A 72,089-nucleotide genomic window follows, 5' to 3' on the forward strand; every position below is an offset into this window, starting at 1 on the left:
CTTACTATGTGTCTGTGTCTCACCTAGCAAAAGGGTCTCCCAGTCTCAGGTGGGGCCTCTAGGCCTTGTCATATAAATAAATAATAATACAATACAGGGTGAATCTTCTACTTCAGCACTCCACTAAAGTCACTCCTCCATTCGTCTTTAAAACTTTTCATCTTGCTCTTGCTTGCAAGCCTGCCCCATGATCGAAGGAGCTTTGTGTCAAATTTCAATAATGCCTGGTTTTGGTACCCAGGTAATGTTGCCAACCCTGCAAGATTGTCCTGGAGTCTCCAGGAACAGTCATCTGATGAAACCTCCAGGAATACATCCTATCAAAACTGGCAACCCTATACCCAGGCTGGGATCGCTGAATGGCAATGCCAGTGCTAGCTAGCCCATTGGGGGTCCTAAGTAAGAATATTTCACACACACACCACATTCTAATAATTAATAGTGGGGGCCTTGAGCTGCTCGGGGCCCTAAGCAATTGCTTAGTCTGCTTATGCCTAGTGCCAGTGAAGGGGGAAGCCTCCATTGGCTCCCAAGGCTTCCCTCTGTGTCTCATCGTGAGCCATCCAGCAAACTGGCAGAAAAGAACACCTCGGCTAGATTAGAAATAGCAAAGACTAGTCAAATAAAAATAAATAAATAAAAACCAAAGAGCAGCACATCCAGCTCATAACCATGTTTAGAACTGTTGCACACCTGACTCATGCCTTTATGAAACTCTATTATTCAGTATATTTTTCCATTTCTCTATACAGCATACCATCTATAAATACTTCACCTATATTGCAGCAGTCATCAGATAGCCACCACTGTATATTAGATTTACATCGGGAGCATTCACTATAATCCTGTTTTCGTAGCTATATACTAGCAGAAATGCAAGATGATGGCTTTGAAATCAAGCACTCTGAAGTCAAGGAAGCCTGGAAAGGAATGATTTTCCTTCAACATTAGCTCAGCCACACTGGATACACGATATATTTTGTGGGAATATAAGAATGAACATAATAATACACAAAAAGTTTTTATTAAACAAATTAAATCTAGATAGATGTGTAAGTGGGCTGGGTTAATGTTGTGGATAAAGCCTTAATTTTTTGAATGCCCTGATATCTGAGTGCTTGACTTCACAGGCTTAAGGCTGAATTGTTGCTATTTTTTTTTAAATGCCCCCTATAGCTTGATGTGGCATGTGCAAGTATGCACAGCTACTTGATTACAGGAACACACAAGATCTGCTGCTGAAGCAGCAAGAGATTATAGAATAAAGAGGCTTTGCTGAACTTAAATTGCATCATCCCTTGTTCCAATACTATTATGCCTCTTGGTGACATGTGCTTTACCATATAATGACCAAAAGTGGTCAGAATTTCATTTGCAATAGCAGATTTCCATCAACAAATGCTGCTATCCAACGCCATACCAGAGCACTGGCTGGTTCAGTATTTACTCAGAACAGTATCACTTGTTGAATCAGCAACACCTGGGGTTTATATAAATGCTTGCCATTCGTGTGCTATCCATGCCCAACCTTCCTTAGCTTATGATTAGATTGATGATATGACACCATATGATGCTGGGTCTGATATCTATGACTGTATCCATCTATATGACTATGTATATACCAACATATTTATCCACTTTTAGAGCCGTCCAGTACACATTGCCTTGCAGGTTATATTTCATTCACTGCCACAGACGGAGCATCTGTAGTGTGCGGAATCCAAGCCAGTCATGAGGCAGAGGGTTTCACTGATGCAATAGAGCTTCCTATTAAAATGACCCTCCTGCCAGAGTTTTGGGGCCAAATTCTCTGCAGGTGTAAGTCCATTCATCAAGGCTGTGCAATGCCTCAATGTCTTGGGTGACACCTTGCTAAGTCCCAATGACCAAGTAGCACCAGTCCCCAAAAATGCATTCTTTTACCTCCAGCTTGCTGGGAGACTTTGTCCCTTCTTGCCATACCTAGACACTGCAATCCATGAATTGTCACCTTCAGACTCGATTACTGCAATTCATTGTGTCTGAAACTGAATGTGAAGACAATACAGAGGCCAGCCTTCTCCATGGTTCAGGCTGCAGTCAGCACACCAGCCCAGTGCTTAAGTCCCTCCACTGGCTCCCAGTCAGCTTCTGGTGCCAGTCTAATTTTCAAAGCCAGAGATCAAATTGTGATCTATGAACCACTATGACAGCTGTGCTCCCCTGGAACAGAGCAGATCACAAAGGCCAGGCCAAGGCTCCTGAGAGATGGGGACAAAACATTATCTGTTTGAGAGGGGAGAGATCCAGAGCAATCTTCCAGTGGGGATCAGGAGAATCTAGAGTCTGACCATCTTAGGAAACACTGCAAAGATTTTCTCCTTGAGAAAGCCTCTCCACTATAAGTGATGTTTACAATTCGAACACCCCTGTTATTCCCAAACTCCTGCCAATTCCACCCCTGCCAAAAACAAAAAAACAAAAAAAACCAACCTCAGGCAGAACTTTGTCTCCAAAAAGGAAGAAGTGCCAGAATCTCCATGAAGTCCACTAGGGACTTCACCACTGCTACTGATTTTCTGTGGAAGGCACTCTGAGACTACAGTGATGGGTGGCCCTGTAAAACCCTAAGAGAAAGAGAGAGAGAAAATTCACCCTCAGTCTCTAGGAAGCTGGCTCTCAAAGAAAGTGCCCTAATTTTTTGGTCTCCTGAAATGCAGTGCTTCACAAGGAAACTGCATTGAAGATGAGTGTATGCATGGAAGCTAACCCACCCAGATCTGATTTAATCTACCCTCATGTCTACACTACGAAATTAAGTCGATTTTATAGAAGTTGACTTTTAGAAACCGATTTTATACAGTCGATTGTGTATGTCCACACTAAGCGCATTAAGTCGGATAGCTAGCATCGACTTACAGAGCGGTGTACTGTGGGTAGCTATCCCACAGTTCCCGCAGTCTCCTCTGCCTATTGGAATTCTGGGTTAAGCTCCCAGTACCTGATGGGGCAAAAATATTGTCGCGGGTCATTTTGGGTACATGTCGTCAGGCCCTCCTCCCTCTCTCCCTCCATGAAAGCAACGGCAGACAATTGTTTCGCGCCTTTTTTCCTGGGTTACCTGTGCAGACGTGAGTTACCACGGCAAGCATGGAGCCTGCTCAGCTCACCGTCACCGTACATCTCCTGGGTGCTGCTGGCAGATGTGGTACTGCATTGCTACATGGTGGGTCTTTAACACTGATTCTTAAGCACCTACTGCAATAACTCCTACAAGGAGAGAGTGATTATTAACCACTTGCATTCTCACCTGAGTGTTTTTCAGAGAGGAAATATCAAGCCATGAACATGAAAGGATAGGATTAAGGAAAGCTGCTCCCATTTTGCCCCGCATGACATTCTGGGAAGTGTTTCTTGCCATGTAAAAGCTGTGAATTATATTTTCAAATAGAATTTTTCTACTGAAAATGTGTTAGTTTGGAGGTTCTGCATGTGAATTTTTTCTCCTACCCCCAGTCATATGTCTTGGGTCAGGGCCTTGAAGTTAGATACCCCATCACATGACCACTGACTCCAGTGGTCTCTGTTACTGTAACCATCTTGCTGGAAAGTGACATCATTTGTGGTATTAGCACTGCAAGAGCGGAATATCAGTGATAGTCAACTAATTTCCATCCTGTATACTCACAACAACACACTGATGTTTTCCAGCATGCTAACACTGCTAGCCAATTAACAAACCCTCCAGACCAGAGTAGCAACTGTAAAAGGAGATGCTAATCCAGTCTCTGGTGTGCTGCAGTGCCCAAAGAGTGGACTCTCTCCGTATGGTCTCTCGTTCCTTGCAAAGTAAGCATCAGTGTTGCTTTTGCATGTCTAATGACAGTTTTCTATAGCCCACTGAGCCTAGAAAATATTAGAGGAGAGTTGGGTGATTAAATTCAGCTGGAGCTAGGCCAAAACTACTAGTTCTTCAACGTTTTGGAAAATATGCAGCAACAGTTTGCGGATAGCAAGTTCCAAAATGTTCCTCTCCTGTCTGTTCATCTCAAATTCAGGCTGTCTTGCATTCCTTCTTCCCCAAGCTAACACCCACTGACTTGTCCTCCTTACTGCACTCAGACTCACACTGGATTCTGTAGGAGTGGATTGTATAATTTATAGAGCAAACAAATAACAAACAGCTATGAACTATGAGGCTATTATTCCATCAAGGGAGCCTGTTCTCATTCAAATCAGAACCCTTCTGATGATGCCATAAACCACAAAAAGGATGCTGGAATCCTTTGAACCCTTGATGGAATTACAGGCACGTGTGGTAAACAACTGCCTTTTGTCTGGATAGGCTGGCTTTGGTAACCTCAAGCTCTTTGGATTGTTTAGGACAAAGAGGAATCAGTTTGATTCCCTTCTGTGAGGTAAAAGCTGGCATTCAATAATGCACCAATATCTCCAGCTTCCTAGTTAAGCGTGAGCAATGGCGAGCAAATTGTCATTTGCGAATTATGAAAAATGTGCCTCATTAGCTCAGAGCAATCCCGTCACATACCTACTACATCTGCACAGATTCCCTCTCCCATCCACCCCCATTAGGAGCTATATGGCTCAGAGGCAATACATTATGTACAAGGATCTGTTTCCTTTTGCAGCCCTGCCACGTTGCTCTAGAGTCAACAGAAGACTTACTGTCACTGAGCAGCGTAGGACAGAATGTGGGGTAAAAATGAATGCCTCTTTCATTTGTTCACATTACCTTGCATGACTGAGCTGCAATGTGCTGCCTGCCCCACTGATACCCAGCACCGTGCACCTCTGTAGTGCTATGTAAATAGTGAATCATCATCACCATCATCATCATTCCCGGCCTCCTTCAAGCATACTGAGCTTTACAGAGTACTGCCACTCAATCCAAGCTCCACTGTCTCGAGGGTACTGGCTCTCTGTCACCCACCCCCTTTACAGAATAGCCCCTACAGCTAGTTGGAAATCGGAATTTGCATTCTGCGGGAAACTCAGATATTTTGAAGTTTGTTTTCGTTCCAAATCAGTACAAAAAGCTGAAATTTTGAAATTTACCATGCAATGAAAATTCAAAAAAAAATTCAATGTGGGACTGTCAAAATGCTTTGTTTTGATAATGCCAAAACATTATAATATAATACAAAATATTAAACATGGTATATAAATTATCAACTATTAATTATAATAAAAGAAAATATGGAAAATATTGTTTTAATATAATATAAAGGTCAAAATAAAGTGAATCAAAATGATAAAGTCAAAATGAAACATTTTTACCTTACCAAAACGAACTATTTTGACACTATCAATTACAAATGATTTGTTTCAACTTTTTTCCATTGAAAATTGCATCAAAATCTAACCGTTCCCACAAACCATTTTGATTCTGGCAAAACTACATTTTCCTACAGAAACCTGTGCTGTTGAAATGTTTGAGACCAGCTCTTATACCCATCCTGCACTGCACTGCCAGACTTCTAAAGCACCATCCTGTTACAACTCAGCTACGTTGCAGTACCAGTCCCACATTCCTGGAGCTCTTCTACAGCCTGATCCAAAGCCCATTGAAGACAATGAGAGTTTTATGATTTATTTTCATGGGCTCTGGATCAAGCCCACACAACATAACCGCTGCAATCCCTCTAACACCATCTCTGAGCTCCACCCCTTACATCAGAAACAAACTCCAGTGTGCTACTAGGCTCTCTGGCATCCCCAACCTCAGAGATCCCTCCCCCTTTACAACACAACAATGCTGCAGTGGTACAGCACGTTCCTATCCTGCTGATATTCCCAGTCTCCTGGCAGAGGGCGAAGATACACGCTGCTGATAGCAAAGCAGTGGGAAGAACAGCTCTAATGTTATAAATAGGAGCTGTGTGATCACATCTATGTAACATTACTTGAAGGCTAGGAGGTGGCACCTTTGCCACTCTCCAACGTGCGATAGAACTACATTTTGGAGAATTTGCTAATTTACTAATATCCTTAGCTATTGACAGAAAAGTCTAAACACAACATTGTCATTACACAGTTAAAAATTTGGCTATGTCAAATGTAAGGTTGCCCACATGACCATAAATGTGTCCCTTATCTGTAGAGAGACAGGGTGGGTGAGATAATAGCTTTTATTGGACCAACTTCTGTTGGGGAGAGAGACAAGCTTTCCAGTCACACAACGCTCTTCTTCAGGTCTTGGAAAGGAACTCCCAGCATCACAGCTAAATGCAAGATGGAACAGATTGTTTAGCATACGTAATTAGCACATATTCTAAGGGACCATTCAAGGTAGAGTGTCCCTTATCTGCAGTATGACATGGTTTTTCATCACACGATGATATACTATTTCTCAAATAGAATATAATCTCAGATTTTTGTTTTACAACCTTATATACACATGTGTGGGATCTGGTAATATTTTCTTCCGTTCTTGTATATTTATACTCATTCCACTCTTATAATATAATGTCCAGGACAGCTCTATTTGAAACAAAGCAATTGGCACAGCAAATCAGACCAGTGGTCTATTGAGAGTGGCTGGTGTCAGATGCTTCAGAGGAAGATGCAAGAATCACAGGAATGGGCAACTACAGAACAACCTGCTTATCAAAAGAAGTTTCTTCCTAACCTTTGTCAGTGTTGGGTGGGCTTATGCCCTGAAGCCTGAGGGCTTATACCCCATATCATTTTTCTCCTGCCTACGTCACATAACTGTGGATGTCCTTGCTAGCCTTATAAATGTCTAATCCTCTTTTTTTTTTTTAACCACCCTGAGCTCTTGGGCTCCAGGAGTTGTGTCAAAAATAATTCCTCTTATCAGTCTTAAATTTGTAGCCTTTCCGTTTCATTGGCTGTTCCTTTGTTCTAGTTTATTATTGTCAGAATTAGTCTCTGTCTCATTCCTCATATAGCCTAATATTTGGTGTGCTAATTCTTTGCTGCTGCTGCACACTGAGCAGATATTTCACAGTGACAGCCAGGTCTTTCTCCTGAGTGGTTACAAAATTTGCAGATGGCACAATATTACCGACATTAGTCTAGACTAGAGAAGGCTGAAAAGGTCTGGCCAAAGCTAGATGCCTGGGCAGCACAATGACAGATGAAATGTAACCTTGGTAAAGACAAGGCAATGCAAGCTGGAAGGAATAATGCACATTTGTCTCCCAGTGCTTTTCCTGGGCTACTGCAACTCCACTTTGTCCTTTGCTAGGGACTCCATGCTACTAGTACAATCTAGCCCTTTGTTAGGATTTAATCAGCTTTACAAAATGCTCACTGCACCGGCTCAGTGATTTTCAGATGCTCACAACTTTGTCAAATGGCAGGCGTTTTCCTCAGGAACAAGGCTGAGCACTGCTGCTGTGTGAAGCCAACTTGCACGACAAGCCGCAGCTTTCCAACTCCAACCTTTTAGGCTACATCTTGGTCAGGCCTCAACAAACAAGGGCTGGGAATTGTAGTGGACTGTGAAGGCCAATTTTAGTGAAAAAGCTGGAATAAAAGTAAGGACTACTTGGCCCTCTAACCTGGACATATTCCCTAAAGGGGCTTTCTGGGTGATAAAAGCAGCAGAAAGAGGAAACTAATTTTGACCAGATTTGGGGTTTCCCAAAATTGTTCAGCTTGGTTAGAGCCATTCTGGGGAGCGGCCAGTTCATTGTGTAGCTACATTAATTTAACAGATAACTGCAGTGTTACACATTGGGACCTTGATCCTACAAAAATTTATGCACGTGCTTAACTTTCTGCATTGGGAGTAGTAGCCCTGTTGAAGTCAATGGGACTGCTAACAGTATATACAATTAAGCATGTCTTTGCAAGATCAGGGCCTTAATGAGCTTAGCAAAATATACCCACTATAACGCATGCTCAGCATGAAATTTTCAAATACTCATAACTGGGTCAAATACAAACCAATCTCCTCCATAATAAGGCTGGGCACTGCAGCTCAGTCAGAGCTATTGCCATGCCAGATTGTGACTTTCAAATATTAGCCATTTTGGCAATAAGGGCTACTGTAAAGGGTCACCAGGAAGAATGAAGAAAACCGTATTCTGTTCTCATTCTCACTCAGAAAGAGCCTGAATCATTTCCATGCAAACTTTCCAAAACGGTTCAGAAAGAATGGAGAAATTTAGCCCAGAAAGGGGATGTTTCATGAATTAGGATCATCTGAAAATACAGCTTTGTACTGGAAGTCATTTTACCACCTTAAGTATACTGGTAGCTGCCACTTCTCGTTATACTTTATTAATATGTGTTATAGTGTAATATACACAGAACATATTGTTTTGTTTCTGGGATTCTAATTCTTCTAGCAAGAGAAATGCAACCAAACATGAAACAATGATAAACTGCTGCACCAAATGTACAAGGTTAGTAGGACTTGGAGGTGTCTGGAGCAGTGATATGAAGATGGCTTACTTTGTTTTACAGTGCGGTCATTCTTATATATTCCTGGGAGAATTCTCAACATAGTGATAACACATAGCAGTACCTTGCACCTTCTCCTACACTAAACAAAGAAACCATGGGCACCATTCACTCACATGGGACCTGATTCTCAACTGTGTAATGCTACTCTTATACCAAAGTCACTCCACTGACTTCAAGGAGAGAGCCAAGCACCTTCTGCTCAAAAAAACCAACCAACCAAAAAAAATTTTAAAAAAACCAACACAGGCCTCTATCACTTGAGCTACAGAAGAACCTTTGTTAGCTATTGCAGTATTAGGGCTTCTGTCCACACTAGGCGCGGGACTGATGTTAATCCCCACTGAAGTCAATACAAAGGCTTCTATTCATTCTTTCAGAAAGGTCCTCTGGTTTGAGCATTAATCTAGAGTTTAGGAAACCTTGGTTCAATTCCCTGCTCTGTCACTCTTGGGCAAGTCACTTAGTCACTCTCTGCCTTAGTTTCCCAGAGGTGAAATAATAGAATTGTGACCTCAAGAGGTCTTCTAGTCCAGTCCCCTGTACTCAAGGCAGGACTAAGTATTATGTAGACCATCCCTGAGAGGTGTTTGTCCAACCTGCTCATAAAAATCTCCAAAGATGGAGATGCCACAACCTCCCAAGGCAATTTATTCCAGTGCTTAACCACCCTGACAGTTAGGAAGTTTTTCCTAATGTCCAACCTAAATCACCCTTGGTGCAATTTAAGCCCATTGCTTCTTGTCCTAGCCTCAGAGGTTAACGAGAACAATTTACCTTCTTCCTCCTTGTAACAACCTTTTATGTACTGAAAACTGATTTATGTCCCTCAGTCTTCTCTTCCCCAGACTAAACACACCCAGTTTTTTTCAACCTTACCTCATGGATCATATTATCTTGACCTGTAATCATTTTTGTTGCTCTTCTCTGGACTTTCTCCAATTTGTCCATCTCTTTCCTGAAATGTGGTGCCCAGAACTGGACACAATACTCCAGATGAGGCCTGGAGTAGAGCGGAAGAATTATTTCTTGTGTCTTGCTTACAATACTCCTGCTAATACATCCCAGAATGATGTCTACTTTTTTTGCAACAGTGTTACACGGTTGAAACATATTTAGTTTGTGATCCACCATGACCTCCTGTTTACTTCAGACCATTTCTCAGATTTGTCCAGACAATTTTTAATTTTAATCCAGTTTTCTCCAAAGCACTTCCAGCTCCTTCCAGCTTGGTATCATCTGCAAACTTCATAAGTGTACTCTATGCCATTATCTAAATCATTGATGGAGATATTGAACAGAACTGGACCCAGAACCTATCCCTGTGGGACCCAACTTGTTATTCGCTTCTAGCTTGACTGTGAACCACTGATAAGTAGTCTCTGGGAACAGTTTTCCAACCAGTTATGCACCCACTTTATAGTAGCTCCATATAGATTATATTTCCCTAGTTTGTTTATGAGAAGGTCACATGAGACACTATCAAAAGCTTTACTAAAGTCAAGATATATCACATCTACCTCTTTCCCTCTATGCACAAGGCTTGTAACTCTGTTAAAGAAAGCTATTAGGTTGGTTTGACACGATTTGTTCTTGACAAATCCATGCTGTTACTTATCACCTTATTATCTTCTAGGTGTTTTCAAATTGATTGCTTAATTATTTGCTCCATTATCTTTCCAGGTACTGAAATTAAGCTGACTGGTCTGTAATTCTCTGGGTTGTCCTTATTTTCCTTTTTATAGATGGGCACCATATTTGCCCTTTTCCAGTCCTCTGGGATCTCTCCCATCCTCCATTAGTTTTCAAAGATAATCATTAATGGCTGAGGTACCTCCTCAGTCAGCTCCTTGAGTATTCTAGGTTGCACTTCATCAGGTCCTGGTGATTTGAAGTAATTTTTAATGTGTTCTTTTCCCGTTTTAACCTCTGATCCTATCTCATTTTCACTGGCAATCGCTATGTTAGACTTCTAATCGCTACTAAACTTTTTGGTGAAAACTGCAACAAAATGTCATGTAGCACTTCTGCCATTTCCACATTTTCTATTATTGTTTCCCGCCCACTCATTGGGTAATGTTCCTATCCTGTCCTTGGTCTTCCTCTTGGGGATAACAGCACTGCCCTACCCCACAGGGGTGTTGTGAACACAAATAGATTAAAAATTGTGAAGCACTTTGGAATCTACTGATAAAAAGTGCTGTATACGAGGTAGATATTAATTTCTGAATGGGAAATGGATCAGGCCCATCAAGTATACTTGAGCTGGTCTGATATTCCATCCTAGAGGACAATGATATGCATACACACTAGCCAGCTGTACATTAACAACCCCCCTGGACCCAATCCTGAGCTGATTTACACTCTGTAGAATCCCACTGGACAGAATGTAATTTAGCATAGGGTTTAGTCCACTGGTATCATGATGGATGTGTTGTTTCAGTGTGGGATCGTTCTTTTTACTGCTGTGGTAGTGAGCTCATAACCCCCACCACAGGATTTGGGTGGGATTTTTTAAAAGAAGATAAATTGTGATTCCTCTTGGCCGAGGCAAAGCCTTGTAACCCTGGAAATGAACAAGACCCATTTTCCAGAACCCCACCTGAAGGCTCTCGGCCTGTACAAAAGCAGTATGCGAAAAACAAAAGCCACAGCAACAAGGCTAATAATAGTTCCAATAAATGTTCAGTGCATAATACCACAGTACATAATTGTGAACCTGCTCGTGGGAAGTGTTGCTTATATTCATTTGCATATTAATTCCAGAGAGAAATGCTAGCTCTTTGGCTGGGATAAATAACTCCAGTTGTAGTGCCAAGGTTCTTGACTGTTAAGTTTTTATTCCGACTTCCCAGCAGACATTTCTTTTGTAACGGCCAGGGGAGTTCTGGGCCATTTGGACTCCTGCAAGGCACATGCACCTGTTGCATTGCCATTCTAGGGCAAGGGATCAGAGTCAACCATAGAAACTGCCATGCTAGATCAGACTGGGGGTCCATCTAGTCCAGTATCCTGTCTCCAAAATTGACCAGATGTGCAAATTAAGGTCACAGATGGGCCAGGCTCTAGAAGAGCCTCTTTCCCCCCCAGAAGCAAACCATCGATTCAAATAGACTTTCATTGCATCCACCCTCCTAACATCCTTTCCAGAACAGGGAACAATCTGAGACTTGCCCTGTGGGAAACTGGCATGGTTGGGACGCTCCTTATTGTCAAAATGAGCATTATGCAGTGACGGTGCTGGGGCGAGGGGAGATGACCCCTTGGAATAGGATGCAGCCACTAAGGATAGGGAGGGAAATTTGAGCAGGATTCAGCCTATGGGTACACACAGCCATGCAAATATCATTGAGTACATCTAGTACACTTTGAGGTGGGTTTTATTTTTTGGGTTTTGTTGCCTTTAAATTGATCCACTGGAAATTAAAAAAGAAAGAATCCGCAAATTCATTGTATGTTCTAATGGACAATGAATGGCTTTTACGGCCATCACAAAATGCCTGCATATAAATTTGCAGATGCACACAGTGAAAGGGATAAGGAAGAATGGAAATTATAAGGTAGAAAGGAAATTATAAGGTAACATTTGTGATTTATGGAAAATTCTTCATTTTACTGCTAATCATAATGGACTCCTGCTGCTTATAACCTTATTGTAATCAAAGGAGTCTATTCATTTCTCACACCGTTATGTGCAAATAACTCCCATCGAAGCCAATATGAGTTATGTGCATGCTCTGAGTGGCAGAGAGGTCCCATACAATTAAATCATTTACTCCAGCTGCATTGTATTTGATAAGAATGGTTCATAATATCATAATTATAGCTAACAGTACATATTTTAATTTAAAAGATGCGTGGGCCTTGGCCTCGTGGCCATCTGTTTAGAAGGAGCGGGAAGTAGTAGTTGGAATGCTGGACTGGGAGACTGGGTTCTTTGCTTGACTCTGCTCTGACTTGCTGTGTGACCCTGAGGAGGTCACTTAGCCTCTCTGCACTAAACCTTCCCCTCAGTCCAGGCACACAGGAGTAAGTGAGGGGTATGTACTGGCTATTCCTTTCTCCTGCTCCAAAGCGGGTGGTCAGGGGGTGGGTGGAGCCTAGGCTCCATCCCTCTCAAAATACATCAGCCAGCACAGCTCAGCTGCCACAGGAGGTATCATAATTTGCTACTGGTATAAGCCAGCTGCAGATTACTACCTGTATCCCACAGCAGAGAGGAAGCAGGGATGGAATTGTGCCTCAACACTTGTAGAGTGACGTAGCTTGTAGACCAACCCTTGCTCAGGTCTATGCCCCATATAGCCCTATTTGAAAAGTGTAGCGAGCAAACACCTTCTTCCTTCTCACCCCTCTGTTGGCAGCAAGCTGGGCAGATCCTTAAGGAGCCAACGTTGAGAACCATAAATTACTTTTAAAAAATAAGACCAAAATGTGCAAATCCCTGATGAAATTCATAGATTTATTAAGTCCACAAGGGAACATTATGATCATCCATTCTGACCTCCTACATAAGAGGTCATAACTGCACATTGAACTACAGCATATCATATAGAAAAGCATCCAAACTTGATTTAAAGACTTCAAATGATGGAGAACCAGCTAAGTGGGGCCAATGATTAATTACCCTCACTGAAAAATGTGTGCATTAAATCCATTTTGAGTTTGTCTAACTTCAACTTCCAACCATTGAATTTTGTAAGATCTTTGTCAACTAGGTAAAAAAGCCTTCAACTATCAGATATCTTTTCCTCATGTAGGCATTTATACAGAGAGTTGGTCAAAAATGTTTAGACAGAAAAATTTTCCCATCAGAAAATCAAAACATTTTGTGGTAATGTATAGATTTCACTGGAATTTTCAACAGGAAATTAGATAACCACTTCATTTTGACATGGTCAGAACACTTTGTTTCAACTTTATTGTTTACACTTTTATTTTAGAATAGAATATAGTTTAAAAGTGCAGATACGATACTATACTATATAGTTGAAAGGATAAAGTCAAAATAAAATGTTCTAATCTTATTGGAATAAAAGGTTTCAATGGGGTCATTCTGATGTTTCCAAAATGAAATACTTCAGAAATTTTGTTCAGTGATAAATTTCAACATTTCAACTTTTCATTCTGATTCTACACAAAAGCACATTTTTGAAATGTCAGACTTTCCCACAGAACAGAAATTCCATTTTCCAGCCAGCTATATTCACAGACCATAATCAAGTCACTTGTTAACCTTCTCTTTGATAAATTGCATATAACTTATCACCTCTCACAACCAGTAATATCACATCCAATATCACATCCAATATCTTCATCCTCTGCAGGCCAAATATAAAAAACATAATCCATACTGTAAGGAAAAAAGAGACAAAGTATTTATGTTTAGGTGCCTATAGTTAATCAACCTATTTAGATAATTAAATAAGCGGGGCTGATATTCAGCTGTGTCCTAGCACCTACAGTTCCCATGGAAGTCTTCAGTGCATAGCACTTCTGAAAATCTGGTCATCTACTTGGGTGCCCAAATACATATTTAGGTCCTAATTATAGGACCTCAAGTTTGAACATTTGGGCCCTGGTACCTAGATATTAAAGTGATGGGCACTTTCGAAATACCTTAGATGGACAGAAAATGGATATTATTAACATTGTTTACATTCTCATATTACCTAGAGCAACGGTTCTAAAAATTTAGCAACCCGAGGACCCTCTCTTTTGATTTAAAATTTTTCAGGGACCCCACCCCCAAGCCTCCCGCTCCTTTCCTTGCCCCCTTCCCCAGACCATGCCCCTGTCCCATCCCTTCCCCTAGGCCCCTTCCCCCACTCAATCCATCCCCCCTCCCTCTGACACTCAGTCTCCCCCACCCTCATTCACTTTCACCAGGCTGGGACAAGGGGTTAGGGTGCACGAGGGGGTGCGGGCTCTGGGGAGGAGTTTGGGTGCGGGAGGGTGTGCGGGGTGTGGGCTCTGGGAGGGAGTGTGGGTGCGGACTCTGGGATGGGGCAGGGAGTTGGGGTGTGGGAGGGGTTGAGGGTTGTGGCTCTTACCTTGAGCTGCTCCCGGAAGTGACCAGCACATCTCTCTGGCAGCGGCTCCTAGGCAGGGAGATCAGGGGGTCTCCACATGCTGCCCCTGCCCACAGGCACTGCCCCCGGAGGTCCCATTGGCTGCAGTTCCTGGCCAATGGGAGCTGCGGAGTCGGGGCTTGGGACAGAGGCAGTGCGCGGAGACCCCCTCCCTCCCCCAGGGCTGCAGAGACATGCTGGCTGCTTCCGGGAGCAGCACGGAGCCGGGTTAGGTAGGAAGCCTGTTCCCAGGTGTGCTGGGAGGGAGGGGGAGGAGTTTCTCAGCAGGGTCTGCGGACCCCCAGGAGTACCCTGAAGACCCCAGTTTGAGAAACACTGGCCTAGAGACTGCAACCAAAATCAGGAGCACCATTAGGCTGAGTACATACCCATAGTTAGAGACCACCCCGGTCTAAGAGCTTACAATCTAAATAAATAGGACAAAAAATGGGAGAAGAAGCATAGGTGAAATGACTTGCCCAGGGGCATGCAGCAGGGCAAGGCACAGAACCCAGGTCTCCTGACTCCCTGTCCTGTGACCAGACAGAGGGATAGAAAGAAAAGTGACTGTGATTCATAAGAAACTGACTCAAGAAAGTGCTTAACCAAGCAGTCACCTTGCTCTCAATGAGGACAGGTCACAATTCTCACTGAGTCCCAGTGGGGACATGAGCGTTTAAATAATGAATCCAAAAGCCTCCTTTGTGATGTGCTGTAACATGATACTTTGGTCTTCTCCTCAATTTGTCCTCTGTGTTCGATTCCAGAGGAATCTCAATGAACTCATACAGAGATTACTTGTCTTAAACTGCCTAGCAATAAGAGAGAGGTAAGGTGCCTTTAGATGCTCTGATATTCTCCAGTGCCAGCCTTTCCACTCCAGCCTACTTGTGCAGGTTTTTGTCTGCTGTTAAACAGCTTCCATATTCTATCCCAGCTGTGGCTGCATTTAGGGGAGTGGGTGAACACTACATAATGGGAGCTAGGTTCTCAAAAAAACTTAGGCATAGCAACACTGAGCATGACCATGCCTAACTTTTAGATACCTTAGAAAATCACTGGGATTCACAAAGCCTCAGTTAGGCGCACGGGCTCCCTATGCAATGAGTGGAGAGAGATAGGAGCCTCAGAATGGGATTCACAAAAGCCAGCATGCTAGGTGGCTCCCTGCCTAAATTTGCCAATGAGAGATGGCCAGGTAAAGGGTGTGTCCTAAACCAGACCCCTTTCAGTGAGTTTGGCACCTGTCTCTGCTTGGGATTCTCAGCTGCAAGCCCTCTCTCGGTGGTAGGCACCTATGCTGTTTCAGAAAGAGGTTAGGGAGGACCTCCCTCATCATTTTTAGCCCAGTGGGTGATGGGGAGAAAGGACTTGAACAGAAATCTACCAGCTCTCAGTTGAGAGTTCTAGCTTTTGGGCTGTGGGATATTCTGATGTAGGGCTCCCCCAGTCTCTCCTTTTGAAGCTGCTCCACTGTGGCTAAATAATTTTAAAAGTCATTGGAGCAGGGGGACTGGATCCTGGGTCTCCGATGGGAGTGTTTTAACAAATCAGGCTACAAAGTCATTCTCATGCTTGTGAGCTCTCTCTGACTTTTTAAATTATTTATTCACAGTGGAACAGCTTCTACAGGAGAGAGTGAGGAAGCTCCACATTAGACTATCCCACACCTGAGCAATTTATCTCACAGAGGGTAAATCCCTGTTCAAATCTCAACTCCTCATCAGGTGCGGGGGGTACTTGAACCAAGCGTCTCCCACATCCCAGGTGAGTACCCTAATCCTTGGATTAAAAGTTATGAGGGGGTGGGGCCTGCTGCCAGCATTGTTTTGTGTGAGTTTGTTTGTCCATGGGAGCCCGATCCCACAGATGAGCTCTGAACACACTTACTGGATCAGGCCCTGCAGGTGAGTTAGGTGAAGGAACATCTCTCTTCCCCTACACTGAATATTGCTCTGAGACATAGATGTCGGGACAGCTCGAGTGAAGCTGCAGCGTGCATGTGCCCAGGCCCGAGGAACTTCTACCGCAAACATACAGGCACCCACAGTGTTTGGCGGCAGCTGAGCAGGGGCTTTGTGAACCTGCCTGATTCTGGAATTAGGCGCGTGACGTGGCAGCGAGATGTCAGCTCCTTTTGTGAATCTAGCCCTGGGTTGTGTGTCAGCATCGGTATATAAAACATTTTGGAATCCTTTGGATGAAAGGAGAGTGGAACATTGTTCGGGGGCTCGTTCCTTCACCCGCTTACTTCCCTGGTCCTTCCTGCATGAACAGAGAGCAACAATACCCGAAGTCCAAAGGTGCAAACAATTCAATGTTTATTGGGGTGAACTCCCAGCAAGCATGATTCCAGTTTCCTTCCTTAGTATCCCCCTTCCCAGCTCTGACACCACAGAGCCTTACGCCTGTGTCCCTGTTCCCGTTCCTGCCCTTAACCCAACATGATTCCAATTTCCCCACCCCATTCCCTGTTCCCATTTCCCCCTTTAGCCAAACATGATTCCAATTTCCCCACCCCCATTCCCTGTTCCCATTTCCCCCACCCACGCCCTTCCTTCCTTCCTTCCTTCCTTCCTTATTGACTGCAGACTATATAGTAAAACTTGAATTCTGCTTAGCTATACCTTAACCAATCATTTTACTGAAATTTAACTAACCAATCCTAACATATTGTAACATGATTATTTAACCAATTATATCCCACCACCTTAATTAGTTTACACCCAGCAAAATTAATTCTACAGCAGACAGAAACAATCACAGACCCAGATAGAGATTATACAGACAAACAATGGGGAAATGGGGACTACAGTGATAGAATGAACACAGAAGTGAGGATTTCACATCCCAGCTATTGATAAGTGAGTTCTTGCCAGACAGGCTGCTATCAAACTAAGTTTCCTTTTACATCTTCTAGGCACTTCCCTTTCTCTGGAGGCGATAGGCACTATCAGGACAGGATTGTATTCCTAACAGCCCAATAGCACCTTATTTCAATGTGACTGGTTTGGAATGTGAGGAGGTGACCGGTCGCTTCCCAGCTTATGGCTGCCTCTGTTGCTTAGCCAAAGGCCTTAGCCTCAGAACAGGGCCTCAGACTGTCACAGTAAGAGAAGGACTGTACACTGGCAGACAGTGATTTTGATTCTTTCTTTTATACCTCTATAACTAGCCAAGTGATAAGAATACACCTAAATTCTTACAGTATAGGCCTTTACAGACGGGCCTGAATATCTATATCCTAACAAAGATATTTGTACTAGTTATTCTAATAATTTTCTCTATTAGCCACAGGAGCATTTAAACAAGTATGCAACAAAGTCACTATCATAAACAATCTTAGGGGTAGATTCTGCAAGCACATATTATTAGGCATGGTGCTTTCTACTCTGCATAGCCCCATGGAAGTCAGTGGGACAATTTACAGTAGTAAGTGTGCTCTCAGTGTTAAGAACCTGATTCTTACCTCCACTAAGACCCCTTTACACCACTCTGTGTACAGGGGCCTTTAAGTGAGTGTGGATGTAATTTATGCCCACTTTACAGCTCCTTTACACTGCGAGAATTGTGTAAGAGGGACTTAGTGTAAATGAGAATCAGACCCCATGTGTTTTCAGAATCAGGCACTTATTCTGAACACACACATTTTTACCTGATAACAGGCAGTACAAATAATTATTCCTACTATTACAATGGTAACAATTGCAACCTGGGGAACTTCCTAGAGCGGGATTAGATGAAGAAATTATCTTTTTATGGTAATGGATAGAACCTGCACATACAGGGGCATCTCAAAGGTGTATACCCCTTTTGTATGAAATTACAGGTGGTTCTTTACATGCCTCTGATAAATTATGTTCTCAAGTCCAGATGTGCTGTGTATAATCTTATTAATATCCTTTGAACAAGTAGAAAAAATATTAACCAAAGGCACAAAGGACACATACTGCGCTCAGTCTGATCTTTGCAGCTCAACAGATCAGGTCTCTCAATCTCCAGAACCTCTTCTTTTGGTCTCACTGACTGGAGCCTCAGCCTCCTCCTTCTCCGGAAAATGTTGACTCTCTCTTAGCAATCAGATTCTCAAGGGCAACTTCTTCTAACTCACAGTGACTGGAAATATGGCAAACTAACTGACGAAAGCTGACAGTGAGCAAGTGATTATTTCTATCGGGAGGCTTCCGTATAGCGTTGGAGATAAAGCATTCTCTCTTTAACATCTGAAAGCAAAATATCCACTCTAGCTTTATCAACGTAGTGTTTGAATCTTTCCACAGGATGGATGCTGTGCAAAGAGATGATAGCCCCAATATACTGTAACAGCTCTCTCACATGAGCCACTCTCCACTTGGTGTTTGCTCTGCGCTATTGTTTACTATTTAGCCTCACATGTATGGTCACTACAGCTTGGTCAGGGCCTGATGCAGCAATCGACTTAGACACGTGTGGCTTTAAGCATGCAAGCCGTGCCATTGACTTCGATGAGAATACGTTCACGCTCAAGTACCTTGCGGAATCAGGACCTACATGTTTTGCAGACGAGTTTGACAAATGAGCCCCAGTTATGAAGCCTTTACAGTCTATGGCACTGATCGTGCAAACGCTTATGCACATAAATGGTCCCATTGACCTCAGAGGTACTACTCATATGCACAAGATTACTCATGTGCAGACATATCTCGCAGAATCGGGGTCTCAATCCTTGTTTTGAACTGTACTATACTGGGCCGTATTCACTGGCACCTTTAGAAACTGTAAGCACTTTGAGGCAGGGATTCTGCTTTTTACTCTGCACTTTTCCCCAGACACATCTATGATACTGTATCAATAACCATTTATAATAAGATAGTGAATTTATCTCTGGGCATAAACTGCATACATTAAAATGCAAATGGCGGAAGTAGGCAGGGCATGTGGGGGGCGACTGGAGTCGCCACTGCATAGAGCCTCCCATACACCCCATCTCGGGGGATGGGTTTTGACATACAGGCCCCACATAGACTATTTCAGCCACCTGGGTGGCATGCCTCGGATAGAGTGACTACGGAGATGATCCATTGCCTGGGCAAGAGGATTTCTCCCTCTCTGCTCATTTCATCTCCCTTTTCATCTCTCCAGCTACCCAGGCTAGGCAATGGGGCCCTAAATACAAGTCTCCTTGGGGGCAATAAAATAGAAACATTCAAAACTATACACTAAAGCAGCATCATTACCCACAGCCCCAGAGCCTGGCTCCAGTGGGGCTCCCTGGGAAGTGTGATGTCAGGAAATACAGCCTTCTGGGAAGTTCCAGCAAAGCGGTAACTCTCCAGTGGGTTCAGAGGACCTGACATGAAACAAAAGGGAGGTTCTCAATAGTTCACATGCAGAATAGCACCCTCAACCTGACTTGTGGGGGACAATTCTGCACATTATACTACAGGAAATGGAATTTGCTGTTCTTATTTGCAGGTCACCTTTACACAATTGCATGTGATCCATGCAAGCCTCCCATCAACATGCCATGATCAGCCTGGTCTATCGGACCCCACAGCTGCTCCTCTTCTTTGCAGGGGCATAATCATTCATGAATCTAAAAGAGTTTTTGCATGAAATCATCTCAGCTAATAAAACACAACAGATCATCCTAATCTCCTGAATTCAAAGAAGTAATTTAGAGCACTGATTCCATCAGAATGAGGAAGGGAGATAGAAAGACTTGGGCAGGATGGCCAGCTGGGTAATGAATTTTTGTAATGTATTTGCTGAGAAAGTACTGAGGTGAGAGAGACTGTTTATACTGGTATTTTTTTCCCCTTCTCATTAGCTATGGATAAACTGCTGCCTGAGATTTCATACAGGAAGGAGTGTTAGGAATCTACATATTCTTGGCTCTGTTTGTTGCCCTTGGTCTGTGCCAGAACTCCTACTGAATGTTAAATCTCTAATCTAACTCTGCATTTCTAAAGCACCTATTGCCATAGTATTGAAACAACATTGGTAGTTAGTGTCAACTCATTCTTTTTAAACAAGTACAAAGTACGTTGACACCATATTGAAACACTACGCTAAGTTAGACTGGAGACATGCTGCAAACATGCATCACGTGTTTCATCCCAAAGGATATGCAGTCTAACCCATTGTATAGTTTTGGGACCTAAACATCTTGGTGGTTAAGCTTTGGGACTAGGACTCAAGAGCTGAGTTTCATCACAGCTCAGCCACGGATTCCTGGTGTGATTTTGTGCAAGTCACTTAATTTCTCTGTGCCTCAGTTTCCCAAGATGTATGGGGATAACAATTCCTTTCTCCCACCCGTTGTCTTGTCTGTATAGATGGTAAGCTCTTCAGGACAGGGGCTGTCTCTTACTATACGTTTGTACAGCACCCAGCACAATGGGGCCCTGTGTGATCCAGGGAGTTCCTCAATGCCAATTGGCAGAGGATACACCCCACCATAACTCACATCAGGCCTGACACACTCATTGTCCCAACACACTGTGGCCATAATCTGTATCTAAAAGGGTTAAGTAAGGTGTCATATGCAAACCAGTAACACACTGGTCATTAATATTATTGCACGGTGTATGTACGGGGGGTCATATAAAGAATTATAGATGTATGTTGGAAACATATTCTTAAAAGGTGTTTTGCAAGTACTGCATAAGCCCAGCCTGTCCTAGACATAGGAATGTTACTTGTTTTGCCTGTTTTCCTGTTTCTTCAGTGTCTATAAACTGAGCCAGGTAGGGCTACAGAGGACAATGAAAATTATATTTATGTAGAAGGTAAATAAAGCCATCAAGCTCAAAGAGCAGGGGGGAAGAGGGCTTAATGATCATAATGGGGGATGGAGCTTGCACCCTCAGGAAGCTTTTCTTTCTCTTTAAACAGAGAAAATAGACTATGGGAAATAAAAGCAAAGGCCATAAGCCATTTTGCATCCATCAGCTAGGGGACAAAGGGTGAGCAGTGCCCTATGAGTGGATAAGAAGTGGATCCTCTTGGCCTGAAAACCCAGAGGAGATGGAAATGACAATAGGTGAGAAGCCTGCACAGACAACAATGGTAAATGTCAGTTTTAGAGTTCAGAGCCAAGAGAAAGCTCGTTTTGTTTTGTTTCCCTTGTAACCACATCTGGTGTCTTCTCTTTTTACTTAGCTGTTCTTTGTTAATAAACTTACTCTTGCTTGATTACAAAATTGTCTCAGGGCTGTGTATTAAACGAAATTTGGGAGAGACCCAGGACGAGAAGGGCTGTTGGTGTCACCTTGCAAGGAATAACCAGGTTGCTGGAGGCCAGAGTGAGGCCATGTTGCTGGTGTCAGGACTCTGAGCCAGAGGTGCATAGCACAGAGGCCCTCAGGGTTACAGGGCAGGTGGTGACAGAACCTCTGGCTGATCTCGGTTGCATCCTAGAAGCACCACTTGGTGCACAAGAAACTTCCATTGACTTTAAAAGGTGCTGCACTCCCACCACTGACAATGTGATTGGGTCCTTTATGGTTCCCACTAAATTCATAAACAATATATTTTTCCAGAAGTTTAGTCAATGTCAGTTAAAAAGGACTTACGTTCTGGGGCCATCAGGAGGAAGATCATAAATCTTTGGAGTTCATAGGCTCTCTTGTGTCCATGTAGTACAGTTCTCCCCTTTTTAAATCATGTATAAAAGAAATGTGTGAGATTTCCATTACACTCATTGCTTGCAGCTCTCTGATCCTTTAAGGCTTTCTCAGGAGGGCAGAAAACGATCAGTATAAGGAGAAGTGCTGGATGTTGGCTGCTGTATATGTAATTTTGTAAAAAGTGATTTCATTCTGATTTTGTGCCTTCTTGCACTATGTGCTGTATCCCTGGAACAACGGCTCAGTTAACATAATCCAAGCTCCTTCCCCTCTGCCTTCCAAAAACATACAGCTCAAAGAATTCCCACTCCCCTAGAATCACCTTGTGCAGCTCTGGGCTTGTTCTGCATTGTATTGCTCTGCATCATGCTTATCTGTGCGCTTGGGACCTGATCCTGGGAGGTGCTGAGCACCCTCCACTTCCATGGACGTCCAGAAGATGTGAGGGCACTTCACCTCACAGGAGGGAACTACTTATAGCGTGACGCTTTCGGTGGCAGGGCCCTGTTCTTTCTTTGCAGTGATCATCTACAGAGGATTCCTGAGTGCTGGTGGGAGCCCCTTGATAAGAAACCAAAATCAAAACAGCCATGTACCACACTGAAAGAAGGTCTACACCCCTAATAGAAATTCTCTATTCTCAGTCTATTGCTTAATCATGCTATCCCAGAACTCCTGAAGAGCATATATTTTTACTTTGGGATGCAGCAGACTGCGCCTCATTTAATTTCCTCTGAGAAACCCCATGCTGTGTCCCTAACCCAAGGCACTCACCCACACATCATGCCCATTTCATACCATACAAGTTGAACACTGGGCAAGATTACCAATATACTCAGTATATATTACAGGAACAAATTATAAACCTCTGCACTAGAATAGACAATAGACATTTCTTGGCTAAATGGTGTTATCCCCTTCCTCAGTTAAGATGATGGGGGGGGGGGGAGATAGCTCAGTGGTTTGAGCTTTGGCCTGCTAAACCCAGGGTTGTGAGTTCAATCCTTGAGGGGGCCATTTGGAGGGGAAAGTGGGGTTTGGTCCTGCTTTGAGGACTAGATGGGACTCCTGAGGTCCCCTCCAACCCTGATATTCTATGATGAGAAAGGGCTTTAATTTAAATCAGAAAATGTATGAATAGATTCCCCAATCTCTCCCCCAGCTTGTCTGTAAACATGTTGACCCTGGGATATGGGACTTATCACAGGCTAAAGGGGGAAATGGTTTGTGAGACAGTTCCTTGTTAAAATACTGATAACCCATCATATATTTTACAGTGTCACATACACTTATTACAATACCTATAGCTTTTCATCAGCAGATCTCAAAGCACTTCACATTGTTTTGTGTATTTCTCCTCACAACACCCCTGTGAGGTAAGGCAGTGCTATTATTCCCATTTCACGGCTGAGTCACAGAAAGGCTAAGTGACTTGCCCAAGTTCTCACAGGAAGTCTGTGGCAGAGCAAGCAACTGGTCCCTTATGGAACTGGAAAGGTAATAAATAATAATGAAGGGCCTGATTCTGCCATCTGTACTCATTTATTCTTGAATAGTACTTTACTAGCAGGTACATTGTGACCCAGGCCTGAACATTCACACATCCTCCGCCACAGCTACACAGGACCTGCCCAGATGTCCTGTTCAGGAACAGTATGGACAGCTGAGTCCACCCAGTTGATACTCAACCTCACCCCCAGCAAGTTGTCAGGGAGGAACCTGGTCAACAATAGAAGGGGTTTCAGAGTGGTAGCCATGTTAGTCTGTATCAACAAAAACAACGAGGAGTCCTTGTGGCACCTTAGAGACTAATAAATTTATTTGGGCATAAGCTTTCATGGGCTAGAACCCACTTCATCGGATGCATGGAGTGGAAATAGAAGGGGTGAGGCATAGGCAGAACCATAGATTCTTCCACTCCACCTATATTCTTCCTCTGTTAAGTGAAACAGGAGCTCTGGAGGAGCTGTGACTTAGGGAGTGTATCTGTGTCACAATTCCTTGCCAGGGCTGTTCCTGGGGCATCAGCGCTACGTGCCATCTGTTTCTGAGAGTGAGCTCTCTGTCTAGCTCTGTGCAAGCCATCTCACTTAAACTAAATGCAGCCACTCACAGTAGAAAGGCATGATCTAACATGAGACAGAACTGGGGACCCAATTCTTTAAATCAAGGAATTCTCCAATTGGTTTTCTTTGGGACCACACAGAACCTCAGCGTTATGAACACCAGTCTTATGAATGACCAGTGATCTGAACCATTCTTCCCAAAGAAGGAGGAGGAGGGCAAAAAAATCACATAAGGAAAATGATGTGGATGAAGAACAAGTCGACATCTCGTCACATTCTGATGCCTTCAATACATTGGGCATGGCTTAGCAGAGGGTTGAAGGATGAGGAGAAAGTGATGCAGTGCACCATGCTGCAACTTATGCAACATACCTACTGTAATTTTGAGATGTTCAATTTTATGAATGTTTCAATTTTAGGAATGCCTCAATCCCCAGTTAGTTCATAACATAGGGGTTCTACTGCATTCCTGGATCCCTGATAGTAAAGTAACAGTGCAATTAGTGACAAATTAGTTATTTTAGGATGTTCCACCCCCATCCTCCTGGACAAGTAGAAACTATGTTTTGGGTGTTTTGGGAGTCATTTACTTTTAGTTCCTACTACAATCTCAGCCAAACAGCCATTGTGCCTGTGTGTACAGCTCCCTCTGCTGGCTATCGGCAAGATGTGCCTCGTCACCTGTGGCCCCTACACTTCCGTGCGTCAAGTGGGTAGCTATAAATGAATTAGCATCAGCACAGTTACTTGAATTTTGTTTTAATTAATCACAGATTGAGCAGCAAATCAACCACTAAGCAGAAGGAGAGAGGGGGAGGCAGCTCAGGAGAGTGATGGCTCACGGATAAAACTCCCCGATTGAAGGGGTGATGTGGGCAATGAGCCAAGGGAAGTTTAGATTCTAATGAGGGGCTTACTACTATTAAAATCCCTGCTCCCCACTTCTTCTGGCTGACACTGCCAGGAATGCCAGCCATCACCCGCTGCACAAGACATCCGAATCTTTTCCAGTGCGGCTGACTGCGATGTCACAACGTATCATGACCAAAGTGGGGAAACAGGCAGCAGAAGCAGCTTGAAGTCTTTAAAAGACAAAGATCCCAACTGCATGTTAATGTCCCTCCCTAGTAATGAAGAACGGTGGGGGGAAAGGAATGCAGGATTTTAAAACCCAACCAATAATGAACAGAGGGCCAGATACCCCAGCTCATCAGAGCCGCATCCCACCAGGGACAGGATGAAAAAACAACGGGATGTTAATGACACATGGATCTCTGCATCCACCGGTGTCACTTCACTTATATTTAGAGTACAAGCTCTTTGGGGCGGGGGTTGTCTTTTTGTCCAGTGCCAAGCACAATGGTCCATGACTGGGACCCTTAGGCACTATGACTATACAAAGAATAAATAATAATATGCTCCTCTTCCAGCTACTTTGTGATGAATGAGAGCTGCGTGAACATACCTCGAGCACTGTCTTGGAAGAAATACTGCACACTGAATCTTGGGTTTTCCAGCCAGGGCCCAATTGAATGGCTTTGCAAATGAGGGGAAAGGGGACTTAGATCTGTGTTAGCCAGCCTTGACCCATAGCATCTATTCTGTTCTGTTGAAATAAATCAGATTATTCTTAAAATGAACCATGTATCCCCATTGTAGACAAATAACCCTATTTCCAGCATGAAAGCAATGCATATCAAGAGCCTAACCTCTTGTACTCCAATTCCTATGAGACTGTATTTTTCATTGAGGCGTTCTGGTGCTACACATTAAAATACAGAAGCTAGTCATGTCAGCAGCTCACTGCTTGAGCGGGGTGTCTCACTGGAAGTATCTGACTCCAGTGTTCCAGGATCAGCACTGGCTGCCTATTGATCTCTGGATGGAGTTTAAGGTGGTGGGTATGACCTATAAAGCCCCAAATGACCTGCCTACCTGTGAGATAGTCTCTCTCCCTGTGCCATACGGCTGCAGCTCCAGCTGGCAGAGGCATTCAAGCTGGATTCCCACTCATAATAAAGTAAAGGGAGATGCCAGCAGGTGTTCTCTGGGAAGGCTGCAGTACTTTGGAATTTGTTCCCCCTTTGATCTGAAACAGCCTGACCTTGATGACTTTCTGGACATGCCGTAAAAGGTTTTTAGGTAACAGGGTTCTTGGCGAAGGTCGAGAGTGTGTTTCAGGGGGCGCGTGAGCTAAAGGGACATGTTTGCCGCTTTGACTTATTGACTGGCTGAGTTAATTCATTAGTTGTATACGGTTATGCAGTTGTATATTCTTGCTGGTGGGTGCTCATCATGTGCAACTGTAGGTCTAACTGATGGCTAGAACACCTAGAACGTTTTCCAGGGGTGGTTTTTTTAATTGATATGTAATACGTATCCTCGGGGCTTGTCTACACTTGAAACGCTACAGCAGCACAGCTGCAGCACTTCCGTTTAGACACCACCTATGCTGATGGGAGGGGTTCTCCCATCAGCATAGGTAATCCACCTACTCAAGAGGCAGTAGCTAGGCCGATGGAAGAATTCTTCCGTCAACATAGCACTGTCTATGTGGGGACTTAGATAAGCTTAACTACGTTGCTCAGGGAGATGGATTTTTCACACCCCTGAATGATGTAGCTGGGTCAATCTAATTTTCTAGTGAATACCAGCCAAATAAAATATAAATGCTGAGTCCAAAGTATATGTCACCAGAAGCCCTGAACTCAAAACACAACCTTAGAAAATGTACAGCTTAGATTCACTTCATGCTTTCTCACACCTGGGTACCAGTGAAAAGCAGACATTGACAGCCTGCTACAGCTGCCTTTGTAATCAATGGAGCTTTTCCACTGACTTTAATGGAAGCCGGATTGGGTCCTAAATGCCCAGCATTTCAGTTTTATTTAACAATGTGAGTGAAAATGTATTCTTCAGCTAGAAGTCGGGATGCTTTGATACAACATATTAATTCAAATTCCTTTTATTGTCCTTGGAGGCAGAGCTCTGTGGATTTAGTAGAAGTTATAGATAAGGAATTTTATGAGAGGGAGAGGAAGGAGGTTAGCCTCACTGAATGTGTTACTATTGGTAGCCAAGTGGTAGATTATCTCTATTGCTAATAGAGCATTGATTTAGAGCTCATGGATTTTGGAACTGAAAATATGAGTTGGCTCTCTGTGTTACCCACCTGTAACCTAACAGAGTGAGTCAAATACATGCTTTTGAAATAGGAGAAGGTGGGCAATTAGGACTAAATCCTAATCTGATCTAATCTACATCATCATGGTATCCAAATGCAAACCAAATTACAAAAGAATTCATAAACACTGCACTGCATTCTCCCCCCTACCTTGTAACATGTCAAGCAAATGTGTAGGGTAATTTTTAAATATTATTTGCTATCCACAGGGAAGTGCTTGTAGAAAAGCAAATGTAAAACCTTGCCTACCTTCACAGAGCAGAGATGGACATTGGTGCATGGTCTCAGAACCAAATTAAGACACAGGCATGTGCCTAGGGCCTTAGCTCTGATTTGATGACATCAGAGTCTCCACTTTCCTGCAGAAAAATGGTTTCTGGGCTTCCTGGTTGTGAAGAGAAACTTGAAAAGGCAAGCTGAGTGTAACTGGATGCAGTGATGTCTGCCTGAGTCTGCAGACAGCCTCCAGTAGAGGGAGAATCAGCAGCTAGAGCTGGTTGGGAAATTACTTTTTTCCCCCCCACAAAAAATAAGGATGAAAATGAAAAAGGTTTTGTTTAGATCAAAAATGTTCTTTGAAATTTTTCAGGAGTTCTCAGAAATCTGAAAACTTCTTAGTTTTAAGCAAATGAAAACCGAACATTTAAAATTTTAGGGCTTTTGGCCAATTTTTTTCTATTTTTGGCAATCTAAAACCAAACTGTTGCTGGTCTTCAGGTTTTCATTTTTCACACGCTCCTCCCCCCACCCCCACCCCCTTTTTCTTTTTGATGAAAGCAGACATTTTCTGTGAAAATTTCCATTTTGTCAAAAAAAAAAAACCCCAAACCCCACAACCAATTTTCCGTCAAAAGAACATTTGGACAAAACATTTTCCTCCAACTCTAGCAGCAGCCACTAGAGCTGCGTGGCCCCGGCCCCACCCCCACCAGCAGTGCAAACCAGGACTCAAAGGGAACCTGGCTACCAATACTGCCACGCATGAAGGAGCCATTGTCACCACTAGAGTTCCATGTGGGGGTGTGGTTAGGGCCCCCAAAATGCCCTAATCTGGACCTGCATAGTCCAGCTGTCCTGTACGCCGTGGCCACAGAGCCTAGTTATTTCCCAGCTTCCCCCCTGTGCCCCCACAGGGGGAACAACAGAGACCTACTGTGGTTGGCCAGCATGGTCCCTTGCTCACACGCAGAATCACAGATCTGGGCACTGGGTGTGTGCAATCTCTCCCTGATTTAGGGAGGGGCGATGGGTTCCTCCTGGGCTGTCAGTCCTTTAAAGAGACTGAATAGGCCACCGAGCCCTGCCCAGGGGTCACCCAATCAACTGCTCCAAAATGGAGCTGTCAGCCAGGAGCGCGGTTTGAGGCCTTCGAGCTGAAGAACACTCTTTCCTCCATATCAAATGAGGGGGGACACAGGCCCTGCAGTATCCCTTCGTGCCTTCCCCCTGCCTGACAGGGTACCTATTTGGGGAATCCAGTCCTTCTCCTGCTTTCTCTTCCCACCCACCGCAGTAGCACCATGGCATTTACTGAAGTCACATGGTTTCAGTAACCCCTGGGAGCTCTAAACAGACAAAGAGAAGGGCCTGAGACTCACAGAGGGGGCTTCTCTGGGCTGTGGAGGATGGAGGGCACATGCAGATGAGTTACTCTTAAGTCACTCAGTTGGCTCTGGCTGTGGAGCAAGCACTTTTCCCTTCCATATTAGCCTGACCCCCCCCCACCCCCACGACCAGTCGGCATGTGATCATGTAACTAAGGACAGTATCATAGTGCATGTGTACAGGCAACCTTCGTTCTGTTAAAAGAAAAGGAGCACTAGTGGCACCTTAGAGACTAATCAATTTATTTGAGCATAAGCTTTCGTGAGCTACAGATCACTTCAGCGGACGCATCTGGGGGTTGGGTGGGGGAAGCTGCGATGCCTACACAACTTCATAGCCTGGGTCGGGCGGCTGGTTCATCAGGGTGAAGCTCCTGAAGTGTACAAAGGAAACTAATTTCACTCACTTCTGCTCTTATAGAAATAGGGGCGGCTTGGCTCCTGCTCTGAACGTGTTTTCATGTTTAGAATGTGTGACGGCAGCCTTCTTGGCTGACATGCCGGGAACTGAAGCAGGGACCTCCAGAGCTAAAAGCGTGAACAGCTGTAGCTTGAACTCTACAGCCACGGCTTTTTAGCTGCAGCTGTAACAGACTCACCTCCTCTGCGGAGCAGGGGCAGAGCGGAACATGCAACACACAGCCACCAATGGGTCACAGACGCACCTACCTAAACTTTAAGTATATGGGCAATTAAATGAATGCAAATATTGCAAAACATAATCAGCCAACAGAAGTGAAAACCCAAGTCTGCCCTTAATCAGTTACATCAAGAGCCTCCATACGCAGCCGGACCATTCATACCCACTCAACTGACCCATGTGCTTCTTCATATTTAAATGGATGGCTTGCCCTTATCCCAAGGAGTGGTGACATGCTGCTTCCAGCCAGTGATCCTCTGAGCCACAAGAGCCCCTCCTGCCCCTGCCATTTCAGCATGTGATCTGTCTCCCTGGGGAGATAAGACAAGGAAGTTGCTTAATGGGCCCCCCATGGGATATTACAGGGAGGTGCAGGAGTGAGGAAAAATGTCAGCACATAATTCATGATCTGCCTCAGGCAGAAGGGGACAAAAAAAGAAAAGGGTCTTCTCCCTAGTATGGACTAAACAGGAGATCCCGCTGGAACCCATCCAAGAAAACAAAACACTGAGAGTCTAGGAATACTGTGCACTTCACATTCTTCTGAACATCTCTAGGGAAAGGCTGTGGGGATTAGAACTTCCTAAAGGAGGAAGAGGGGGGCTGCTTTATGAAGAGAGCAACAGAGAGATGCACATTCTCCCCAGCAAGGGACAAGAGTCTCCTTTGGTTTGTTTGTGTGTCTTTCTGATCCGCTACAATTTATTTAATTGCCATTTAAAGACAAAGTTCTCTCCCAAGTTGTGTTGGAAGGTAGTGGATGGCTTTCTTGTTGTGGCAGTTTGCCAGCTGGTCAGCCTGACATAACTTTCTCTGGCAGAGACTGAAATGTTGATGCATTGTCTACATTTGGAAGTGACATTTTTCTCGAGCTTTCATAAGCAGAACTAATGGAATCACTAAAGTGCAATCTCTTTGGTTTCTTCTTGGAATTTCAGCTGAGTTTTAGTACTTCTGAAAGTGAAGCCTTGACAGCACTGGCGGCTGCCATCCGTAGTGTGGATAAGCCCTATGCAAGACTGAATCACATGGGGCTCTGACCCACAGAACCCCCCCGCTATTCCATCCTGGGACCCCACATGGCTCTGCCAGCGCTCCTCACTCCTGCCCTGCAGCATCCCCAGAAGTCCCAGTCCTGGATCCCCTCCACAGCTCTGTCATGATACCTCCCATTCCTAGCCCCGCAGCGCCCTCTGCTATTACAGTTCTGAGACTGCCACCACATGACTCTGCCAAAGCGTCTCAAACCTCCCTTGCAGTACTCCCTGCTATTCCTGGCCAAGACCTACAGGTGAACTTGGACAATACAGATTACCCCTGACTTGCAGCACACCCGGATATTCCAATGTAGGGTCTCTCCACTCCAGCGACAGCCATTGATGCTTAACTGATGCTCTAGAAACTAGGATGAGAACATTCAACTCATTACATTTGTGGCATAAGTAGAATTTGAACCCATTATTCGACAGAGAATAAGAAAGCATGAATTAGTTGCCATCCTTTTGAGAAGGGCAATTCGCTACCACACGGTGCTTCGGAAAGGGCTGGATGTCCACAACCACCAAGACAAACATCAACGTCAGAGTTTTACATGCTGTAAAATTCTTTTAAATTGTTCCAGTTACATCTCAGAACATGGAGATACTGGGGTGTAAAGAGGTCAGGACAGTCCCCAGCTCCTGTTGTACCCTGTACAGCCAGCAATCTGAAAAGGGCCATGTACACAGAAGTTCAGTTACTATTATCTGACTGAAGTGCTGACTCTTTAATAGCCCTCTCTTTCTCTCAGTTCTTGTATGGCCTGCATAATTGCAAAAGCTGGTGTGTGAGGATCAGGAGTGTTCTGCCTTTTTCATGGCAGGTGGATCAGACTCTGGGTTTCTCGTTATGCCAAGGAGCTACAGGAGAATATCACAAGGACATCAAGGGAATCCAGAATTGCACCTACCCAGCTGCTTGAGGGATCCCCCTCTCTCCCTGTGCCATCCAGCTGCAGTGTAGCCATTCCAGCTGTAGCTCACTCGGTTTAAAATGGAGGCAGCTGAAGGAAGGCACTATCACACCCCAGTTTGTTTGAAACAGCCCAGATGTGTTGCCCTACAGGACATACGGCAAAGCCCATCAATTCTCTCTAGCTTTGGTAGGAAGTGGGGGGAAAGCAGTGAAGTTTAAGTCATGAGAGAGGGGGACCTTCTCTCTCGCTTGGTCATTTCTGGCCATGGGGGGTTAGAAGATATTGAATTTGTCATTGATAAAAAGTGAATTTTTAAATACTTGACAAGGGTATGTCGCTATCTACACACTTACATGGCTTTCCTCACCGCAGTATCTGAGACAAGATCCCGGAACTGTGCTCTTTTATTTTTTGTATACATCAGAAGGAGGAAATAAAAACATTGCATATTAGCAAGGCCCTCAGATCTCACGCAGACATCAAAGGGAACATATGGTTCTCCACCCCCACAAAATCTCTCTGGCATATCAAAAGGATGCCATCTCTTCCTCACCCCACCCCTCCCCAGATTTCACATGAATATCAGAAGGCTCTTATGCCGCTGGATCTCATGCAAATAAGAGAAACATCTGACAGCTTAGGATCTTATGTGAATATATCAGAGGAAGCCTTGCACACCTGGATCACATATGACTATCAAACAGATAGTCCCCTCATCCTCCCCCAGTCACATACTGCTATCAGAGGTACATTCCCTGTCCCCCTCACGCCTCCACCACGTGAATCCCTTTGATATCATATGGATATCAGAAAGTGTCCCATACTTCTGGAAGTCATATGGCCCCTGGAAGGCTTCCCATCCTCAACATCTCAAGTTTATAACAGAGAAAAATCAAATCTTTAGTTAAAGGGAGCCTGAGGCATGGATCACAAATGGATCTAGAAGAGGATAGCCCATGGATTTCACAAAGTCACCAGTGTGATCCCTCTAGATCTCAGTGAGCAGATGCAGTCCCCTGAACATCACATGACCATCAGAGGTATCCTCCTTGGAACTCACATGACTGTCATAGGCATACCCCAGTCCACCCCCAAATCTCCATACCAGAGCTTACCAGGAAGCCTGGAAAATGCACCCTGCCTTGACTTCTCCCTGTCTCCGGTGATTGTCAATATACCCTTTGTGCTGAGTTTTATAATCTCTCCAAAGCCCAGGTTGTCTCTGTAATGATTATTCAATAAAGGCGAAGGTAAACATGGGTGACGCTCAAAATTACTTCATCTAATACTTCAAGAGTCCTTTCTTTTCAACTAAATCCTTCCTATAGCATGTACCATTCTACCAGCCCCAGAAGCCCATTCTGAAGTCACAGACATAGTCACGCATTAACAATCTATAAATAGAACAAGCACTGTTTGCTCAACCAGTTAGACTCTCTAGCACCTTTACAAGGGATTAGCCCTCATAAAGAGTGCACCAATAAGAACAGGTTTGGGCAGGCATTCTGTGACAGGGATGAGAGCAGAATCTATTTGCCACCGTGTTTGCCCAGCCCTATGTAAAATAACAGTGGTTGGAAAGAAATGGAATATACCAAATGCTAGTTTGGCTGAGAAGTAAATGAGCAAAGTTGGGCGGTGTTATACTTTGGATGTGATGCTAACTTTTGACACAGCCTTCAGCTTATCTGGCAGTGGTGACAGAAGTTGAAGGTCACATAATGGCTGCTCTGTTTGCCTTCACGGTTGCTTAACAACCAGTACCTAAATTATTGCTTGAGAAAATCTAGCACATGAAAGACGCAGCATAAGCCAAATCCTAACATGGTAGTAAGCTGATTCTGAACAGCTGCCTAAAGCAGTGGGAAGAAGACCATGGTTGAGAGCTCCATTCCTCTGGCACAATGGAAATTTCTGCCATAAGGGTAAAGCTCATCAATGCAGGAGGTTCTGAGGGCCATCACAAACCTCACCCTCCTCCACTCCCAGTGCAAGGCGCACGTCTTCAACCTGCCTTCTCTAACATGAACACACAGCAGCACTCACATTAAAAAAAAATCCTACCACACCAAAACATTTCCCTGCATGTATAATTCTCCCCCTGAGGAGAGGGTGAAACACACGTGACACATGTGAGTCACGTTGCTTAATGCACCAATAGAAAGCGCTCAGAGGCTACAGTGACGAGGGAGATATAAGAACTGGACTAGAAGAGACATTTTTATTGTGTCTGTACTAGGGCTGTGCAAATAACAGATGTTTTGGATCACTGGCAAGTCCAAAAAACTGGGGTGGAGGGGGGATTCATTTTGGGTCAAACTGAAAATGAAATGTTTTGAGATTTTTGGTGAATCAAAAAGTTGAAAATAAAGTTCATTTCAGGTGAAACAAAATCTTTGGCTTCAACAATCCTGAAACATTTCATTTTGATTTGGAGCATTTGAAAATGTTGCTGATGTTTTTAAAGGAAATTTGGAAATGAAAAGTTGTTTCAAACCAAGCAATCAAAACTTTCCATTTCAAAAATATCAAAATGAAACCTTGCAATTTTTTCAGGGTTTTTTTTTCTTAACATAAACAATTTGATGAAACTGACATGAGCGCCAAGACGTTTCAGTCACTGAAACATTTTGCCAAGAAAGAGGTTTGGACAAAATTGTAGCCTAGCTCTACACTGTAAAGCCCCTAGCAGAATGGGGCCCTGATCTTTGATTGGTACCCATCAGTGCAGCTGCAATACAAACAATAACAATGACAGCACAGCACAACGGGTCTGGTGGCTGGAGATGCTGAATGTCCTCTACACATCTGGGTGATGCAGCATTGCTCCAGGACATGGAAAGCTTATTTGCTTGCATAACTAAACACATTTATTCACTACCAACCTGAGGCCACATAGTTTAGTCTCCTGAGGACAGAAATGCTTTAGTCTAGCTAAAGTTTTTGGGCTTAATACAGGGGTATCCCAGTGAAATTTAATTGCCCTGTCCTAGATGATTTAATCATACCTTCTGGCCTTAAACTTTATGACACTATGAAATAATAAGTTAGAGGCGATATGCTTCCTCTTTGATTCTAGTATCAATCCCCTGGGCCATTACCTTCGAGGATTCCATTGTTACCATACATAGAGCCTCCATATCATAACAAAAGACAGATGTGTGTTCTCCATACTACTGCGAGGAGAGCTCGTGTTAATCAAATACGTTCTTATTTATGACAGGTTTCAGAGTAGCAGCCGTGTTAGTCTGTATCCTCAAAAAAAAAAAAAAAAGGAGTACTTGTGGCACCTTGGAGACTAACAAATTTATTTGCGCATAAGCCCGATGAAGTGAGCTGTAGCTCACAAAAGCTTATGCTCAAATAAATTTGTTAGTCTCTAAGGTGCCACAAGTCCTCCTGTTCTTATTTATATAACTTTGCATTTACCTAACAGCACAAAAACCAGACCCGGCTTCTACCTGCAGCAGGCAGCTCTGTGTTCTGATCAGCATTCAAAGCCCTGCACTACCACGGAAAGGGTGACCCTTTGAACTCTCCAGCTGTACCCACCCATACATAACAACAGCAGCTGTGCAGCACAGAAAGGCACCTGAACTCAAGCAGCAGGTTAAATAAAGTTGTGTGGATTTCTACTAGGTTTTTTCCCCAGGGGAAACATTTATAAAGTTTTTAGGGGAAAAAAACTCCTCAGCATTACAAAGGGTGGGAATAAATTCAACTTGAACTGAAATTGTTAAAGCCCATCACCAAACTGAATAATCAAGATCCTAGATTCAATCTATTTGCTCTTCTCTTTCTTCCAATCCCTTTGTTGTTGTTACTATTTATTTATTTACTCACTCACTTCCTTACCTTGGAACAATAGCTCTCTGAGACCATTTCACCTCAAGGACAGGTGATGCCATCTCCAAGGTCAGTCGATGATCATTGTGTCGTAAAATAAAACATCATAAATGTTATCAGTTCAAACCCACAGGGCTGCTTTATTAACATTTCTAATGTACGGGCTCATTGGGATAGCTACAGAGATGACAGGGCCATGTACACAGGAGTTCAGTTATTCCTGGGGCCAGATCCTCAGGTGCTATAAATACTAATGGAGTGATGCCACCTGACGATCTGACCTCTTGTCCTGCCAAAAAAGTGTATTGAACTAAATTGGCTGAGGAGAGGGACCAGTGGGTGGGCCATTTGTTGTCCTGAAATAATCCTAGCTCACACAGCTGTTGTCCTCTGTATTAACAGACCCTTTGAGAAGGCATTTTGTGATGAATCATGCATCTCCCTGCAATTCCCCACCTTTCTCACACCTCCAAAGATCAGCCCTTTAGGAAGCAAAGAGAGATGTTTACAGCTACAAACCCAGGACAAGCTTGCCAGAGCCCTGGAAGGAAGGTTTGCCTGGGCTTCTCCCAGCAACTACAGGAGGTAGGCAAATCCACTGGAGTGTGCTTTGATCTTTGCTGCTCCAGTTCAGAGAGTCCTTGATAAAGGTGGAGGGAGACCTGGCTCAAAGAACAATATTAAGAGCATGTCTACTTTGCAATTCAACATGCGCAGCTGGCTTGTGTCAGCTGACTCTGGGCAGCAGGGCTCGGGCTACTGGGCTTTTTAAAGCAGTATAGAGGTTTGGGCATAGGCTGGAGCCTGGACTCTGGGACCCCATGGGAGGGGAGAGTCCTTCAGCCCGGGCTCCAGCCCAAGTCTAAATTTACACAGCAATTTTTAGCCCCACAGCCGCAAATAAGCTGACCCAGGGCCACCTGCAGCCATGCTGCAGGTCTTTTATTCCAGTGTAGATGAACCCTAAGACTACTGGTGCATGAGCCATTGCCCTGTGCCTGATAAAACTGGCATAGTAGACATCAAAGTGTCACTGACTGCACCAATGGAGCATTTATACTGCATTTGCCCTTTCTCCCGAAACAGAATCCATTCAAACTGGTTTCCCACTTACAGGTCAAGAATCCCAGGGGAAAGAGCAAGCACACTCTATATGGGGTAGCCCCCATCCCCTTGCACAAACACACTCCCACCCCGGCCCACAAAGACAAGACTACCCTGAATCACAAAGCGCTGTTCTAGTTAAACACTGAGCTGACATGAAACCCCCATGCTCAGTGTGCTCAGGCAGAGCTTCTGATGGAGCTAGTGTGCTGGACTGGGCAGACGCATTCACCCAACCTTCCAAAAGGCAGGTCAGAAAGACATGGCAACGCCCTTAAGCAAAGTGGTTAACAAGCAAAGACAGCTAGGATGTTAGGGTACTCTCCAGGAGAATAACTAAGGCACCTTCCTTCGAGGTTTTTAAGGTCAGGCTTGACAAAGCCCTGGCTGGGATGATTTCGTTGGGGATTGGTCCTGCTTTGAGCAGGGGGTTGGACTAGATGACCTCCTGAGGCCTCTTCCAACCCTGATATTCTATGATTCTATGATCTCTTTCCTACAGAGGTATCCCATATGAGGTACCCCTTACACAAAAAGAAATCCAAGGGTTCCCTTAACCAGAGAGCTGTCTCATATGAGGAGGGCTAGATTTTCCCTTGCCCAGGAAGAAGTAGGGGCATCTTTTTACAAGAACAGATCCGGTGATACAGTAGAGAGAAGGACGTGCGGGAAGAAAGACAAACACTACCCATTTTCAACTCCTCCCTTTTTTATCAGTATGAAAGAGTTGCTTGCTCACCCTCCTGTGGAGAAATTTGATAATAAAGTCAGGTCACTAAATATGCTTCAGTGTGACTCACTGCAGCATTCTCAGTCTTTCCACCACCCTTTTCCCCCCTGCCCTCGCTGCTTGCCCAGTCTCCAGAATCCCTGGAAAAAGCAAGTCTTTCATCTTATCAGGCGTGTTTTATTGCCCCCTGGTTACACAGTAATTTTGGTCTTAGCTCCACCAAGGGATCTCATGATGGGAAATCAGCTCAAGGATTGTCAGTTCATTGGACAAATAAGGAAGGGCCTGTGGATACAATTATAGGAGACAGATAAGGAAAGCACAAAAGGGGAATAAGCAGAAAAAGGGAGCCAGACCTGGAAAAATGTAGAAGGCAAGGGGAAATCCCAAGGGGATTAACCAAGGTTAAAACAAAAAGGTTCAACCAATTGCTTGTTGTTCGTTAAATAAAGGTTAATGAGAACAAAGAAGTGGGGCAGAGAGGAATAACTGGAACTCTTCAGTGTTATCCAAGGAATTTTCCCCCTGGTTTAGACACCCCAGCTGGAAGGAGGAGACAACTCGTGGGAGGTTCCTCAACCAAACCTGCTGCAGAGCTGAGAAAAAGGGGAGCACTTTTGTGCAGGCGGATTGACAGGGATTTCTCCTTCTGGCATGACTGGTTTGAAAGGAAGACGCTGAAAAGGCCTATGTGCAAGTTTCAAAGGGTTCTGTGTTTGGAAGAGGAGAAAACCTGACTCAAAGATTGTGGCTGAAGGGGCAGCAGTAAACCTGCGAGTTTCAGGCTGGGGAAGGTCCTTTTCTCTCTGCATCAAACAGTCTAATATTTTTGGAAAGTTTACATTGTGCCCTTCCTGCTAGTAACTGGGCACAAAGGAATGTATTAATTTAGCATTCGGTTATTTTCTCACATCATATTAGTACAAGAAAAAAGATACTGGGACTTCTAACGGATTCTTGCGGAAAAGTAAAAAGGAAGATCATCACCCCACAAACATTATTCACCTAAGTGAAGCGACTCTTTCCTGGGCAGTTTTGCCTTGACTCTGCAGGGAACACTCCTCCTCCTGGGATTACAGTGAGATTGTGCAGAGCCCTTTAAAGCTGCAGCGGTTTGGGGGCTGTTCAGATTTTTTTCCCCATTGTCATCTGGTGTTACTTTGCTAGATACTAAGGAGCTATTCTTGTGCTTGAAGTGGGTTCCTGGGATCAGAAAGAGAAGGTGTGGGCTCTCTCACACACCAGTGGTCTCTATTGCTGCCTCTGCCACTGATTTAGTTCAGGAGGGTGCCCGTAAGGAGAGGAATACACCCACTCACCTGTATTGCTCTTGGAATAAGCAAGCAGCAGAGAGCGCTCCAGTGGTGAGGATTTTTCTTCCCTTTTTCACCCAAAAAGAGATTTGGAGTTGGTCTTCTTTCCTCCTAGTGGGATGAAGATGAGTGACTCTGGGGAATGTGACAGTCGGGGGAAGCCTGTTCTGTCTTTTTCTATTGAGAAGATCTTAAAGAAACCCTCTGCTAGGACCTGCCTAAACAGTACACCAAGGACTAGCCGTAGCCATGCCAAAGCAGCTCCAGCCATGGGATCAGGGCCACAGCTGCAACTTGCCCTGGGTAAGCACCACTTCTCCTACTTAATGAAAACTTTCCCTCTTTCCAAGTCTGTTTGGTGTGACCAAGTAGAATTTGTACCAGTTGTGCCCTTTCAGGAATCTGGGAATTCATTGGTCAGGAGAGTATCGGGCCCAGCACATTCGATACACACATATGAATATAATCTTAACTTGAAACCAAAAAGATTTTGAGAATTACTTTGCTTATAGCCATGGCCGTCTACTGCCACCCCCTTTGGGGATTCAGTAGGCCACAAAGGCTCCAGAGCCCCAGGGCAGAGAGATGCACTATTTGAACAGGCAAGAAACAATGACCCAGATCCTCAGAGGTATTTAGGTGCCTAATTCCCATTGATCTGAAGCCTCACCTGATTTCAATGGGAGTTAGGCATGCAAATACCTTTGAGGACCTGGGTCCATGTGACCTGTGCGTAGCAACAGTGTGAAGTCCAAGAACACCTGGAAATTACAACCAAATAAAATATCCTGGGACCTTTCACCTAAAAAAAAAATATCCTTATTATTTACTTGACATACACATCTCCTCCTCCTGTAAAAAAGGCCTGAGGGCCAAATTCAGTCCTAATGCAACCAGGTGCATAGCGAGACCAGAGCCAAATTCCATGTAGATGCCTTGCCATGATAAATTCAACTGCCCAGATTCAAACAGAAACAGGACCAATGGACTGTAAGGAAAAGGTAGCTGAGTGGTGTTGGAAGTCAATTACTAGAACTAAGGAAGAAAGAGCACTTTTTCTTTAAAATACCTCTTTATCATGGGAGACAGAAGGGCTCCTTCATAAACTCCTGGAGTGAGCTAGTTAGCAGCAAACACGTCCAGTGCTACAGAACAGCGAGTGTGTTGGCCTTCTTAACTCTCATTTCCTTGACTTTGGTCAGTTTGGCATAGAGCTAATCAGAAATTATTTTGTTCCTGCAGAAAATTTCAACTTTTTGTTGCAAAGATTGAAAATCAATATTTTTGATCAGGTTTTTGACAAAACATTGAAATTTTCTACAGAAAGCAGCCACTTTCCACCAAAATAAATAAATACCCAATTCTCTGTCAAAAAACAGCTCATTTTTGACCAGCCATGGTTTGGCCCCATTGACACACCTTACAATGGAATTCAATAATTATCATTTATTATTTGTAATACAACAGCACACAGAGATACCAGTCATGGGCCAGGGCTCTGTTGCACTAAGCACTGTACAGACACATAGTAAGAGACAGTCCGTGCCCCCAAAGAACTTACAGTCTAAGTAAGAACTCGGCTTCAGCATGATTTCCACTCTTTTGGGTCCAAAGTAGGTTCTAATACGGCTTGGATGGCCAGTATGAACAGGACCAAACCAAGGCAGCACAACTGGCTTAGGTGGGGATTCAGAATGATATTCACAAAATATGTTCTAGCCTAGCACACTTTGCCTCTGTCCACACTGGTTGACCAACTGCGTTGGAATCCGGTTTGGCCGCAGCTGAGTGTTAACCATACTTAGCATGGTTAAACCACACTTAGCACAATGGTTAAACTCAATCATACACTGGAATTTTGGCTCCTGTTACACAAAAATATCTATCATGTCTGGACCTGGTTAAAACTTGGTCTGCTCTTTCAGGCTGTATCTTTGCGGACGGTGTCTGAGACGTCCTCTGTCATGGCTGTACCACCAGTGCAGCTCCACCAGTGAGGGTGGAAACACTAGTGTCAATCAGCTACCAATTTTTTAATCATTGTCATCGATGGTGGTAAAATTTCAAGTGGCCCATCTCCATTAGCATTCCCACCATCCATACCACCGGCTGTAGTGCAACGGTGGGAGATTTCCTAAGAATTGCCAGCGTAGATGAAGCCTCAGCATTGGCAGCACCATACCATGTTCTAACCGTAGCCCTGAATCATGCTAAAGCCTGTTCTTTAGCTCAGTTCTGAAACATGCTTAAAAACCAATGCAGTCCCATCCGTACAGCCGGACTGAACTCCATTTTAACAATGTTGGGCTCTTCTGTGTTGTAAGTGGGACTTGCACGCAGTCCATGTCCACAGTGTAGGCTGGACCTTTATGTCTTAACTGTGGCGTCTGGAATTGAGGCAGACATTGGAGTAACCTAGCTCTGTTTCAATTTGCATCCCTGTTGAGCTTGTCAAATCCTGGTACTAGCTCTGACAAGTCCTTGCACGGGACTCCAAGGATGTCAGGGATTCCATTACTGCATGTCACTACAAACACATTTTCACCCCAAATGGTTCCAGCTGAGAGCCCAGTCAGTTGTTCGACTTGTAAATGATGCAGCCAGCACAGCAAGGCCCACACCTTGACTTGATGAACTGTAATTTGTTTTTCCTTTTTGTTTAAAAAAAAAAATCAAGCGCAAGCGGAGGAAATTGTATCAGCTCAGAAACCAAATGTGGCTGGAGAGAGAGAATGTGATGACTCTTCAACCCATTACTGAAAAGCAATAATAGAGTCTGCCCATCTGTTGTGTGCTAAATTAATGGCATTACCCATATGTTTATGGCAATATAAAATATATACTTTAACTAATGATACTACTTAATACTTTAGATGCACACACAAGCTAATTAATCACTGAAACATGGACAAGCTATGTAAATTATATAGATGTCCCCTCCTCTACACAAACATATCAAGTGGGTTTGTTGTTGTTTCTTGTTCCACTTCATTGCCATCCTTGATCATGGGGCTTCTAAAGTCAGGACAAAAATGAAGCTTTTGGTTGGCAGGCAGTGACATTGCATGCATGTTAACAACACCAAGGAGATACATGAGTTAATTGCCCTTCCACTTCTCCAGCAGAACCACCAGTATTTTCTGTGTAAAGTTTAGTTCATAACAGCAGTGACACTCTCGGCTGTACATTTCAGGATAATTACTGTGTTTCATCAAAGTCACTCAACCTTATGCCACATAACACTGGCCTGGGGCATGTTACATAATGACTCAGCCCACTCCTGATTTGAGTTACTGCTGGTCAGGCGGGAACTGCAGTGCACTGAGAAACTTGTGGGAGACTCCAGGACTGGAAGAGCAGTGGGGTTTGCAGGTCAGCATAATGAGTATTTGCAGAGCCGGCCTGCAATGGCAGGAGAGGGGAAGGTCAGGAATCAGTGGCATTAAGAGAACCGTGTGAGTGCCTAGGAGTGGAACAGTAAGAACTGCTGCAGGTCAGAGGGCAGCTGCACAGAGAAAGGAGCTAGAGGGGCAAGCAGGACCAGAATAACACAGCATACAGTAGATCAGAAATGATTAGCAGATCTGATGTGGGAACCCTTCTCTGGGAGAGAAACGGAAGTTGCAGCTCAGGCGTGAAATCCATCGCCAGGATCTTTTGAAAAGTTTCCACAGCCCCTGCCCACAGCATGCTAGCTCTGTGGATCTGAGTCAAAGCTCAGTGGAGTTAATGGGAATCTTTCAGTTGACTTCCATGGGATTTGGATCAGGCACCACCTGCTTTTCATCCCTCAGGTTCCTAGGTGCTTAGATTTAATGAATTTACTTTGCAAAAATTCCCACCAGATGGCCTGTTAACTGCAGTATGGGATCCAAAGCACATTAGAATTGGCCATAGCATGTGTTTGAAAGAGTCCTACGGCATTAAAGATGCAGGACTTTGAAGTAGAAGCCAGTTTCATCCTGTTTACCGCATTTTTGTCTTTAGCTTCTCCCTCCCCATCCTCCCACTGGGCCGGATGGAGTAATCATCACCTTTTGTAGGGGCACCAAATAACACCAGGCATTAGCCCTATGTTCCCCTATGACCCACTCCTCCACTTCCCCAGACAGCTCTGGGTGCCATCTGCAAAGCAGACTCCCTCGAGTCAGACAACTTTTCCTGGCCAAGAACGACTGGTGTGTTGGATCCTTTTAATTCAGAAAGAGGGAGCCCTGTTACCTCTTATGGTGGGTGAGCTGATTAGCGGCCTGACTTTTCTTCTGCTGACATTCAAAGGAGCTTGATTGCAATAGGCGAGGAAGCAGGCCTGAAATAAAAAATTTGGCCTATACTTCTGGCAGCAGCATTCCAACATCAGGAGCCTCTTTGTCTTGCCAGGACAGTTCGGGCTGGAGAGTTTGGGTCTGGGGAATTAGTAATAGTAGCGGAAACAGTAATATTGGTATTATGCTTGTATTGTTATAGTGCCCAAAGTCCCCAGTAAAAAGAACAGGAGGACTTGTGGCACCTTAGAGACTAACCAATTTATTTGAGCATAAGCTTTCGTGAGCTACAGCTCACTTCATCGGATGCATTCAGTTGAATGCATCTGATGAAGTGAGCTGTAGCTCACGAAAGCTTATGCTCAAATAAATTGGTTAGTCTCTAAGGTGCCACAAGTCCTCCTTTTCTTTTTACGAATACAGACTAACACGGCTGCTACTCTGAAAAAAGTCCCCAGCCTGGATCAAGGAACTCACTGCCCCTGTCCAGAGAAACTTGTATATGTTGGTTGTTTTATCTCACCCATAACTGCACTCCACCCAGTTTATTGCAGAGGAGAGGCTAGATTAAGGCATGTAACTGAGTAGCTACCATCTGTTCAACATTGCCAAATCACCCAATCCATAAAAAACACTTTTTTATATAGTTAGATATAGAATCGGGGGGGGGGGGGGAAGCCACAACCCTCTCACCACAGTTAGCAATACTGCTGACAAAAATCATTTCCCGACGATATTTCACCACCACTTGCTGTGAGAATGAAAGCCAGGACAGAGAGGCTGTTTTGAGCCAGCTGTCAAGGCCATTTCTCTGCACATGACTAATGCTCCTCTCGGGTTGTGCCAGGCTGAAATGTCACCATCCCTGTAGCAAAAAGCTGCATTTGCCAAAGAAAATTTCTCCCTGGCTCAAATTCATAAATACTTTTTAAAATTCTCTCATGAATATTCCCTACAAAAATTGGCCATTCTGAATGCCGCCACCACCTCAGCCAGACTGCTCACTCCTTCTAGGAAGTGTGACCAAATAATAGGCACGTCAAAGTCACAGTGGAAGTTTCAGCAAAAGTGGGAACAGAACCCAGGTCTTTTTACTGCCAGCTCCATTCCCTACAGACAAAATATCAGCCTTCTTCCCTCCACCCTTCTTTTCCTAGTAACTTTCTCTCCATTTTCAATCCTACTGCAAAACTACTCTCTTGATTTTTCCAAACTCTCGGTATGCTTAATTCCACCCCATTCTGCCTCTCTGATCTCATAACTGCCTGCTCCCTGCCTGCTCAGTCTTTTCCTTCAGTCTCCACAGGTATAGGTGTTCTTCCACCTGTCTGTCACTCTCTTCCTCTGAGTCTTTCTCCTCTTTGGCCTATGATTATCCTATTGAGGGCCATATATCATGCCCATCTCTGTGGTATCTGAGTACTTCAGTGAAGTACTTTGTGATCTTTTGTGTGTGAAAGACTTAAAGGATGGGACAGCATATGAAATACAAGTTTACTGTATTATGTTAGTTATAAAATGTTTGAACTGCTCCCCCCTCAAGTGAATCGCTCTCTCTTAGATACTTCTAGTTGGAACAGCTCATAATCTTTAATGTATTTCTCCTCACAACACCTATGTAAAGTAGGGAAGCGGTATTATCCCCATTTTACAGATGGGAAAGAGAGGCTCTAGGTCAGTGGTTCTCAAGTAGGAGTATGTGTACCCTGGGGGGTATGCAGAGGTCTTCCAGGGGGTATATCAACTCATCTAGTTATTTGCCTAGTTTTACAACAGGCTACATAAAAAGCATTAGCAATGTCAGTATAAACTAAAATGTCATACTTGTTTATACTGCTCTATGTACTATACACTGAAATGTAAGTACAATATTTATGTTCCAATTGATTTATTTTATAATGATATGGTAAAAATGAGAAAGTGAGCCATTTTTCAGTAACAGCGTGCTATGACACTTTTGTAAGCAAGAAGTTTTTAAGTGAGGTGAAACTTGGGAGGTACACAAGACAAATCAGACTCCTGAAAGGGGTACAGTAGTCTGGAAAGGTTGAGAGCCACTGGGCTCCACGACTTGCCCAAGGTCACTAGGAAGACTTTGGCAGGGCAGAGACTTTGAAGCAGGTCTTCTATGTCCTAGGGCCCTAGCCACTGGACCATCCCTCCTGTTTGCATAAAATTATTTTAAAAAATAAGGGGGACAAGGTGGGTGAGGTAATATCCTTTACTGGACCAACTTCTGTTGTTGAGAGAAACAAGCTGTTGAGCAGCACAGAGCTCTTCTTCTTAATTAGTCTATTTAAAAAAAGACTAATTTTAATCACCAATGTCAAGAACTTCAGACTCCTCCAAGGCCCAGAAAGGAATGAAGTAAACATCAACCCACACAGTGCTCCCCCTTCCCTCCCTACCATGTTTGAGAGAAGAAGAGGGACCTTGCACCAGGGTCTAAAGGTCAACACGCTTGGGCTGTATTCGATTGTCTGTAGAAGTCTCTCCAAAGACTTGTGATAATTAGAAAAAGATAACATTTGAACAATTGTCCCTTATTGCTAAGAAGCTTTGGGTAATTTCCAAAGCTTTTTCTGACTGTATTTTCTTTGGATCAGTTTCTGCCCTCTGATACTTCTGTGCAACTCACGTTGAAGTCATTGTGTCTTGGCCTTTTGTCTCAAGGTAATATAATGATTGCCACTATGTGGGTGATTATCAATAGAACAGAGTAAAATGTATTCAAAAATGAAACTCCACAAAGCCTAAAGCATTAGGTACTTTGTCAAGGCCAGAAATAAAATACATATTAAAAGCCAAATTTTCTTTCCGTGCAAATAGTCAGGTGAAAAGTATATTGCTATGGGAACAGCCTCACCTAGCTAGACCAGATTAAAATTCAGCACAACCTCATTTTACTGTCAGCTCAGAAGCTGAGACAGGAAAGGAACAATACCCAGGGGCAGCTTGATAATGGGACAAAATCTTGACCAGAATCCAGAGTGATGGGCTACCAGTAATGCAGGGGGAATGTAAGTTCCGGACTCACGCTCAGTTCAAGGCTGCCAGAGGTGTGTGGATGAGGAGCAGTGAGGTCAAAGGCAAAACTTACACAGCTCTGCAGCATCCCTTCTAGACCAATGAGGCATGGTGTTGACAGACTGTGCAGGTAGCTACATCCAATCCTTGTAAATCAGGAAGATGCTCATATAATGTGCATTTGGAGTTTCCAAAGAGTTCAGGGCCTGGTGTTCAAGTGCACAGCACCCCCAATTGGAAGCAGATTTTCAAATGAGCCCTGCTCCCATTTAGGTACCTAATTAAGGTTTATTGAAACTACTTGGCATCCAACAGCCCCCTTTATGATCCCAGTTTTTCAAAACAGCGCAGCCTCCAGCATGCTGACCTCTTTTGAAAATCTGGCCACCTATTTAGGTTCCTCACTGGGAGCTGAGATCTAGTGACCACCTAGCGCTAACGCAGGGCACTCTTTTGAAAATCTTGCCCAGGGGGCCTGGAAAGTGGAAGGGGTGGAGGATAGTAGAAAAGAGTGGTTGGCTCCTTGGGGCTCAAAGCTTCACCTGAACCTGTATTCACAACGAAAATGTCAATGGAACATGTCGTTCTAGCATTGCTCCACAGTTCAGCAGGTACAAGCCCATCCCCACCAATGTCCACCTTGACTAGTTCAGACTTCTCACCTCTCTCCCTGCCTGCATGCTGGTCTGAACTAGGTGCCCATGTTTCTGGCTTTCACTGCAACAGAAGTGGAGGGTGCCCATCCCTGACACAAAGCACTCATGTACCATGCTCTTCACAGATTCCAGCAGCATGTGGAAATCAGACAATGCCTTACCTTCAGCAAAGATGCTTCGCTCAGCCTCACCCTCTGCACTTGTGGCCAAGGCCAGCACAATGCGGCCAGTTCACTGCAGAAGACCCACTGCCCTTGGTACAAGCCCAACTGCCTTTCTCAGTGAGGATGAGGTACATGAGCACCTAGGAGGCAAGAGAAAACATGAGGAAGATCAGCTGTGTGATTTCCCAGCAGACTATCCACTCCATGGTGAGTACACTCAGGTCCTACCTCTTGGAAGGGTGCTTGAAATCACAGTGGTTATGGTGCCTTACATACAGGGGTCACCATTAAATGTCAGCCATTACTAGCCATCACAATAGTTTTTTCCATAACATCAGCCCCTGTGTGGGTCAGAACCTAGAATCTTTTGTTTCCAAGAGCAGAGCTCTACCACTCGAGCTAAAGGAGCGACCTCAGTGGCCACGGGCAACAGCAAGGAGCAATCTGTGATTCTGCAATAGCAGGGTGACCCTGTGCGTTACACATATTTTTAGGGTTGGTGGTAGCTGTGTGGGAAACATTGACCTTCTTAACAAACAAGTTGCAATTTCCTCCTAGCGCACTCGGTGGTGCGTGACCAGAAAGATGAGATCCACATATGATAGAGAAGGAAGGGCTGGTTCTTGGCAGCAGCAATGAGAAATTCAGGGGTGGTGTGTGGATAGTCTTAAAAAGTCAGTGTAGTGTTTTTAAAATGCCAGTGCAGGGGACTATGCATTTTTTTAGTTCCTGTGTGTGAACAAGTGAAGCCAAGGAAGTTGTAGGACGCGGGATTGTGAGGCTGGCATCGCTGAAAGAAAATTCCACTCGTTTTTCTCAGCCCATATTCTAATGTTTATAAGGTAAATGCTTCTCACTGAATAAACTGTGACCTGCCGTTGAAGGAAAGGGCTGGCTCCTGTTGTCATTCCGTTAAATGGGAGCTTTGCCATGGACTGTGGCACACAGCAGAATCAGGCCCACAATTTGTAGTGAACCCCCTGCCAGAGGAGGCCATTTTGCTGTAATGGGGTGGTGTAGGGAGAGCCCAGTAGTGGAAGCTGTGAGCCAGTTTCTGTCTCACTAGCACTGATTTTATGCCCACAGGAAGAACTCACTATGAGTGGTTAAAAATAAACACTTCAGTAGGTTAGAGGGAAAGCTAAACTGCAATGTCTAGATGCTGAGCCGGAGCACAATTTCCCCAAAGCTAATGGGGGGTTCTGGTCCAGCATTCCAGTCCAGCACCATCTCTAGTTTAGTCACACAAGATTAGCGTTCTTCTGCTGACGTTAAACCACTATTAAATCAGGAAACTGATTGCTGCCAGTGTCAGAAACGATTAGGGCTAGTCAGATACTTTAGATGAAAGTTGGTGTGGGTTATCCTTGTGGGAATTCCTGATGGAGATTTTAAACTAATGCCTTCTGATCCCAGCTGTAACTGGGTTTTGAAACAGAGCGGTGGGTCTACTGGTCTGCCACTTCCTGGGACTAGTGGTTCCTGCAGCAGCTGATCCTCCTGTAGAAACCCACCACAGGCAGCGAACGGATTCTAATGGAGTGTCTGGTGCACACAAATTAGGCTCGACAGGATCTATTTCACAGGGGATGGCACTAAATCAGCCTCAGCAGGTTCGCTTGGGGGGTTGGATTTTGTAGAAAATCCCACTCTAACTGTACACACACCCCCAAAGGTCCCAGGAACTCTTCCTTCACTTAGCTGTATAGTCTTTAAGGAAGAGGGGCTGGTGGCCTTCTCCCATCTTCTCCTGCCCTCAACTATGGTCTAGAAGCTCCCTCTTTAGAGGTGGTGGCTCCCCTATGCAGTAACAGTGTCTTTAGGAAAGGCAGACAGGCAAGGGCCACTAAGTGTAGACCCACCCTCCTTGGAGTCGGATCCAGTGTCCATTGCACTTCCATTCCACTGCCATTGACTCAACTTCTGTTGACGTCAGCGGGCTTTGGAGCAGGCTTTTGATGCACTAGCTAGGCAGCCACTAGGGATTACCTCGCAATGCAGTAGCTGGTACACCCAATAATCCCCAGTGTGTGGTAGGTAGGGAATCATAGAATCATAGAATATCAGGGTTGGAAGGGACCTCAGGAGGTCATCTAGTCCAACCCCCTGCTCAAAGCAGGACCAATCCCCAATTAAATCATCCCAGCCAGGGCTTTGTCAAGCTAGGGGTTCCCTAGCTACAATGCCAAGGATTCTGAATCATCTCTGCATCTCAACTCATTGCAACAGCACTTGTAGCAGGAATGCGGGGGGGAGGGAGGTCCTCTGGTCCTGCTGCCCTGTGGGAGTGGGCATGCACTTCCTGCCCCCCGAAGAGCCTTGCACTGGGAGACACTAATCCTTACCTGGGACCCCACCTCAAAGACCCTATTTCCCAGAACTCCCAGATAATCCGGGAAGGATGCCACCAGGCCCCAGAAAGCAACTCTGTGTGTGTGTGCACGTGTGAGAGAGAGATATCAAGCCACTTGTAAAGGTAAGCTGTGGGGCATCGAGGGAGAAAGAGGACAATGGGGTTGTATGATGAGTATCACATTCACAGACTAGAGGCTGATGTCTGCAACAGAACCCTGAATGCATCCTGAGTCTGGAGAGAGCACGCGTTTTGCTATGAACCCCTCACACCACAGCATTACAAGTGATAAAACTGTCTAGCAAGATGGCCACTGCCAATAAGGGGTTAGAAATACTGTGTCATTTATAATAAATAGAATTATAACCTTATTACAATTTACTTACAGTGACAAGACTGCTGGAGTGAGCAAAACAGATAGAATATTCCTTTATGAGAGCCCAATTCTCCCCACTCTGGAGAAAAGTGATTTCCTATCCATTGATTTCATATCCTGGAGGTTGGGACCAGATATGTCAGAATTACCACACTGACAGCTCTCTTAATTTTGCTAACCACGCAGCTGGATGCCAGTTATAATGTGATTGACTTCGCCGCATTGCTTGCTATGTGAAAAATTCAGCAGTGCTTTCTCAGAACAGTTTGCGCTAGTAGTTTAGCCAGAATCTGCTCTGGAAAGTGACAAGATAGGGAAGGGCCCTGCTTTAGAGCTGTGTGTGAATGCTGATAGTAGTGGCTCCTTGTGAGATGATTAATAACTGGTACTGGGCTATGTGCAACTATAAACAGTTATCAAAACAGGCCAGGAGTGCAGTGGTTCTCATACAAAACTTAAATACAAGTGGGACAAGTGTTCTGCTGGTGTAAATTAACCCAGCGTCACTGAATAAATTCAAAAAGAACAATCGCTCCAAATTTACAGGCCAAATCCTGACCTCCTGCCTCAGTTTTAATTCAGGCTGACCTCAGACAAACCCCCGTTGATTTAAATCAATGCTTTGACTGTGTAAGACCCTTGAGATTTTGCCCTTAAATAAAGTAGTGTTACAGTTATGGATTTAACCACACTAAAGTCAGGAAATGATTACGTTAAGTTTCCCACACAAACTCAGCCACAACTCAACTGCTGCCAAAGGCAGGATAGGGGCTGAATAGACCTGGGGTCTTACCCAGTATGGCAATTGCTGAGTTCCGTACACATACTGGGCTTGGTTCTCTGCTGCCTTGTGCCTTGTGTGACCATTTACATCCACGCAAAACTGCAAGGCAGTGGATGAACAGGCCCAGTGTTGTAATTACTTGTTAGTCTGTGAAATATGTACTGTGGGCCCAATCCTCTGCTGCCACTAAAGAGCACTTAGTGCAGAGGTCCAACAGAGTAAAGATGACTTTAAGCCACCATTACATCCTTACTTCTGGTGCTGTTCTTCACTGGGCTAGACTTCTGGCCCAGGGTAGAGCAGTCTGAAGGTCTCTCTAAGTTGTGCTGGCTACTCATTGCCCCACAGGACTGAAGATGACTGGGGCACAGGGACAACCTGGTCACATTCCTTTCCCCCAGCCATGCCTCTTGCACTGACTATGGATGGAGGATGGCGTAGAAGTTGCTTCAGTGGCTCAAATTCACCCAAAGTTCTCCCATCACCCATGACAGGAGAAAAATTTGGCCCAAAATGGGCAAAGTGATCGAGTTCATGCTACTGTGAGAGCTTTCTCTTCTAATTCCTCATGTGTGTGGGCTGAAATCCATAATCTTAATGTTCAGGGGGAAAACAGTGAGGAGATTAGTTCTTTCGATAGTTTGTTCATTCCAAGAGACATTTAAATCTCTCCCAGGAAAACTAGCCCAACAGTGTGAGAGCAGCAGCACCTGGTTCTAGTCTCCTATGTTACATTACAAAAGGGGAACAAGGTTTCTATCTGTCTGTCTACCTTAAGGTTTCATACTGCCACCCATCACCAAAGTATCTGAGCACCTCCCATGTAAAATTGATAACAACAGCAAATTGCTTAGTGGGCTTCACGGAGTCTCTGGCACTTCTCCCTTTCCAGGATGATAACTTTACTTGGGGTAGAGTTTTTTGTTTGTTTTTTAAGATGTTGTTTGTTTGTTTATTTATTTTTGGTCATGCTGTAGTGGGTTCTTATTATTAGTCATGTGTATTACGGCAGTGCCCAAGGACCAACCAAGAATGGGGCCCCACTGTGCTAGGCCCTTCACAAACACAGAATAGTAGACAGTCCCTGCTCCGAAGAGCTTCCAATCTCAACAGACAAGACAGAGGCAGGGTGTGGGAAGAGGTAGAACACACAGGCAGAGTGAGCAATGTGGCCGTGGCAAATGTCAGCTTAGTGCCATGTTTTTATTTTTGTGGCTTTACTTTGGAGGGGATCAGCTAAAGGGAAAGAAAACTGAAGGGAAGGCAGCTGAGGGGGACAGGGCCCAGGAGAAGAGGGTAAAGGGGGCAGGTGTGGAGTGAAACTGAGGTGGAGAGACTGTGGAGGAGGGGAAGGATTAGAGCAAACAGCCAATCAGCACAGGGCAGAGAAAGTCCACTCAGACCTGTAGAGAGTTTTCAGAATAGCCAAAAGACCGAACCAGGGTCCTTGCTTTGGCAGCTTCTGCCCTTAACCAACCTGAGTCTCTGGCTGGCTCCTTTATAGCTTTCTCTCAAGCCCACATGGGGGTGGGAAGGAGACACCACCTGGATCCTAGTGCCTCCACAGTGCGGGGAGGGGCTGCAAAGTTGTGAGTCTGAGGGGGCAGGGGCTGAGTGGGATATTAGGGGTTCCAGCTGGAGTGGTTCTTATGGTGGAAAGGCCTTTTCAAAGAGAGGGGTTTTGCAGCAGTCCCTAAAGACCATCAGACTCTGGAGTTGCTGGTCTCCTGTACTGTTCCATTGCTGGATCCCCTCGACAAAGAACACTTTGTCCGCAGCTCTCACCCACCTTGTCCGGGGCTTTGTGATCTGCATTGTCCCCGAGGAGGGCAGATTTCATGGTGTTTCATAGATCATAATTTAACCTTTGATGAAGCTGGTGTTTGGTCCATGATTTGCTTTGAAGATTAGGATCACAGCCTTAAACTGACTGGTAGCCACCAGAAGGACTTGAGCACAGGTCTGATCTGCTCACAGCAGCCTAACCATGGAGAAGTCAGGCTAAAAATCTTAACAGATAGATACCCACTGAACAGGTCAGCAGTGATTTTTCATTTGCACAAACACGTTTTATTTTATTTTATTTTATTTTATTTTTTCACCAAACTTTGCAAAGAGGCTCTGTCATGGGGAGTACAAGTCACATCCTGAGGTTTTGTGGGGGTTGCCACAGGACTGGTAAGTGGATAAAAGGCATGAATGCATAGTTCAAGGATCAAGCATGGAACATGTAAGTGGGGCCTTCACTAGGCATGATCCTTACATGTCACTTTGAATAACTGATCCTGCCATGTTTTGCATCATCTCTGCATGAGCCTTATATGTTGGTTGGAAAGGGGAGCCATTTTTGAGTTACTGGTAAATGACGATAATTCTGACTTTCTTATTTAAACTGAAAAGTATTCTGAATCCTTGTGTAGAGTCACACCCACACTCTTGAATGGATTTCCATCACACATAAAAAATTTGTTTATCGTAGTATATTACTGTAGAACCTACTAACGCCAGTCATGGAACAGGACCTCACTGTATGTGCACGGTACTGTACAAACACAGAACAAAAAGATGGGCCCAGCCCCAAAGAGCTTACATTCTAAGAAATCTCAGTGTCCGCACTGATGTCAGACACAGACAATTTCTTTACCTTACAGCTTGAGCATATTATTCAATTTCCCAAACCTCATCATCTGTAGTTTCTGCCCTTCCTGGATCACGCAGTCCAATTTCAGAAATACCTGTGATGTCATAGTTTTTCACTCTCAAACAGGAACTTTATTAAGACATTCTTATATTTAATAAATGTGTAAAGTGTTTGTCCAACCACATCAAAGCATCAGTCAGTAAAACATTGCAAACCATTCTAATCCCAAATAAATATTGTCCAGCCAACATACACTACACTGCTTACCAGAGTCCAAGGATCTGGGACTGGGGTAAAACCAATACCCGACCCCGCTGAACAAAAGGGAGCAATTCCCAATGAACAGGGCAAACAGGGAAGAAAAGAGTAAATGTTTATACATACATTTTGTTGCCACTGTTTAGCTCACTAGTTTGCTGCACACTGATATAATAATTCCTGCATTATATGTGTTGTTAATGTATAGCACTCACATATACAGGTAGGAATGTGATATTCATATTTCCATGTGTTGTTGGGTTTACAGCTGGGAGCTGTTGGAAGCTAGTGCTTTTTCTTCTCACTCTTGCAAGGGTAATGCTGCTTTTAACTACTCCTCCTGCCTATTTAATGGAAGGCATTAAAGCTAAATTCTCCCCTCTTGCTTCTCAGCACATGCACGAGCAACTCTCAGTGATGTCAGTGAGCACTGAAGCATGCAAACGTGTAGACAGAGCTTCTCAATATCATAAATGTTGTTATGGGTTTTTTTTAACACAGTTTTTAAAAATTGAGACCATTAAGCAAGGATTCGGTACTTCCTTCCTCCAATCCCCATTTTCCTAGCCTGGTACATCTATAACGCACATTCTCCAGAGGCTATAGGGCAATAGGCTCCTGGTAATAGGACCTGTGTGATGTGACCATTTGTAGGTTAAGGGCGTTTCTGATAAATTTATCTTGAAGGTCTTCTGTGTTTTTTATTGGCTTTTTGCAAACTGGTCTGAGAACTTTCCATCACAACACCAGGATCTGGGCTTTTAATACTGCCACTTGGAAATTGAGGGCATGCCTTCTCTCTATAGTTTTTTACAAGAGTTTTAGCCTATAATCCGGCAAGAGCAGAGGCTACATAACAAGTTAATGACAGAATCAGAGTGCAGAGGAGGAAGCAGAGACCCTGACTGAGACAGCAATGTAAGCAAGTGTGCCGGATGTGTAAAGGTTTCCAGGTGCAAGTAATAACAACTAGCAAAAACAAGCTAGTGAAGGATTTGTCTGAGATCTCCCCAATAACAGACTTAGCTCTCATCCCTGTGTGAACAGTGTGTTTCCTACAGAGCTGGCTGAACAGTGTAAAAACCTGTTTGCCAAACTGGAAACCATTATTTGATTTGGCCTGTTGTTATCCCTTTATTAGCCATTGTTTGTGACCATCCTCAGGACTAACATTTGACTTACACAGATGTTCACAGAAAGCAAAGTTCAAGCCTGTAGCTGATATTTATTGAAGCAAGAAAGGAAATTATTGGTATAACAAACCAAAATTCTCTCTGGCTGAAAGTAGTTTACAACCATTTTGGTCATCCAATTGGGGCACAGAAACAATACCATGTGACGGAGGCAACCAGTCACAAAGCTCAGGTAATGACATCCACCTGTGGACTGAATACTCGCTCCAAGCATTTCACAAACAATCCAGTGCTCCAGCATGTTTGTAGGAATTAGCGGAGCCATGATCTCTTTGCAGCCAAGCAGAAAATAAGGGCTAAAGTCATCACAGGCTAGATTCTGATGTTAGGCACAGCCCTGAGCAAAGAGTGGTGTGTGATTTGCATGACCCCAAGAGTAGCCCCTCTGAGTCACAACTCCTCCCCTGACTCCTCTTTTCCCCCGGTGGTAGTTACTTACAGCTGGCCTATACCAGCAGCACATTGTGACACTCCTACAGTGGCTAGCCAGTAAGGAGGTGGAGCCACCCCTCCATCCACTGTTCCTACCCACCTGCTCCAGGGAAGAACTAAAAAGGCACATAGCCCTACTCATCTGAGAACCGGAGGTCTGGGTTGCTGTGTCGTGGGGCAAGAGGAGTTCCTACTCCCTTGTATGGGTGTATAGTCCAAGTCACAACCTAGCCCCAAGGAAATTGTTTGCAATGAATAATTTGACCAACTCTAATTTCTTAGGACCCATGTGATCAGCAGTTTAGCCAGGTGACCTCGGGCAAGTCTCTTCACATCTCTGTCCCTCCAGAGCCCATATCAGCAAAACAGGGCTCATGATACTAATAGCCTTTGTAAAGCTCTTAGAGATCTCCTGAGGAGAAGCACCATATGAGAATCAGTTATTATTATTTAGCACTGTTTTGCTGATTTTGAAGGAAGGAAGTGGAGATGTGAAGTGAGTGGCTTTTCCGTCTAGCATATTACCACATGCCCCTGTGTGCATTTATATACATACACACATATATATCTTTATGGCAGGTGTTTGGTGGACAGCACTTGAAATCGCTCCTCTGTCTAAATAAACAGAACCCAACCGTCAACAAACTCTGGTAAAAAAAGTTCTCTAACAGTTCCTCAAGTTTCTGTGACTTCTCCGAAACAAAGCTGCCACTATTTTGCCCAAAGCAAACAGGCTATCAATTACCATTAAAATTCTTGATGGTAATTGATTTGATCACTTTAGTCTTCAAAAGTTCCTCCCCGCCCTGCCCCCCAATCCACGGCTTTTTGCTGCAGTGGCAGCTCAGCAAGGCCTGTTCCAAAACATGGTCCACATTTAATTGTCTCTCATTATGGGGGAAAAGGGCTCATTATTCTGCTTGCCTAAAGATGTGTCTGACCTGGTATTTTTAGCTTCCCTGCTCACACGGCTTAGGGTCCCCACCTATCAGTTTTTCAGCCACATTATCTGCTAATTAAGCATTGTGTTCAGTGCCAGGGTGAAGGCAACTTTATCCAGAGTGATTTGGATGGAGGGAAGGGAAATCAAACCTTTAAAAGCTCCTATGTACTGCTGTTCCATTTCTGCAATGCCTCAACAGATAGCAGCAGGATGCTAAATGCTTCACTTCACTAGCAGAAGGCTCTACCAAGAGCAATTTGTACATACCCAATTAGAATCAGTCTCCCTGCTTTAGCCAGTCCCTTTTAATAAGGGATAAGGAAGCACTTTAATAAAGATTAGCCATGCTGCCATATGTCTACCTAAAAACCGCAGCACAAGCTCTTTGAAATCAGTAAGCAGTTTCTTTAAGTCAGAGGGGAGCCCCCACAGACATCTCTCCATACCCAGACAGACAAATTTGGTTTTAACACCGTCAGTGAAGTGCAACATAATAACTGGCTCTTTTAAAGAAGAGTGATCACTTCCACCCTGGTGTTGGCTGACATTAACCAAGTGTCACCATGACAAACATCGTTGAAAGTGACTTGAAGGACCAGACTGGACATCCTGTAATCAAAACAGATTAAAAAGAGAGGAGAAAAAGAGAGGGGAAGTCTTTTTAAAGGATTTTAAAAACAAGAATAACAAGACAGCGATGCTCAGTATGAAATCTCTTTTCTAAGACACCAGACATCCAGCCAGCTCAGGTACACAGAGAAAAAGTGGTTCAAAATAACTATAACTAAACCCACCCCTTCTTTTATAACTATTTCCAAACTGTCACAAAGCAGGGTGAGGACTGGGCCCTGATTCTTTTGTACCCTAAGGCCTCTTTACAGTAGGCAGTGTAAAGGGATCATTTCCGTGTCGGCTATGTCTACACGAGCACTTCTGTCGGTAAAAAGTGCCAGGTGAAAAAACCACAGCCCTGACTGACATAAGTTTCACTGACAAAAGCACTGGTGTGGACAGCGCTATGGCAGCGGGAAACGCTCTCCTGCCGACATAGCTACCACCGGTCGTTCTGGGAGGTTTAATTATTCTGACGGGGGAGCTCAGCTCTCTCCCACCAGCAGAGCAGCTACATGGGAGATCTTACAGTGTGCCACTGTAAGGTCTGTAGCGTAGACAAAGCCAGAGGTGAAAGTAAGCCGGTACGCCCCGGTACAGCGTACCGGCAAGAGCCAGTGCACCGTACTGGGGCAGCCTGGCTTCCCCAGGGGGCAATTTAAAGGGTCTGGGGCTCCCAGCAGTGGCTGGAGCCCCAGGCCCTTTAAATTGCCTCCAGAGTCCCGCTGCTGGAGCACTGAGTTAGCGGCTGCAGGGCTCCGGCAGCTATTTAAAGGGCCCGGGGCTCCCCTGCTTCTACCGCCCGGGCCCTTTAAATAGCCACGGGAGCTCTGCCGCCGCTACTCCAGGGCTCCGGCGGCTATTTAAAGGACCGGGGTGGTAGAAGCAGGGGAGCCGCGGGCCCTTTAAATAGCACCCGGAGCCCTGGGGTAGCTGGGGCTCCAGCAGCTATTTAAAGGGCCAGGGCAGTAGAAGAGGGGAGCCCCGGGGCCCTTTAAATAGCCCCTGGAGCCCCGAGCTGCTGCTGCTACCCCGGTGGGGGGGGCACTTACCTTACAGGGTGGGCTGGGGCTGGCTTTGACCCCCTCAACCTTGCCCCTTCCGGGGGCCAGAGCTGGTCCCAGAGTACCGGTAAGTCACTCGACTTACTTTCATCCCTGGACATAGCCCTGGAAACCCTTCCATGGCTCTGGTAGCATAAAGGAGCCTTAAAAGCAGAATGGTGTAAAGGGGCCTTAGTGTAAATGTGACTCAGGCCCTTTGAGTTGTGAGCAGGACTAGCCTAGAGGGACTGGGGTCCTAAGAAAGGAATTTTTTGGGTGGCCTTGTGGTTTGGGGCGGAGCTTTAGATGTGATATATCTTGATTTTAGTAAGGCTTTTGACACAGTCCCATAGAATGTTTTCATAGGCAAACTAAGGAAATATGGTCTAGATGAAACTACGAAACTACATAAGGGGGATGCACAACTTGTTGAAAGACCATACTCAAAGAGCAGTTATCAATGGTTTGCTGTCAAATGGGGGATATGTATCTGGTGGGGTCTCACAAGGGTCTGTCCTGGGTCCAGTATCATTCAATATTTTCATTAATGACTTGGATAATGGAGTGGAGAGTACATTTATAAAGCTTGCAGATCACACCAAGCTGGGAGGGATTGCACGTGAAACCCACACACTGTCTGAGTTTGATGGTCTGTCCCATCTAGTGGCACTGAGACCACTTAGGGAGAGTTAAATGAGTCTGCTCTGCAGCCTTAGCTAAGAGCCAGAGCTCATTCACTAAGCTCTAGAGGTCCCGGGTTCCACCACGAGTGGTTGATGTTACAAAAACACTTTGGAGGGCGGGATTACAATTCAAAAGGATCCTTGACAAATTGGAAAATTGCTCTGAAATCAACAAGATGAAATTCAATCAAGACAAAGTACTACAGTTAGGAAGGAAAAAACAAATGTAAACTACAAAATGGGGACCTGTTCAAATATGTTAAGGGCTGTTATAAAGAGGACAATTATCAATTGTTCTCTGTGTCCTCTGAAGATAGGACAAGAAATAATCAGCTTAATCTGCAGCAAGGGAGATTAAGGTTAGCTATTAGTAAAGGCTTTCCAACTGAAAGGACAGGTAAGCTCTGAAGTAGGCTTCCAAGGGAGATTGTGGAATCCCCAGCCTTGGAAGTTTTTAACAACAGGTTGGACAAATGCTTGTCAGGGATGGTCTAGGTTAACTTGGTCCTGCCTCAGCACAGAGGGCTGGACTTGATGACCTCTCGAGGTCCCTTCTAGCCCTGCATTTCTGTGACTCTATATTATCAGCAGAGATGAAGTGGGAATTGGGATCTAAATTTCCACAAAGTTCCTCTGGTGTTCTGGTTTTATCCCAAATCCAATTATAAATAAACAGTCAGATCCTCAGCAGGTGTTAATTGGTGTGTTCTCATTTATTTTAATTCAACTACATTGATTTACACTAGCTCATGACTTGGCCCTTTCAATGTTAACCATATGTTCGTTTAAAGACAGCTATATCTCTGCAGCATCTCCGAATGCTGACATATCTACCTGCCTGCATTTTGTGGGGTTGGTTTCAGCAGACAATGAACTTTTGACTGAACACCTTTCTCAGGACACGCTGCCCACTTGAATATCACCGGCTTCCAGGGGCACCCCCAGAAATTTTTCACATGCTATGAATCACGCTCACTTTAACTTAGCATGGCGTCTACCTGTATGCTTTTTTATCTTACACTAGGCAAAACCCTAGCAAACCCCCCTCAGGTCTTCCCCCTTCAGGTCTCCCTGCCACCCCTCTCCCGGCCGACTCTCCTGTGTGGGTGCTTATTGCAGCTCCCCATATTTGTAGCAGGTCTTGATGCTGTGGCTGAGTTAGTGCTGCGGGTGGAGCAGAGGGGACATAGGCTGCTGGAAGCAAAACAAGGACAGGCAGGCCCCTGGGGGAGCCTGGTGCAGGAGCCAGCAGCATGGCAGCAGTAGCAAGAAGCAGCACTGGCCTCCTGACTGCCCACTCAGGTTTGGCTCCGCGGCCCTCCACCATGACTGGGGGTGTTGGGGGCATATCTGAGTGAGTAGCTTTGCGACCTGGTACATGAGGGGGCGCCACACTGGTCAATTTTGGCCTCACCGCCACACATCATGATGGAGGGCAACGGGGCGAAACCTGAGTGGGTAGTGGGGTGGCCAGTGCTGCTGCTCCTCACCACTGCCATTGGGCTGGCTCCTGCACCAGTACCTGAATCACACCAGTCAGAACTCCATTTGGGCCACCTCCATGAATAGGGTTGCCGGCCTAATAGGTTTCCTGTGCCTCTCTCTGGCCCTGCCAGTGGAAAACACCATGCATAACGTGCATAGGGCTGCAGGCACCACTGCCAGCTTTTACATATAGAAATAGCTCAAGAAAACTCATATGTATTCTTATTTCCCCAGAGACTTTGGAAAGAAATTTGTAAAGCCAATGTTACACTTCCAAAACGTTCTGTCTTATATCTTCGTCCCACATTCTTTATTAGACTAATTTTTAATGCTGTTGTTTGCTGTGGGATCTCTAAGCTAAGGTCCCAAAGAAAAAAAAAATCTAATGAAACTACAGTCAGAGAAAGTTTCATCTTGCAGGGGAGAATGTTAATGTACAGTCCCAGATTTTTTAAAAAATAGATCTTGTTTGAAAACATAAATAGAATGACTGATTAGATTTAATTAAAAATGCAGTCTTCTAGCTCTCCTAGTGGCAAAGTCCTTGATTAGTTCATGGCATTCTATTTCGCCAGCAATTTCACTTCCAGTTGAAATCAAAGCCTGTCCACTCATTCTCTATGTGATCCATAGTTGACCTCAGGTTATTTTATTTTATTTAATTTGATGAGTTTCAGCTTTGAGAAACTGCTCTCAGCTGAAGTGACACTCCCAGGCACTGTGTGTATGTTCCCCTGTGCAATACACATATTGGAAAACAGTTCGCCAAGCCCTTTCAAGAGGGATACCAGAATGGAGGGTTAGGGCTCTTAGAATAATGCTGGAAAGATTTTTTCAGCTCATCACAAAGCCCAAAATCATGTATTTCAGAGGAACTGACATACAACACCACAAGCTCAAGAAAGCCTTCTGTTTCTGAAGGACATACTGCTCCTGCAGGGCTGGCCTTACCATGAGGCGAACTGAGGCGGCCACCTCAGGTGCCAGACTGTGGGGGGCGCCACTAGGACCCAGAGTGTAGAAAATTGTGTCTGCTGCTGGTGCATATGTATTCTCTCTGCTCGAGATGCACAGAGATGGTGGAGTGCTGTGCTGGAGGAAGGAGGGCACAAGAGACATAACAGGCAGGCAGGAGAAAAGGTGAGAGGGAATAACAGAAAGCAGCAAGAGCTGCAAGGAGAGAGAGGAGGAGGAGCCTCTTATGTACCTCTCTAGCACCCCCAGGAGCCTGGACTGATTAACACCAGCTTCTCAGGGAGCTTCCTGTTTCCTACTGCTTCCCTGAACCCACTTGAGGAGAACAGGCAGTCAACTGAAGTAGCAGGAGCCAGTTAGGCCCTTAAGATGCTGATATCTTCCCTCACTCAGGCCCTGTTACCAGCCTGCTTATTTGTCCCCTTCAATTGAGTGTTGAGAGCCACACTAGCTGGCACAGAACAGCAGTCATGAGTGAAAGAAGAAAACGCCCCAGAGCATTCAGAAAAAGAAAGAAAGCAAAGGAATCTTTTCTATCTAAGCGGGAAGGAGCTCTCCTGAGATACATAGACACAAATGTTCACGGTGAGCCTTTCAGCCCCAGTGAGGATGAGAGAGGTGAGGAGATGCCTGATCTTCCAGTTAGTCAGAGCGCAGGTGACCTGGCAGCTACTGCAACATCCTTATCTCCATCTCAAATGGATGTAACCATGCACATTCCTGAAGAAAAGTGTAGATCAGAGAAGAGTGTGGTGGAGGCGCAAGAAACAGCTGCTGCTGAGTTTAGTTCCTTAAGTCTAGATGATCCAGGACTGTGGACCTACTTGAGCAGTAGCCTGAGGAACTTCCTTGTACTGCGTGGGCCACAGCAAGTGAAAAACTTCATGTTCCCCAAAGACAATGAAAATAGAAGTTTCCATCCAACACATTACTGATGTGAAATCCCCAATGGTGACAAAGTGGAGAGGCCATGGCTTATGTACTCAAAAACCCAGAATGCTGCATACTGTTTTTATTACAAACTCTTCCAGTCTAATATTCCATACAGGAACAAAGGACTGGAAAAATCTGGCTAGAAATCTGGAATGCCATGAGAAGGCAGCAAATCACCAGAGAGCATTCCATAGGTGGAAAGAGCTTGAGATGAGACTAAGGTTAAAGACCACCATAGATGGTCAGCATCAAGAGAAGATTGCATCAGAGTATCTTTACTGGCAAAATGTTCTGAAAAGGCTCATTGGCATTGTGAGAATGCTTGCTACCCAAAACCTAGCACTGTGTGGCACTTCAGATCAGCTGTATATGCCAAACCATAGAAACTTCCTTAAAATTGTGGAGCTGATGGCTGAGTTTGATGATGTACTCCAGGAGCATCTAAGAAGAGTCACCATCCAAGAAATGTACACACACCACTACCTTGGAAAAAACATTCAAAATGAGATCATACAGTTACTGGCAACAAAAGTCAAACAGAAGATTGTGGCAGATCTGAAGTCATCAGGATATTACTCTGTTCTTCTGGACTGCACACATGACATCAGCCATACGGAACAAATGATTTTAATGGTGCGTTTTGTAACAACAACAGAACCAAGTGAAAATGTCCCTGAAATGGTGACTGCCAAAGAGCATTTTCTAGAATTTATTGACATTGATGATACTACAGGAGCTGGTATGACAAATGTGCTTCTTAAAAAGCTGGAAGATACAGGAATTGTGATAGCTGACATGAGGGGTCAGGGCTACGATAATAGTGCCAACATCAGAGGAAAGAACAGAGGAGTGCAGACATGGATCCAAGAGTTAAACCTTCGAGCTTTTTTTGTCCCACGCAGTTCTCATCCATTGAACTTGGTGGTCAGTGATGCAGCATCAGCTTCTAGTGAGGCTGCTGAATTTTTTAATGTAATTCAAAGCATCTATGTATTTTTCTCTGCATCAACTCATCGATGGCAAATTTTGAAGCAACATCTGGGAACATCCTCTCTGACACTGAAATGACTGAGTGCCATAAAATGGGAAAGTCGAGTGGAGGCAATAAAGCCTATCAAACACCAAATTGGGAAGATAGATGATGCCATATTTGCCATTATGGAGGATAATGCTATGACAGGAACTGTTCATGGGAGAACCGTAGCAGAGGGAAATGGAATCACCAGAAATATACATAATTTCAAATTTCTGTGTGGCTTAGTGTTGTGGCATGACATACTGTTTGAAATAAATGTTGTAAGCAAGAGACTCCAAGGTGTTGACCTTGATATATCTGGAGCAAAGGAATCACTGGACAAAGCAAAGTCATACCTACAGTCTTACCGGTCAGATGAGGGATTTCAAAACGTTCTGAAGAGTGCACAGAAAGTGGCAGTGGAACTTCAGACTGAAGCTATTTTCCCACCCATTCAAGAATACAAGAGTCACCGAAGAAGATGACATTTTGATTACGAGGCACGGGATAATCCCATAAGAGACCCCAAACAACAATTCAAAGTTGAATTCTTTAACCAGGTGCTAGATTGTGCAATACAGTCAGCTGAAGAATGTTTCATGCAGGTCAAGGAACACAGCAGTATATTTGGGATTTTGTAGGATATTCCAAAACTCCTCACTATACCTGAAGAAGACCTACACCAGCAATGCAGGGCACTAGAGACAGTGTTGACACATGATGACATGTGCGATATTGATGCGAGTGATTTAAGTGATGAACTGAAAGCCCCTTCAAGATACATTTCAGCAGGATCAACTCCAAAGGCTGTCCTGGAGTATATGTACACAAATAAGATAACCGCCCTCTTTCCAAATGCTTTTGTTGCTCTGTGCATACTTGTAACACTTCCTGTAACAGTTGCCAGTGGAGAATGCAGCTTCTCCAAGTTGAAGTTAATAAAAATTCATCTACGCTCCACAGTGACACAGGAGAGGCTGGTCGGCCTTGCTACCATCTCAATAGAGCATGAGCTGGCCCAGACTGTGGACCTTCAGGAAGCAGTTCAAATCTTTGCAACCAAGAAGGCACAGAAAGCACCACTTTGATTATTCAAACAGATAAAATGCCAGTGTTTACCATGCAGACAAGAAAAGCTACATTTGCTGTTTGGGCATTTGAAAGTTAAGTGTTACTTAAGAATTTTGAACAAGGCATTTTAAGTTTTAGTTCTCCTTATTGGGGTAGGTAGCAGAGCAGTACCATGAGAGGAGTAGAACAGGAAGAAGGTAGAATTCAGACCTTTCAAAGTTTTGGCCCAAGTAAAGGGGTATGGGGGCGTCATTTGAGCTCCCCGCCTCAGGTGCCAAAATGTTGTGGGCCGGCCCTGTGCTCCTGGACACTTCGCCGTCCGCTGATGTGACCGAGAACATTGAAATGGACACTGCAGGGGGGCACTTTCAACTGCTCAAATGCTGGCATTGTTTGAGAATACTTAAACATCCCAGGCAGTGGGCCAGATCCTCAGCTAGTCTAAACTGACATAGCTCCACTAATTTGGCCACACCGATTTCCACCAGTTCTGGTTATGGCCCAGCATTCTCCAGATCGTTCCTATTCCCACATTTTCCTTTTCCTGGAATGAAACCTTAAGTTCCAACCAATCTTATAGATTCTGGAACAGTACTGCCCTCTATAGCTGATCCTCCTCTGTAGGCTTGGCATTGTTTCTTTGGATGTTTTTGAGAAGTTCATGTAGCTGCCTGATTCTTGTGTCCAGATCAGCTGATGAACTCCTACCCAGTTAATGCTGCACCAGATGCCATGCTAGACAGCCACAGTACTCAGCACCTGGAAGTTTTTTAAGCTGACATCCAGGACTAGAGGCTTCATGCTTCACCAATTCCAGTTTCTTGTCATAATGTTACTGACTCAAATGTGTGTGAACATATTATCCTCTAAGGAGCAGTTCACAGAGAACATAAATAGAAAGCCTATCGCTACTAGGTCAGCTAATATGGCCATTCTCTTTTAGCTGTAGTAGTAGAGGCATGTGGGGTTTGAGGGCTGAAGGTTCTAGCCCTGGTTCCACATTATGGGGTATAAGTGATGACCGTGATGTCTATACATAAGCTCTTTAAGCAAGGACTATCATTTACTGTATGTTTGTGTGGTGCCTAGCACTGTGGGGCTCTGACCTGGCTGTTGTCTAGGTGCTATCACAATGTAAATGTTAAATGACAATATCAGTAGCATGTGGATTCATTACAGAGTGAGAAAGCATCACCGGCTTAGCAGAATATTGTCAATACTGTCGCTCTTTCTTTTCTGCTGTATTTCACACAAGGGTTTGACGGCCAGCCAGGCTCATGGAGTTGTGTGGTGAAAAGCCTCCAATGAGAATCCAAAAACTAAGTTCAAACTGTGACATCCACATGGAACATAAAATGCCTAGAGATTCATATTCTCAGCACAAAACACCCATATTTTTTCCCTCTTCATGCTTGAACCATTGCTGTTATATCCCTTTTAGCAGCTATTTTCCATGGAGACTCCAAGTTGATGCAATGATATAATCAGGGCTTCTGTGAGATCTTGACTACTGCTACCTGCAACATATGTGCACAAAAGTGTTTCTCGTTTCAGATCACTGCCCCAATAATGTCAAAAAGACTCAGTGTAAATGACATTTGCTCCTTGGGGCTAATGTCAAGGATGCAGTCTAATGAGTGGTGGCTGATATGCTCGTGAAAAGTCCAATCGTTTGGATTTAATTCTTTGAGATGGGAGCTGTATTAGTTCATTCTGAATGAGATGCAGAGTTCATGACAACTGATGCTTCTCATATATTCTTGCATAACTGGATCCATTTTTAAAGTACCTGAAATGTGCCAAAAAAACTGCCATGTTTCAAGTGGAATAATTCACTTACCAGTCTCCAAAAACTATATCCCATTAGCCTTTCAAAAATCCCCTCATCTCCCATTAGCCTTTCTGCCAGGGTATGGTCTCAGAACTGATTACTCATTGGTTTTCTATGTCAGCATGGTGACAAGGCAGTACACTGGATTCCAGTTCAGACCATTTCTGTGCAATTTTTTTTCTGTAGCTCAGAGAACAATTATGTTAGTTAGGAAGCTGTATCACATCTTTCCAAATGTTTTAGCCCCAAAGAGGTAAGTTTTATTTTAACAGTCAAATCTTCAGCCAAAGCAGAAAAAGTAACTGTTTTTGAGAGAATGCAGTAGCCCTCTCCAGATAACTTTTCCCATTAGGAGGGGTTTGCTTATAATTAAATTGGCAGTTGTCACCAGACCATGGAAGATCAAAAGCTACTATTCAGATAGGTTGTTTTCCTCCAGCAACATGCATTATACCAGTGCTCTCACTGCCAATCACCTCAGGTCAGAGTAGCAAGATCATCATAGTCACTCGTGAGATTAGAAATGGTATGTTCTTATCATGCTTCAATTTTACAAGTTCAGAAAAAAAACATGAATCGCAATACTTGGGGTGTATCTTCTCAAGCTGATCGGTCAACAACATCCTATTTAGGTGGAGAGTTCTCCATTTGTGAACCACAGGTCCAACTGCACATACTGCAAATCAGCTGGCTCAAAACTGACTGTTGCAGACCCCTGATCCTGCTGCCGCTGCTCTGTGCAGGGCTTGCCTCCTTGTGCCATGTTAGAGCAGCCTGAGGGTTACTCTAACTTACGCCACAAACAAACACTTCCTGAGGCTGTTATGCAGGCTTTAAGACGACTTTGTGCTGGCAGTTTGGCACATAGTAGCCACACCATAACAGAATATCTGACCATGTAACTTGGCGTTTGACCATGAATCTGACTTACCATTACAATGTCTAGAAACAGATATGGCTGTGTTCTGAAGAACTGTTCACTACGTGGCTTTCCGCAAGGTGACTTTTTAAAAATTCAGCAAATACCCTGCTCATTATTAGTTGCAAGACTTCTATTTAGCGGTATGTAATGCTGAAAGAATGGTATAGAAAGAGCAGGAACAAGTGATCCAAGCTGGAGGGGTCTGCTTGCACCGCCAACAGGAGATCATACGTAGACTCTGGACAGAATTCTGATCTTACTGGAGTAAATAAGGAGTGATTCCATTGAACTCAATGGAGTTACACTGATGCAAAACTAGTATAAAGTCAGAATCAAGCCGAGTGGTCATCCACGTGACCTGTAACTTCTAAAAACGTATAAACATGCATACAATCGAGCTTGTAAGACAAATATTCCAACTGGTGGTTATTATTATTATTATTTATCGTAGATATTTCAGTAGCCCCTAGAGGCCAGAGCCCCGTTGCGTTAGGTACTGTACAAAAACATAACAGATGGTCCCTGCCCAAAATAGCTTAACCTACGTTTAAAAACAAATGGCAACAGGAAGCTAGGTCAGACAAACCAAGGGAACACAAATTAACAATGAAACTGACGAATCAGTAGACATAGCAGTCACAGCAGCCTCATTGTGTGCAGTGGTTTTGTGTAGTAGACAAACAGAGGAACTAAGCTGAGACCAGCAAAAAAACTTCACCCAGGACCTTAAAACAAGATTTAAACACAGTTCACCAAAGGCAACTGGCTACTGCATTCATGCATTGTGCCACTTTTCTTCAGCCTGACTCAAGATCTCCTGGTCAACAGAGAAATTAATTTAAGTCAGGGGAGAACTTTGAATGCTTGTTTCAAATTAAACAAGTAGGTAAACCTGTATGCTCAGACTCCCTTAATGGGAGTATTCTATTTTCAGAGCAGAAGGCCATAGATAATTACAGCAAGATGAGTCTGACTGGTAAATTTAGGGTTGGAAGACCATCTGGGTAACAGAGAGATTGTGATTGGGTTTTATGATGGGCACAAGGACAGGTGAAAAGGATGCTGCGTGAATGAATCATTCAGTCATTTTACATCAATATATACTACAAGCATGTTATACTCGAGCGCTATGTGATATAGATGGTTATAAGCACACTATTAGAAAGTAGTGTAGAGATGGTTATAAACAACCTGTTGGACTCTGTAACAACTGATTAACGATTTTAAAACATCTACAGTAATAATTTATTAACCCTTTATAAACTATCTATAAATGTACCCTTCTAATACAGCGTGACTGATCTTTCACTGCTTGTACAGATGAGAGGAAAGGGAAGCGGAGAATTCGGACGACATTCACAGCAGAGCAGCTCCAGGAGCTAGAGAAGATTTTCCAGGTCACTCACTATCCAGACATTCACATTCGCAACCAACTGGCAGCAAAGATCAACCTCCCCGAAGCCAGGGTCCAGGTACAGTCTGTGCCCCTAAAATGCTAGATGCATCACACCAACCCAAACACACACACACTGCAGCCATACCTTCTATTGAAGGTACATTTATAAATTGTTTATTATTTATTATTAATCATTATTATTATTATTCCTGGCTCTTATACAGTACTTTTTCATCTTTAGATTTCAAAATGTTTCACAATAGAGCTCAGTATCATTATCCCCATTTTACAGATGGGAGGGAAAAGTATCTTTCACCCTGGATGGGATTAACCAAATGGTTAATAAATAACAGATGTAATAAGCAGCATATCACAGACATAAGTAATGTGTTATAAATGGCAATAAGCAACCTGCTGGACTCTATAACAACTGACTGGCCACTTATTAAAATATCTACTCATCATTTATCAATCCTTTACAAACTACTTACGTACATTCAATATGAATTGTGACCCACATTTCTGTTCCCCGCCATCTCAAAAATTAGCCCAAATGGAAACACAGTCTGTTACCTTTGGTAGTTCTCTGTTTGATACTATATGTGGGCCACATTCACAGGGGGCATAAATCAGCATATCTTCCCTGGACTTTAATGGAGCTAATTTATGCCAGCTGAGGATCTGACGCCATAACCTTACTGCATGTGAGATCTATTACATTTAAAATATATGAGCGTGCAGCAGTTTCGGATGCTGTTTACAAGACACTAGAGGGGAATGCCACGTACTTTATAACTGAAACATGCTTAGCCCAATTCTGAATGTAAATCTTCCATCTGCAGGGGTAATCTATTCAGCACGATGCTGGTTCTGGGATCTCTCTCCTACTGTGTGGAAAGGGTTTCCATACTATGAGGCATCAGTATAACTAAATCCCAGTATAATACATGACGTTTAACACAGAGGACAGTTTATATGACTGGGACTAATTTTCAACAAGCTATAGTTTTATTGCCTAATGTTTAGATGACAAGAAGGCATTAGAATGGAACGGCCATAGCACAGCCATCGGCAGGGACAGTTTACTCACAATGCCCGACCAATATATAAAGCACAAGAAGGGGGACTATTTAGTGTCTGCTGTAGACCACCAAATCACACTAGAGAACAGGACGACCGGCTGCTTAACTACCTATCTAGAATGTGTAGGGAAACAGCTGCATTGTCATGGAGTACTTCAGTCTGAGTGGCATATAATGGAGCTTTCATGCTGCCAACACTAAAACATTCTTAGAATTTCTCATAATTATAGATGACAGTTTCCTAACTCAAGCACTGATGCACTTGCATCCATTATATAAATGAGATTATAAGTTTGGTGGATAACAGTAACAGTGAGATGCTTAGACTTCCGGAAGGTATTTGATTTGGCATTGCACATTTTTATTAAGATACTAGAATGATGTAAAATCAACATGGCACCTAATCTATGGATTAAAAGCTGGCTAATTGACAGGTCTAAAAATGTAATTGTACAATCATCTCTGAGCCGGTGTTTCACGTGGAGTCCTGCAGGGTCCTGCGCTTTTGATCAATGACCCAAAAAGAAAACATAAAATCACTGCTGATAAAGTTTGCACATGACAAAATGACCAGGGGAGTAGTAAATACTGTAGAGGACAAGTCACTGATACAGAGCGATTTGGATCGCTTGGTAAACTGGGTGCAAGGAAACAATATGTGTTTTAATACAGCTAAATGTAAATGTATGCAGCTAGGAACAAAGAATATAGGCCGGGGTGGGCAAACTTTTTGGCTTGAGGGCCACATCGGGGTATGGAAATTGTATGGCGGGCCATGAATGCTCATGAAATTGGGGATAGGGGTGCAGGCTCTGTGGTGGGGCTGGGGATGAGCGGTTTGGAGTGGAGGAAGGGGCTCCAGGCTGGGACTGAGGGGTTAAGAGGGCAGGAGGGGGATCAGGGATGGGGCAGGCTGTTGGGGCATGAGGGGGTGAGGCCTCTGGCTGGAGGTGCGGGCTCTGGGGTGGGGCTGGGAATGAGGGGCTTGGGGTACAAGAGGGGGCTCTGGGCTGGGATCGAGGGGTTCAGAGGGCGGGAGGGGGATCAGGGCTGTGGCAGAGGATTGGAGCACAGGGCAGGCTCAGGGGTGCAGGCCCCAGGCAGCACTTACCGCAAGTAGCTCCCGGAAGCATGTCCCCCTCTGGCTCCGAGGTGCGGCCAGGTGGCTCTGCGTGCTGCCCGGTCCGCAGGCACCACCCTTGCAGCTCCCATTGACTGGGAACCATGGTAGGAGCCAGAGGGGGGTCATGCCTGCTGCTACCTTTGACCAAGCAATGCAACCAATGATACACCTCTGTAGTGGTTAGTCTGTAAAAATTTAGCTATGTCTCTGGAACTAGCCAGAAAGATCAAGTCACCTGGCAGACAGATGTTCCTTGGAGAAAAGTAGGAGTTTTTTAGCTAGGGCAGGTTTTATGGGTAAAATTTTCAAAAGCACTTGAGTGACCTAAGCTCAGGTCCCAGTGAGACACAGACTCCTTAAATCATTCTAGTGCTTTCAAAAATTTTAGCTGGTAGTATAGAAAGAAGTGTCATCAATATAGTTCAGTTGGTAACACTTTCACCATGAGCCAGTAGATCATCCAACTGAACCCTCCACCAGGCCTTTCATCGTTATGTCCACTGCTGAAACTGCTCTCCCATGCTGGGGAAAGGAGCAGTGTTGTACTAGGGGCTATGCCCTTCAGGAAATGCATTAAAATAAGGACCCTTCAATATGTCTCTGATTGCTGTTTATAGATTCCCTTATCACTTTCTCAAAAGGATAATGGAAAGCCCCCGTATCCTGGCTGACAGACCTCACTCAGTGTGAGCTATTGCTGATCAAACAATGGTTGCCATGTTTGTCCAAACAAAGATACTACACAGCCTGTCCATTAGCTATAGTATGAAAGGTGTATTGTGAAAACAAATTATTTTCTTTAGGTTGGGCCATTGGCCATACAGGCCTCTCCACCCTGGACGCTTGTCACTCTCTATCAAGTCTTCAAAGAGTATCAGAAATAGCTCTTTGAAACAGATGTGAACCTTTCTTTTGACCTGTCTTATTCCTGCCATGCCTTCATTTGCCTCCCCTCCTTCCTCTCCTGCAACCAGATCTGGTTCCAGAACCAGCGAGCAAAGTGGAGGAAACATGAAAAATTTGGCTATTTCGGTGGCCTCCAGCATCTGACTGAAGCCGATTTCATTCCGGCTCCAAAGTTGGAAATCACAGTGAGTATTGAAGGCCATGTGTAAAGGAAGTGAGCAAGACGGAGAGACTCACCCTTTTCAGTATCATGCCCTTGTATAGGTGTTACCCGAGGGAGGGGGAAGAAAAGAAAGAATGAGTCTTTGTGACCCAGAAGAATACCAGTTTTTCTCAGAGAGAGACATTGTGCCATTCTTCCTGAAACTAAGTCTATTCAGTGCATATTTGGGGAGGTGTCTCTCTGCTGAAATATCGTTCCCCCTTTTATTTCCAAGCCCTTTCCCCAAAAAGCCTGCATTGGACCAACCTGTCCTTCCAGCTGTATTTTAATTAGACACATGGAGATCAATCAAGAGTAATACAATGCACTTCATCCCTTCAGAGGCTGAATATGTTGTCTCTGGGGCCCTCACCGTTTTTATATCAGTTTTTGAGCAACCATTTGAGAGGAGGAACACCTTGTAGAAGCCATAGGTTAGAAGAGAACTAGATAAGGACTTCAGTGTAGGCAACCATACCACCTCATTTCTACACAAAATTCTTGCTATGTTCACCCCTTGCTGTGTTAATCTGTGCTTGTTTGCCCTGGTACTGTTTCTTAGACTGGACAGCATTATCCAGGTTGGTACACACGATATCTCTCTCCTATTTCAGGAGTGGGTGAGGTTCTGTGGCCTGCAATGTGGAGGTCAGACTAGATGATCAAGATGGTCCCTTCTGACATTAAAGTCTACAGTCCTTAGTTTTCATTGCTAAACACTGGGAAAATTCATTAGGTGATTCCTGGGCTGCTCGTAAATTACATCTAACTGAAGGTCTGCACTGACTTTTTTTTAAGAATTTTCTTCTGTTTTTTCCCCCACTTATGACAGGGTTCCAGCCCGATGCCCAGAAACATCTGTGCTGCAGGCCCCGCCATTGAGTATTTCTCACCAGCCCAAGGGTATCTGACGTCAGCCTGGCTGCCCAACACATTGCCTTTTGCACCCACACACTTGGACCCGCTGCCCTTCCCTAAATGTTATCTGTTCTTTGACTACCTCCCTCCATATGGCATCCCTCTGCCCCAGAAGACTGAATGGAACAGTATTTGTGCCAGTTCCACATAAAAGAGGAGGAGCAGGAGTGGGAGACTCTGGAGGCATCCTTTGGTCATTTCTGACAGATCGTATTCATGGGCAGGTAGGGTTCTCTTTGGAACAG

General features: G+C 44.4%; 1 long non-coding RNA gene across 1 annotated transcript; it reads right to left on the minus strand.

Annotated features, from left to right (window-relative positions):
* Positions 1 to 22,058: 22,058 nt before the first annotated feature.
* LOC140906367 (uncharacterized) lies at positions 22,059 to 49,597 on the minus strand. The gene is made up of 3 exons (XR_012157088.1): positions 49,407 to 49,597; positions 46,665 to 46,807; positions 22,059 to 22,139 (listed from the first exon to the last, which is right to left on the minus strand). It is a non-coding gene; the product is annotated as an uncharacterized lncRNA (long non-coding RNA).
* Between the last annotated feature and the right edge of the window lie 22,492 nt (positions 49,598 to 72,089).

The sequence above is a fragment of the Lepidochelys kempii genome, chromosome 1 (assembly GCF_965140265.1).
Source record: "Lepidochelys kempii isolate rLepKem1 chromosome 1, rLepKem1.hap2, whole genome shotgun sequence".
Lineage (NCBI taxonomy): Eukaryota > Metazoa > Chordata > Testudines > Cheloniidae > Lepidochelys > Lepidochelys kempii.